The sequence below is a fragment of the Ciconia boyciana genome, unplaced genomic scaffold (assembly GCF_034638445.1).
Source record: "Ciconia boyciana unplaced genomic scaffold, ASM3463844v1 HiC_scaffold_39, whole genome shotgun sequence".
Classification (NCBI taxonomy): Eukaryota; Metazoa; Chordata; class Aves; order Ciconiiformes; family Ciconiidae; genus Ciconia; species Ciconia boyciana.
Window position 1 is genome coordinate 173,340 of NW_027328407.1, and position 70,283 is coordinate 243,622.

The following is a 70,283-nucleotide window of genomic DNA, read 5'->3' on the forward strand; positions in this document are numbered from 1 at the left end:
CTTAACCCCTTAGCATTTTGATGGAAATTTTCATGACTTTGTCTAGCTTGTTGGAATTTATCCATAGGAGGTACATGACACACTGGACTGACTAGACTATCAGCCAGCTGATTACCTTGGCCAAGACCAATGTCCAATTGATGACTACGAATATGGATAATACAACAGGCTGCTGTTCGTTGACCTAATACAGATCGTAGTTTGACAAACAAATTCCCCAATCTAGGATTCGTTGTTTCCCTTAATAGGGCATCTTCTAGACGTGGCACTACTCCAGCCACATACATTGAATCAGTCACCACATTTAAGGGAATATTTATCCAGTTAGTCAAAGCCCAAACTACGGCAGTCAGCTCCAAAGTCTGGAGGGAATCTTGAGGTTGTCCCTCCATGATATGTCGCTTCCAATTGTCACCTTCCTTCCAGACACAGGCTGCACGCCGCAGACAGCTTGCCGGCATCAGTGTAGACAGTGACACCGCCTGGCAATGGGTTCTTACTTACTTTAGATCTCTGTATCCATTGATTCCGCCTTAACAATTGCCATAATTTCCCTTGTGGCTGCTGAGAATGTATCTTGCCACTATAGCCTAAAAAGGCATTCTGTATGGCCTCATCATTACGAAGCCACCACTCCACATCTACGGCGCTAACGGGTATGCTAATATCTCCTGGCTCTTGGCCACTGATTTCTATGGTTTGTGACCGTCCTTTCCGTATTAGTTCACCTATTGCTTCAGTCCGTGTTTGGATACTCATTTTTGGTTGTACACCTAAGAATACCCATTCCAAAATATTAAACATATCTCCTTGTCCTTTGCATTTGGCAGTGGCATCTAACTGAAGGGGAGAAATGAATTCCCCTTTCTTGTTTTGCTACTGACAAATGACTGCATAAGGTGAGTCTTTTCCGTTGCATATGATCAATGATATTGGTAGTGGCAGGATGCGGGGTGATGACCAAGCCGCGTGCATTTTTTGAATAATTTGTTGTAGCGCTGTGTGGTGCTCCATTGTTAACGTCACTTTGTCTGCAGGATTTGTTCCACGCAACAGTGCAGTCAGGGGTGCAATATCAGTATTGGAAATACCAACACAGTTGCGAACCCATTGAATGTCTCCAAGCAAAGTTTGGACGTCATGTAATGTATGCAGTTGAGTGGCAAGTTCTGTCTTTTGTGGTCGGATTTTTGAGTCTGAGATGGACCACCCAAGATATTTCCAAGGGGCAGTACGCTGCACCTTTTCTGGTGCAATGACAAGCCCCTTTTTTGCTAAGATGCAGGTAAGCTGCTGTAACGACCCGTCTGAGAATGGTTGTTCTTGACAACAAAGAATATCGTCCATATAATGACAAATTATTGTATTTGACCACTGGGCTCGAAGTGGTTGCAGCGCCCATGCTACATACAATTGACACAACGTGGGTGAATTTTTCATCCCTTGTGGCAAAACAACCCATTCGTATCGCTCTGCCGGTGCGGCCTTGTTCACTGTCGGCACCGAAAAGGCAAAACGTTGAGTGTCTTGCGGGTGCAGTGGAATGGTAAAAAAGCAGTCTTTTAAATCAACTATCAAGACGTGTCATCCACGTGGTAACATACTAGGAGATGGCATCCCAGGCTGCAATGCACCCATAGATTGCATTTGTTCATTGACTTTACGCAAATCATGCAAGAGTCGCCACTTTCCACTCTTTTTTGGGATTACAAAAATGGGAGTGTTCCATGGACTAACAGAAGGTCTAACATGACCAGCTGCAAGCTGTTCAGCAACCAGTTGTCTGGCGATTTGCAGTCGCTCTTCAGTCATGGGCCACTGGTCAACCCACACAGGCTCGTTTGTAAGCCATGTCAATGGCGGGTTGGGCGGGTTGGGCGACTGCTCCCCAGTGCCCATGACTGAAAATACTCCGTTGTTAAAACTGCTCCAATTTGACTCAAAACATCCCTTCCGATTAGTGCTTCTAATGTCCCAGGTAAAGGTAACACATACACCTTAAGAGTGGCATGCTGCCTTTCCGGAAATTGCAAATGTATTGGCTGTTTACTAATATAGGGTGTTGATTGTCCACCTACTCCTGCGATACATGATGTCGGTAACTCTACTGGCCACATTGAAGGCCATATGTCACGGCTGATGATTGTAACATCAGCCCCAGTGTCTAACATTGCATCAATTTTTTGTGATATGCCCTGTTGAGTAATGGTTATTTTTATCGTTGGCCGTTGGTTCAGTTTTGCTGTAAAACAAACGGCAGGTCCAGTGGACCCGAAACCATGATTGCCTCGGTGAACATTTGATTGTGGCAAATGGCCTAGTGGATTGCAAACTGCGACTATCTGTGCGATTTTACTACCTCCAGGGATAAACAAAGGTGGACAAACGGTATAGACCATAATATAAATACGACCCGTGTAATCTGCGTCGATCACTCCGGGCAACACAATGAGACCTCTTATACCGGCAGAGGACCGGCCTAGTAACAATCCTCCAACGTTACTATCTTGATGAACGAGAGGCCCTATAACATTGCTGGGAATTCTTTGAACGTTAGAGTCAACAAGGGTGACGTCTATTGTGGTTTCCACGTCGACTCCCAGAATTCCTCGGGTGGCTGGTTGGTACTGTTGTAAAAACCCTGTGTTTCGTTTTGGGGGTTCATTTGTGTCTGCGCGCGACCTCTCCCCGCGCTCGGCTTCCAGTTTCCCGAGCATGCCTTGGTGGCATGAGTGCTTTTCTGACAGCGCTCACACCAAACTGCGACACGACAATTCGTTTTAACATAGCCTGACTCCCCGCAGCGGAAACAATTTCCCCGAAAAGGTTGTCCAGGTGGTCGATGAGACTTTCCCTTGGGAGCTGGGCCTTGTTTTTTCTGCACCACTGCGGCTAGGGGTTGCATTATTTCTCGAACTGCTCCCTGGACCGCAGCAGCGACGGTGTTTCCATGTCGTTGTGCCTCGGCTCTTTCCACCCGCAGAAGCATTTCCTCTACTCCAGCTCCTTTGGGCAAACTGGCCAGCATTTGTTTTGTCGTTTTATTGGCATTGTCAAAAGCCAATATTTTGAACATTTGTTGTTTGCTGTCTTCTGATAGATCAGGGTGATTCATGAGCGCTTCCCAGAGTCGATCCACAAAATTACTGTATTTCTCTGTTGCACCTTGTTGTAGATTACTAAATGAGGGGACGCTTGATCCTGGTAAGCCAAGGAATGCTTCTAGTGCTAACTGAGCAGACAACTGCAACATGTGTGCCGGAAATGTAATTTGTACCTGAAGGTCACTGTATGGTCCTTGCCCTACGAGCATGTCGACGGTGATTCCACGAAGTGGATCCCTGTCCCTTTGTCTTTGAGCCGCAGCACTAGTGGCTCGTTGCTACCAAGACGACATCCACAGTAGATACTGTGTTGGGGTGAGTAACAGTCTCATTAAGTTTCGACAATCCTGCGGACACATGAGGTCGGCAGCAAAAATCCAACTAACAATTTGTCGTGTTGCTTCAGACTTTACTGCATATGTTGAAATAGTGGTTCGGGCTTGTTGTAATATTTTCCAATCATGTGGCTCCCATTTTCCTTGCCCGTTTTCTTGTATGACCGGGAACGCTAATGTTGCAGGGCCCTCAGCCCCTCCAACAGGCTTCCATTGTCCTTCTAAAATTGCATCTTTGATGACACCACTCCAGCGTGTAGTTCTAGGGAGTGCTGGAGGGTTCATTAAACATGGAGGCACAGCTTCTCCTTTCCTTTTTGCTTGTAATTCCAGATCGTCAAGACGTTTTAAAACTGTTTGCAATATTTTTGCACTGACATCTGAGGATTGTGGCAGCTCCTCCCCGCTAGTCGGCGTGGTGGTTCCAGAGGATTCGGTAGAGGGAGGCAGAGGCAGGTAGAACGAGGATGAGGGTGGTACCGGAGGCGTGGAGGGTGGTTCACTGGGAGGGGCTGTAGGGGCCGGGCCGCAGGATGCTCCGCCCGAGTCATTAAGTTCCGTCAACCCCGCCCCTCTAGGAGCCTTTGGCGGAGTTACTTCCGCATTTACTCCACAGTTCGCATCAGCTCTGCTAGCAGGAACTTCCGTTTTTCCCGGCGTTTGCATCGACCCCGACGTAGCACTACCCATTTCATTTAATGGGATGAGACCTTCTTTTTCCTGCAGTTCAGAAACATTTTTACAGACACCTCCAGATATGCCCTTCACGGCAGGCAACCCAAAAAATCGCGCAATAGGTCCCGGTTTACTTCTGGGCTTATCACTAGACACTCCCGGACCTAACATTTAGGCAGCAGCGCAAGCTACTTCTCTCTCCGCCTTCATCGCTTTCAAAGTCTCTAACACAGCGTTCCAGAGCCCACGAACCGCTTTTATTTCCTTCTCATCCTTTTCATCTCCCTCTATTGTTTTTTGCCACATTGCTCCTCCAAAATCCTGCCATTCCGAGACGGAAAACAACATGCAGGTGTCAGAAAAGTGACCCCAACTTTGTCCCAGCTTAATTAATCGAATTAATTGCTTCACTGGTGCTTCTATCCCTCTCTTGGAGAGGATTCCAGCGAGCAGCGTGGCTGCAGCTTCTATTTCCATCACTGCACCTGAGAGGTGAGGAGCGACCTCACACCAGCGTCTGCCCCGCTTCTGCCCCAAGCAGCGCTTCTCTCAGACGTGGTTTCCCACTCCCCTCCTCTAGCTGCTTACCGCAGTCACGGAGATCTCACCGGCGAGAAACCATCCTCTGCTACCAGATGCCGGAGTGGGAGACAGACCCGGAGTAACGATGAGTCTCAATATTAGTATGGTCGTTCTCCTTCAATTAGACTATTCGACAGGTTTATATAGACAACCAAGCAAAGCACGCGCTAATAACAACTATACTATTGGATAACTACGTTTGTCCATGCACCTAAAACAGTTATTTGGTTGGTACAAAGCTGCTGTTCATGCGCTGCTCACGCGAAGGGGGTCCGTCGACATTTCCCAGGCTTGGTTCCGCTTATCTTGTTTACCAAGTGCTCCTCCTGCTTTCTTCCTTATCTCAAAGACATTCCACCGTGACATCTGGTTCTTCAGCCATATCAAAGGCTGGAATGCTCACATCAATCAAATCGTGCCCTTTGTCACTCAACCACTCTCCCACAGGAAAGCCGATCTTCCTCACCCACACACAAAGCTTCCCCTCAGCTCAAGGTGAACAAACAGAATCTCTGGGGGATGTGTTGTTTTATTTAAATGTGTGTGACATTCAGCATCAGGGGAGCTGATCTTATGAGTATGAGTGGGTAGCATCTGACCTACGCTGTGAGTAGGAAAGCTTAATCCTCACCCCGCCCCACTGTAGGGCAGGAGTGTCTCCTGTGGAGCCCACAGCAGAGACCCTGCTCCTCCCTGTACACTCAACAAGCAAAGAAAGGAGCTCTAGAAAAGGAGCTGAATGAACATGCTCCCAAAGAATAAGATAATTTGAGCATTTCTATGAGAAAAGTTGAGGTTTATTTCAAGATGTTGGTCCTAAGCTGTCAATGACTTCTCTTCCTTGGACAGGTCCCCATGACCAGAGAGAGCAAATGTCCAAGAGCAGCTCCACCACCCAGTTCCTCCTCCTGGCATTTGCAGACACACGGGAGCTGCAGCTCTTGCACTTCTGGCTCTTCCTGGGCATCTACCTGGCTGCCCTCCTGGGCAACGGCCTCATCATCACCGCTGTAGCCTGCGACCACCAGGCAGAGGCATTGGGAGGAGGTGGAGTGGGTGAGAAAGGTGCCTGGGAGAGAGGAGAGCATGGGGAGATGGGAGATAGAGATGGAGACGGAGGGGAAAAAGGCGTGGTGTTGGGAGTGAGGATGCTCCTGCTGTGCAGGTGTTTGTGAGGTCAGAAGTGTCTGAGAAGCTGACAGGCCAGGAGCAGGCCCCTGGCTCGAGCAGGTGCTTGTGAGGTCACTGGTGTCTGAGGAGCTGATAGGGCAGGAGCAGGCAGTTGCGAGTAGTCTTAAAGGCGCCTGGTTAGAAGGGGAAATGACTGAGCAGAAGAATGTTCCTGTGAGCCCGGGAGCTGTGAGTCTGGTGACCAGAAGCATCCTTGAAACACGCAGCTGGCCGCACCACAGTGAGGTACCAATAATCGAGACACCTCCAGGTCATCTCTGAAGTGAGACTCTGTCTGTTACAGTAATGTCCCCACTTTGGGTTCACTTTTGGAGTCAGATTTGGTTTATCCGCCCAGCTGTGGGATGTCTGGGTATCCTCTGGGATCGGTTTGTCCTCTCTTCTGGGATGCTTTGGCCCTTTCTGAAATCTGTCTCCTTCACTTTATACCAGTATTATAGCTCCAGATAAGTAGTCTATCATCAGTAGATCTGCTGCTGTTTTGAGGAGAAGTTCCCTCCCTCATGATAAGTTTGTAGTAACCTGCAGTAGTATACACCTACGTGGTTATTGCTGATCAGTCGATTCTTTCTTTAAGATTGGTTGTTGAGATACGATTGATGGCTGCTCTTCTGGACTGCTGCCATGCTATTGATTGATCCTCTCTCATGGATTGCTGATAGAAATGGGAAGCAGGTCCATGGCCCGTAGCTCCCCAGGGCTCCTCACAGGCATCTCCAAAGTGTTTTGTCCTGCTGTGGAGGGAGCTGAAGTCCTGGGTAGCAGCCCCAGACTCCACCAGGGGAGATACCCAAAGAGTTTGGTGTATGTTGGTGGCAGGTCCATGCCTGATATCTCTCTGGAAGTCCTCCCAGCAATTTCCCAGAGTCTTCTGGTTTCCTCTGGAGGCAAGTGCATTCCCAGGAAGCAGACCCAGAATCGTCTAAGGTAGCTACCCAAGGAGCATTGTGTATGTTGGGGACAGGTCCGTTCCTCTCTTCACGTCAGGAGTTTTCCCATACATCTGCTGGAGTGTTTTCATTTTCTTTACAGACAGCTAAAGTCCCAGGTAGCAGCACCACCATTTTCCTAGTTAGTTAGTTGAAGAGTTTCCTTTGTGTTGGAGGCAGGTCCATGCCTGGTAGCTCCTCAGGAATCCTCCAAGGAATGTGCAGAATGGTTTGACCTCCCAGCTTGAGAGAGCTGAATCTCACAGGGAACTGTACCAGAGTTTTCCAAGGTGGCTACCCAAGGAGTTTTGTGTATGCTGGAGTCAGGCCCATGCCCGGTAGCTCTCTGGGGCTCCTCCGAGGCATCTCCAGGAGTATATGGGCTATATCTTCAGACAGGTGAAATACCAGGTAGCAGCCCCAGACTTTTCCAGTGTTGTTACCCAAAGAGCATTGTGTATACTGGGGGCATGTCCATGCCCTGTAGCTCCTTTCAGCTCCTCCCAGGCTGCTCCGGAATGTTTTGGACTGCCCTGGAGACAGTGGAATTTTGCAGGTCCAGACTCCGCCAAGGAATCCACCCAAGGAATTTTACCAAAGTTGGAGGCAGGCCCATGCTCTGTACCTTGCTGAGACTTCTCTAAGTCAGCTTGACAGTGCTTTGACATTCCCTGGAAATGGCTGAATTTCCTGGGTAGCAGCCACAGATGACTCCTCGATAGTTACCTGAGAAGTTTTCTTCCTGCAGGACTCAGGTGCATGCCCAGTAGCTCCACAGGACTCCTCCCAAGCATCTGCAAGAGTGTTTTGGCCTTTTCAAGAGATGCAGGAATTCCCAGGTAGGAGCCCCAGACTCCTCTAAGGTTGATAACCAAGGCGATTTGTCGATGTTGGAAGCAGGTCCACGCTCTGAACCTTGCTGGTCGTCCTCCAAGGCAGCTCCAGGATTGTTTTGCCCTTCCCTGGAGACAGCCGATGTACTGGCTAGAAAGAGCATTTGACTCCTATGTACTTTCCTGAAGAATATTTTTCATGTTGGAGGCAGATCCATGCCTGTTATCTCTCTGGGACTCCTCTCAGGCATCTCCAAGAGTGTTTTGGCTTCATCTGGAGACAGCTGAAGTCATGGGTAGCAGCCCCAAACTCCTCCTAGGTAGGTAGTTTCTTTTGTCCATGGTGGAGGCAATTCCATGCCTGGCAGCTCCCCAGGAGTCCTCCTAGGCATCACCAAGCGTGTATTCACTCCTTCTGGAGACGTCTGAAGTCTTGGCTAGTAGCCCAATAATCCTCCCAGGTAAATTGTTGAAGAGTTTCTTCATGTGGAAGGCAGGTCCATGTCTGGTAGCTCCCCATGGCTCCTCCCAGGTATCTCCAGGAGTGTGTTGGCCTGTGCTGGAGTGTCGTGAAAGCGTGGAATGCACCTCACTCCAACGAGAGAAGCAGCAATATGTTGTACTGAGGTAGAAGAATAATTTGAAACGGTTCAATAAATTGGATGGGATTTAACACAGTTTAACAGTGGTTTACCACGGCTCCATAAGTTTGGTGGCAAGGTTCACTTAATTAATGACTGCATGGAAGAAACATACACAGCAAATACGAACAAGAATCGAGTTAGAATGATTCACACAGAGACCGGAGACAAAAATGGTAAGAAGGACCGTCCCGGTGAGTCATGAGGTTCAGAGTTCACCCCCTTGCTTTCTAAACTCCTGATGGAGCTTAGGTGCAGCCAGGTCCAATCTTAGTCTCAGACTTGGACAATGGTTTATGTCTAATGGAATTACCTATACAAAGTTTATAGTCATTAACATTTAATAGCTAGCTGGATTAGTGATGTGTCATGAGTATTAATTCAGCATGCTGTCAGTCCTTTAGCAAAGATCTGCCGTTGGTAAGAGGTCTCTCTGCCTCGAGGAGCAACCTTGAGAGGTGTCCCAGCTCAAGGGGAGATCACCGCCGTGCAGCCACGCTGCCTAGCAGGGAGAGCTCAAAGAAGGCTCACTGAGGCTGTCACATTTATGGAATGAAGCGGTTGGCTCATAGTTAAATTACATGTGATGGGAAAGGTATGCATGAGAGTCCTTGTACCCACAACTTTCTGTGTTCCTTGATAAATGAGTCTTGGAAAAGCCACCCACTATTCATGTGTCAGTCACATGATCGGTGTTCCAAGCTCATAGGCATCGATGCTCACTGTGTCACTCTGCTCCTTTGTGGGTTTTCAGAGAACAGATTGGAACCAGAGGAGTTCTTGGCCTGGCTACGGCTCAGGCCTTCACCTCCTTTGCAGCCTGAACCAAACTACTGCTAGTTTGACTAAGGGGTTGAGTCCATCCTTGACAGGGCTAATGGTTTTAAACTGATGAATGGTAGATTTAGATTAGCTATTAGGAAGAAATTTTTTACTGCGAGAGTGGTGAGACACTGGAAGAGGATGCCCAGAGAAGTTGTGGATGCCCCCTCACTGGAATTGTTGAAGGCCAGGTTGGATGTGGCTTTGAGCAGCCTGATCTAGTGGAAGGTATCCCTGCCCATGGCAGGGGAGATGGCACTAGATGATCCTTAAGGTCCCTTCCAACCCCAACCATTTTATGATTCTATGATTGTGTGAAATGGAGGCCGTAGGTGATATCAAGATGAGGTCTTGCTCTGACAGGGGCAGACCTGGCAGGAGGATGCCAATCAAATTTCCCATTTGTAGTCATGCTTATGTCCTCTCTGTTGCAGAACTGCTCCAAGAAAATGCCTGAACCCCAGAGGAGGCTGCAAAATCAGCCCTAAAGAGAGATCACTCTTCCTTTTTCCAATTCAAAATTGGAGAAGGGGCTTCTTCCTCGCTGGCACCATCATATGCCCATTCCTTCCTCAGTCAGTGGGGGGCCGGCAGCAAGCAGGCGGGTTCTGTGGGACTACAGAGTCTGCCTCGTAGGACTAAGGTAACTCTGGGGAGGTGGGTCAGGACACCAGATGGACAGTGGATTTCCTTTGGTGATCCTGGCATTGCTTTCTTTTCCCTCCCACACTGCAGGTTTCTTCATGGTTGCCACACTGCTCCCTCTCAAAGCATCCCACCTAGATCCATCCCATTTGTCTGCCTTTGGCCCTCCTGGTTTTGCAGCCCTCCAGGAGATCCTTTGGGAGGCCTCCTAGCTGTGCCCTCCCACAGCTTCTGGGGTTTCCCCACTCTTCTGGTCCTTTCAGGAGGACCTTTTCACAGCTTCTTTTGTCCTGGTTTCATCTGGGATAGAGTTAATTTTCTTCCTAGTAGCTGGCATAGTGCTGTGTTTTGGATTTAGGATGAGAATAATGTTGATAGCACACTGATGTTTTAGTTGTGGCTAAGTAATGTTTACACCAGTCGAGGACTTTTCAGCTTCCCCTGCTCTGCCAACTGCACAAGAATCTGGGAGGGGGCACAGCCAAGAGAGTTGATCCAAACTGGCCAAAGGGCTATTCCATAACATACGACGTCATGCTCAGTATATAAACTGGGGGAGTTGGCTGGGGGGCAGCGATTGCTCCTCAGGGACTGGCTGGGCGTCAGTCGGCGGGTGGTGAGCGGTTGTATCAGTTGTTTTCTCCTGGGTTTTGTTCCTCTCTCACTCTCTTGTTTTCCTTCTCATTACAATTTATTACTACTACTATTTTTTATTGCCAATTATTAAACTGTTCTTATGTCAACCCACAATTTTCTTTCTTTTGCTCTTCCGATTCTCTCCCCCACCCCACCGCGGGGGCAGGCTGAGCGAGCGGCTGTGTGGTACTTAATTCCCGACTGGGGCTAATCCACAGCACCGGCTCCTGTTCAGCTTGGTGTCCCAGGTCCTTCTCTGCAGTTTTCCTCTAGCCAGGCAGCCCCAACATATCCTGGGGCATGGTACCAGAGCAGGACTTTGCACTTCCCTTTGATGAACCTGAGGTCCCTTTCAGCCCATTTCTCCAGCCTGTCCAGGTCCCTCCAAACAGCAGCACACCAGTCATTCCTCCCAGTTCCGCATCATCAGCAAACTTGCTGAGACTGCACTCTGCCCCATCATCCAGATCATCAATGAAGGTGTTGAAGAGAACTGGACTCACTGTTGACCCCTGGGGTACACCGCTGTTTACTGGACTCCGGCTGAACTTCATGCCAGAGTCACAACCCCTTGATCCCAGCAGTTCAACCAGTCTTCAGTCCACCTCACTGTGTACTTCTCTAGTCTATACTTCATCAGCTGGTCCAGCAGGATGAGGACATCTGCATCTGAGGATACTGGAGAAACCTGATGTATTAATTCTGTATGTTACGGAAGGGGGTGGTGAACCTCTCAGTAACTTTAAAGCACTGGGCTAGCTTAACCAACGTGCCTTGTCCTAAATCTGTGGCCCAGGTACAACTATTTGTTCATGGACCCAGGTAGTGCCAACCTCTGCTGGAAAAAATGGAGGCCCAGTTACCCCAAATCCCATAGGTGAATGTGTTACATGGACTGGCCACATTCACGGTATTGATCTGAGAATGACAGGAACCCAGAACTGGACTCACATTGGCCTTCAGTGCCTCGGTGTTCCCGAACCATAATCACAGCCCTCTCCCTTGTCCTTTGTGGGACAAGAACGGGATCGAGCAGCGGCTCAGAGACCCTAATCCACAGGCAAGAACAAGGTTCAGTCGAGTGGTGTGACCAGTGAGATGCTGACAGTCTTCTGCCACAAGGCCAATAAACCCTACGGCAAACCCTGACACTAACCCTCACCCTAACCTAATTCCAGTCCTAACCCTACTCCCAACCTAACCCTAATTGGTCTAGAAATACCAACACCTGTGTAACTACAACCTTAACATCGTATCAGGCTGAGATTCCCATGTAATGTCATGAAATAAACCAACACACCAAGAAATTTGGGTACAGAGGCAGCCAAAGTGGGGTGGCCAAACAAGCATCTTAGTATCACCTTGTCAAGGTTTTAGTTTTGATTTTCTAGTGAGAGCAGAGAGTGAGGCAATTCCCTAAGACAATTCACTCTATTCACACTGTGATTCTAGGATGAATGCATCGAGTAATGCCCATCTGCTTTTTTTGGAAGCATGCATATGAATTATCAGGGCTCCTCCTGTGTTTCCAGGCACTGAAACCCTACAAAAAATGTTGAAGAAAACAGAGAAGAATATCTCTGTCATTTCCTAAGGGAAAGGGAAAGGGAAACAAAAGCACTGGGTACATCGGGCATCAGCTTCCTGTGTCATTGGGGAACTTCCGATGTGTTCCTTCATTTGAGTCTGATCTCTGGACTCTGTTGCAAGAGGCAGAGGCAAAAATCACCTTTTAGGAAGAAGCAGTGAAATATATCCCTTCTCATTTTTGTGTGTTTGTCTGCTTTTGGGGGTTTCTGTCTGCATGTGAAAATCACAGAAGCCAGCCTTAGTACATGACAATGTGCCTGAGCTTTTTATATTTTACCTTCATGAACAGATAATTGAGTCCTAGAACATTGACACAGGATAGATGACGCATTAGGCATCCCACTCCCAAAGCACTTTTCTGGTCTTCTTTTGCCTGCTAGTTTCTGCGAGATTGGGAAATGACACCTCTAAAGCCTAGCAGCAGAGTGCAAAGGGAAAGAAGTGACTTAGTAATCCAAAGGGAGTTATTCTTCTCTGGGGCATGTGGGCATGATGGAAGGCAGCACTTGGGGTAGGTCTCACTATCCCTGGCTTTGCCAGTATTCGTCCCATTATGTGTGTGACTGGTATGTGCATTGAGCCTTCAGAACTTCAGGAGCCAGTGATCCCAGAATCCCATCTCCTTGGTGACCCAGTGGATGTCAGCCATCACCGACTTTCTCAAGCCACTCTCCTGAGCTCCGTGTAAGCCTTCCTTAGCTACCGTCATGGGGTTCAGTCATGATTCAGCCTCTCGGGGCTGTTTCCTCCTCTGTCAAGGATGTTGTCCTTCTCCTACTTCAAACCCCAACATGAGCACCTGCTTAGTGGGTCAGAGAGCTAAATGTGAGAATGAGCTCCAGCACATGTGAAGCTCCAGCTAGCATGGTGAAGTTCAAAGATCAAAGAAGACAGAACAACTCTTTTTACTCATTAAAATGTTGACTAGGATTCAGTTTGAACACTTGTAATGTGTAGATGTAAGGGAGTAATTTCTGCTTCCTTTGTAGCCACTGAAGGACGCCTATATCTAAAAGGCAGATTTTTTAGGCTCATCCCTCCTTAGGACTTTTCTGAAAGAACCATCCAAATGGGACCCCAAAGCCAGTTATTCTCCAGGCTGAACTAGCTGATCAAGTGGACACTTCCATTGGAGAAAACCTTGGAGATAGTCTCCCCTGGAGGGGGTTATTTGTGCTGTTGGCTATAAAGCTGTGGAAGCAGAATAGAACTATCTGGCTGAAGTGTTGGATAGCTCAACCATTAGGACTAAAAGCATGGCGCAGGTGGTTATTTTTCATTTGCAGAAAGAAAAAGTCTGTTTGTGCTTTCTGCACTTGGGTTCACACTCAGAGCCTGGAGAGACAGCTCACGTTTGAGAAGTATGAACGGGAAGGTAGACAAGGACTGTGTCATGTCACTAGGCTGCTTACCTCTATATTTATACAGATTAATTTGGCCCCATTTTTTAAGAAATGGATGACTGAGTCTGACCAGGGTAGCCTTACACCATTTTATAGCCAACAGCACAGAAAACCCCTTGCAGAGGAGATCATTTCCATGGAGATGGTTTTCTCCAATGGATGTGTCCACTTGATCAGCTAGTTCAGCCTGGAGAATAAATGGCTTTGGCGTCCCATTTGGATGGTTCTTTTTTTTATCATTTTTACTTTTGATTTTTTTTCTAATTCAAAATAATGACTTTGATTTCAGGGTAAGATGAATATTTTTGTTGGTGTTGTATAGAATGACCGGAAAAGACAGGGGAGGGTGACCTGGTAGACATGGACCTAGTAGACAGGTTCCTGACCTAGCAGACAGCAACGTGGGGCAGGTGAGATCAATGTGACTGGGATGGTGGGCTTTGCTCTTGGAGTCCAACAGAGCCATGTGAGGGCTCTGTGAGGTGTCCACACGTGAGCTGGCCTCCCTCACTCCTCGCACACACAGGGATGATCAGAGGCTGGAGTCCTTCCCTTGCACACGCAGGGGCAGTGCATTGCAGCAGTCTTAGTGTCTGTCTGGCTTCCTGCTGCCATTCCCAGAGAGTGGGAGGCACCGCAGCCCTGCGGTGCATCACCCTGCTCTGCACTCAACTCAAGGAACCTACCGCATGAGGAACGGACACGGGGACCTAGATGCAAGGCAGCACATCGCAGTGGTGGTTGTCCAGGGGATGTTAATGGCAAGCTGCAGGTCTGTGACAGTGTCCCTCCTGCTGTCATGCTCAGGAGATCCCCACCACCAGCAGCCGGCTTCCTCCCTGGTCCAGTCCTGCTCCCCAGGACAGCATTAGGGTCCTGGCCCTGGGGCTCCTCTTGTAGCTCCTGCTGCCCCAGAAGCACAGCAGCCTGCCCCAGCTGGACACACAGGCACGGGATGCTCTCTTTATTTCTCCCCTCCATGGCCATGGTGCCCTGCTCTTCTCCCTGGACATCCCTTCTCCCCAGAGAGCCTTTCCCCAGGTGAGTGTGTCCATGCTGGCCTGGCTGGCCATTCCTGCACCCCTGACCATACTCCCCACAGGGCCCTGAGCTGGCGGTGCTGCTCTGCAGAGCGAGGGGGCTGTGGTGCCCTGGGGCCATGGGGTGACCCTGCAGTGGCCATGCTGGGAAGGGTGAGAAGCAGACCCAGCCAGACAGGGATCACTGCTGCTGAGCCCCTTTCCATCTCCCACTTCCCAGCTGCCCTATGACCAAGGAAGGTGCTTATAGGATCATGAGACGTTTCCATATGACATTTCCTCAGCCACCTCCAGTGTCTCCTAAAGAGCCTGTACATCACACTACCCAAAGCTGTGCTACCTATCTCACCATGTCACCGCAGCTCAGAAGCTCTGTCATGGACTAAGGGGCCCCCGATCCTCCGGGCTGTGTCCCAGGCTGAGGACATTGGTGCACATTTGGGTTGCAGCAGCTCAGCAAAACTTCTCATGGAGAAAACTGGAACCAAGCACCCAGCACCCCACGTATGCAAAGGGAGGGAAGGAAGCCACATGCTGGGAAGGATGGCAGGTGGCAACGTAAAGATGAAAAGAGATGCTCGTGAAGACAACAAACCCTGCAGTCCCCAAGGCCAGAGGAAAACAGGCCTGGGCCATGCCAGCCTTGAAGAGAGGAGTTTGCTGCCTGAGGTGACTCTGCAGCACCTTGTGCCAATCTCCAGGAACACAAGGTACCCCTGAGAAAGTCCCTGGGTGAGGTAAGGCTGCAATCCAGCCAGACTGTGGACATCAGTGGTGTGGGGTTTTCTTCATATGATCACGGGTAGAGGTGGGTAGAGGACAGGGGAGAAGAGAACCGTCAGGGGTTGAGAGTACAGGGACATGAGTGGAGACCCTGGTGTGATGTGCCTCCCAATCTTGCAGCAGGCCTGGGTGTAGACGAGATGGACCTTGCCTCCTTGCCGGGGTGTTGGCATTCCGGTGCTGGCAAAAAGGCACTGGATCCCTTTGGGGAGCCCTGGAGTGTCTGCCCAGCCCCCACTCCAGTGGGACATGGCTTGCCTGGAGGTCCTGTGCCATATTTGCCAGCCACATGCAGTTGTTCTGGGCCCCCCAGGCACCTGTCATGGCACTAGAGGCCTTTTTATGCCCTTAGAAAGAGCCTTGAAATTATATCGGTGCCTGCAATGCAGGGATGTGCCCGTGCCTGAGTTTTGTAGTAAGCTGAGCTCTAGTGAGTGCAGTGGAGGGAGCCCAGAGAGAGCCCTGACCCTCCTTCTAGTGCACTCCTCCTTTTGGTCAGCTGGAAGGCCAGCAGCTGCCATGGACATGTGAGTCTAAGAGATGTTCAGATGCCCTAACCATTGGGTGTAACCTGAGGTGAGCAAGGGACCCTCCCTGCCAGCCCCCCAGCTCATGCTCAGGCAGGTGTGGGTGTCCCATGTATGCTCCATCAGCGCTTGCAGACACAGCCACAAGTCCTGGACCAGTCCTGGCACCTCAAATGCCACCAGGAGTTTGTGTGTGAGCAGCTGACTGCCACCCTCCATCCCCATGGATCACAGAGGGAGCTCAGGGCAGGGGCTGCTCTGCAGGCACCTCTTTTTTGCACGATGAGCTGAAGCAAGAGGAATCTCAGCTCCTGTGGGGTGCATGGGGAAGAGATGAACCCCACTGCGGTCTCTGGGCTACTCACCAGAGAGGAAATACCTGATGGACTCAGCTGAATCCCTGCCCTACACGGTGGGGAAATGATCCCTGCCTGTCACTGCCATGGTGTCCTGCCTGGCAAGGGGACAGGGATAGGGGTTAAGGTAACAAATATTGAAAACCTTTGTAGACCACCACGGTGTGTTTAGGGCAAATCCCACTTCTAAAATCCATCTCTCCAGTGTTCAGAGAGGGACAGTCAATGATTGCTTCAGTTAGCGTCTGCCTACGCTCCCCAGGAGAGACCCTGCTGCCCTTCAGGGGACGTCAGCCCCTGGAGCCCCAGGGACACCTGGAGAGAGACCAGAGGGGGCAGAGAAAGTGCTGCCTTGGGCTGGTCCTCTGCTGCTGAGCTGGGCTGGGCTCCTGGGATGGAGGGAGCTCATGGCAAGCGGGCAGCGCTGCAGAGAGACAGCTCTGCCCAGGAGCAGCTCCTCTGCAAAGGGCAGCAGGGCTGAGGGCACTGCCTGCAGGCAGTGAAGGGAGAGCAGTGAGGCAGAGAGAGGTTAAAGGCAGCCTGGGCTTGGAGGATGCTGAGAGCTCACTGTTGGAGAAATCTTCACAGCCCTTGACACCGTAAGTCTGTGGCTAGAGGGCAATGCAGCTGCAGTTTGTGGAGGGATCTCCTAAAGCTGGCACATCCCACAGCCTGTGGGATCTGTAAGTACAATTCTCACCGTTTCTCTAGTGCAGAGGATGAGGACGTCTTTTGGAGCAGGGCTTCCTTGCTGCACCATCAGAGGGACAGGGCATGATGTGTCTCTGGGTGCAGTGCAATGCAGAGGCTTCCTGGAGCAGGCTCCTAAAGCAGGCATAGCCCATGTGTAATAAGATTTGCCAGGAAGGCTGTTGAGGCTCCTTCGGTGTTGAGGAGGACATGCTTCAGAGCAGGGCTTCCGTGCCGCACCGTCAGAGGGACAGGGCATGACCGCTGCCTTCTCCCAGGAACAACTGCAGGGCTGTGAAGCCGGGTGTGCAGGCAGGGGTGCCCAGGGCTGTCCTTCCCAGCAGGGTCCCTGTGCCCCTGGGTGCTGTGTGCCAGGGCAGGGAGTCTGCTGCCTGCCAGGGTCAGCACTCAGCCTGCCCGGGGAGCTCCCCATGGCTCTGCAGGGAGAGGCTGTGGGTGGAAGGAGCGACCCCCATCAGGGCAGGGTCCTTCTGCTGTCCAAAGGGTGCTGCATGGGTCAGGGCTGCTCACAGCTCCACATCACCCCCAGGACATTTCCCAGGGGACTTTTCAAGAAGTGTATCAAGGCAGGGGCTACCTTGTGTAAAGGCGTTTTCAGTTTCCTGCTGTGCTGGTGGTGGTGAGGAATGGTGATGGGTCTTTCAGTTTTGGACAAATGACCGAGACTCCTACAGCGTTACAGTGAGTTATCATTAGGTTCTCCAGGGACCTGATAAAGTCCCTTCACCATTCCTTTGCCTACAGAAAGCACCAATGTCACCTTTATGGTCCCTTCAGGATTCATCTGCTGTGCTCCTTAGGACTTGCCAACACACAGATGGCCCTGGCCAGTGCCCTGCTGCCAGGAGGAGTCTGCAACGCAGAGCTGAGGCACCCAGTGTGTGGGATGGGCTCTGTGAGCACTGGCAGGGAGGAGACATGGGGACAGAGAAACAGCTCCTGGCAGGGACAGCTCCAGGCAGCAGAGACAAGGGCAGGGACTGAGAGGAAAGTGCTGACAGCAAAGGCTGAGGGGGATCTGGGCACCTCCCTGCCAGCCCTTCAGTGAGCATGCCTTTTCCCCAGTCAAGGCCCCCTGGGCTCTTCTCCCACTCAGCAGAGCCTCTGCCGTCAAGGTCAGGGGTTCCATGGCAGGAGTTGCCTCCTCTGCAGCAGAGGAGACTCTCCCGAGTGCCTGTCTGTCCGTCCTGGCCCTGCTTCCCTTGGCAGAAGCATTGGGGCATTTCTCTTTGTTTCCCCACCCCTCCCTGGTGCTGCTGCTCTTGTTTTCAGGCTCTCTGGGAAAGGGGGTTTCAGCTGCAGCTCAGCAGCTGATCCTGCACGTCCTGCCATGCTCATGTTTCCGTGGGTGCAAGGCGGCTCTGTGGGGCACTGGGCAAAGCAGTCCATGGCATGGGGACAAGGCTGACTGCCTGTTAAGGACACCCCATTTTTAGGGCATCCAGAAGAGCACAGATCTTCCCTGGGGAGGGGAGGGTGGAGATCATCTGCCCTTTCAGGCTGGATTCACCTGTTCCCAGCAGAATCCAGTTTCCTCTCAGGGGAACATCTGAGTGTGATCACCATGCAGACCAAAGAGGTGTGAGCCAAGGACAGCTGGGAGCAAGACTGATGGACAGACCAGCTCTCCTCCATCTGCACTAAGGGTCTGTCCTTTGGCCTCTCAGGACTCTCAGTATAGCACTTGTAGTGTAGCAGAAATGCCAAGGATTTCTGCCTTCAGAAGACACTCCCCAGATGTGAGAGGGGCAATGGGAGCAATATAAACAAAACAAAAGCCCTGCGCCTTGGTTATGCAATTGGGTGAATTGGGAAGGACAATGCTGAAAAGCTCTTTGAAATCATGAGTAAATTGCCCCTGAGATCACTCCTGGTTCCAGTTTAGCTGTGGCTGCACAGCAGGACTGATTCGTCCACAGAAGAGTCCCCTGCTCCCCACTACACCCCAACCCAGCACACACCAGAGCTCAAGCCAGGGAGCTGCACGAAGGCCTTCCTGGAAAGAGAAAGGCCACGAGGGCTGTTTCTCTGAGACATGGAATAGGTTTTATTCAGAGAAGTCTCTCCTCACTTTGCCTTTTCCTCCTTGAACAGGCCCCTTGCACAGAGGCAGCAGATGTCCAACAGCAGCTCCATCACCCAGTTCCTCCTCCTGGCATTTGCAGACACGCGGGAGCTACAGCTCTTGCACTTCTGGCTCTTCCTGGGCATCTACCTGGCTGCCCTCCTGGGCAACGGCCTCATCATCACTGCTGTAGCCTGCAACCACCGCCTCCACAGCCCCATGTACTTCTTCCTCCTCAATCTCTCTCTCCTCGACCTGGGCTCCATTTCCACCACTGTCCCTAAATCCATGGCCAATTCCCTGTGGGACACCAGGGCCATCTCCTATGCAGGATGTGCTGCCCAGGTCTTTCTCTTTCCCTTCTTAATGTCAGCAGAGTTTTATCTGCTCACCATCATGGCCTATGACCGCTACGTTGCCATCTGCAAACCCCTGCACTACGGGACCCTCCTGGGCAGCAGAGCTTGTCTCAAAATGGCAGCAGCTGCCTGGGGCAGTGGGTTTCTCAATGCTGTGCTGCACACGGCCAATGCATTTTCACTACCACTCTGCCATGGCAATGGGCTGGACCAGTTCTTCTGTGAAATCCCCCAGATCCTCAAGCTCTCCTGCTCACACTCCTACCTCAGGGAAGTTGGGCTTCTTGTGGTTAGTGCCTGTTCAGTGTTGGGATGTTTTGTTTTCATTGTGCTGTCCTATGTGCAGATCTTCAGGGCTGTGCTGAGGATCCCCTCTGAGCAGGGACGGCACAAAGCCTTTTCCACGTGCCTCCCTCACCTGACCGTGGTCTCTTTATATGTCAGCACTGCCATATTTGCCTACCTGAAGCCCCCCTCCATCTCCTCCCCATCCCTGGATCTGGTAGTGGCAGTTCTATACTCGGTGGTTCCTCCAGCAGTGAACCCCCTCATCTACAGCATGAGGAACCAGGAGCTGAAGGAGTCCATTAGGAAACTGATTTCATCAATGTTTGTCAATATTGATAAACTTCCCATCACTCTACACAAATGACATCTAGTTTATTCCAGGGCAGGGGTGCACTGTGTTTATGGTTTATCCTTCTTTTTTTTCTTAGCAGTACCTATATTGATATTTATGGTTATTATGTTCCTACATAATCATTTGTGTTCAGCTCACTCTCCTGAGAAATGAACCCGTCTCTCTCTCCCTCTCACGTGAAGCCTGGATAAATGTTTTTCTTACACTGTTTCAGAGCTGACTCTCTCATAGCATCTCTGAAATAAAATGACATCTCCCCCATGCAATTCCTCAAGATGTGGATGTTCTTCCACACCTGATGCCAACAACAGGCCCAGGAATTTCACTCCAAAAGGGCCTGAGTAAAAATCTCGTTGTCACCTGGGTAGCTGTTAGAGAAAAATGGTTGGATTTAGGACACGTGTTGTTGTCTATTGACAGTGGAGATGGTGAACGGTCACTGAGGTACTGTCATACTGCGCTGTCCCAGTGCGTGACAGGGCAGAGGACATCCTCCAGGAGAGGAATCTGGACCTGCCTGGAGAGCCTGCGACATACGCATGGACCGCGGGTGCCTGGGGTGGTCACTGCCTGGAGCCTCTCTCACAAAGTGAGAGATTGCCCAAGGTGGAGTCATCCAAAGGGAAAGCACTAAATCCAGGTGTCTGCAAGGAAACAAAGATGGACACGGCCAACCCTACACAGACCAGCTCCAACAGGCAACAGCACCTTTACAGCCACCACACCACCAGCAGCACTTGCACAGCCATGAGCAGCACAGCTGGCCCCATCCCGTTCCCCCTCTCAGGCTGCTCTGGTGTGAAGGTTGCACGAGTGCTCCCTACCTTCCCGGCAGAATTTACCTGCAGGCTTACACACCCCACAGTCCCTCCAGTGTGGGCCTGGGCTTTGGGTCTGCCCAGACCCAGAGATACTACCCGCTTGGCAGTTCCAGCCCTGGGTCTCTCCAGATCCTGGTGCCCTCGTCCTCCTTGCTAACCCCACTTAGAACTGACCAGCACAGCACGTACATACATTCACGCGCTAACACACACACACCAGTGAGCCCACTCACACAGCAAACAGCGAGGAGCAGAGTTTAATAAATGGTGTAGTTTAACCCTGGCAGGCAGCTCAGCACCACACAGCTGCTCAATCACTGCCCCACAGCACAGTGGGGGGAGAGGATTGCAATGGTAAAAGTAAGACAACTCATGGGTGGAGATAAAGACAGTTTAACAGGTAAAGCAGAAGCTCTGCGTGCAAGCAAAGGAAAATAAGGAATTTATTCACTGCTTCCCATCGGCAGGCAGGTGTTCAGCCATTTCTGGGCAAGCAGGGCTTTGTGACACGTAACGGTGACTGGGGAAGACAAATCCCATAAATCTGAACCTTCCCCCTTTCCTCCTTCTTCACCCTAGCTTTTACTGCTGAGCGTGACATCCTGTGGTCTGGAATATCCTTTTGGTCAGTTGGGGTCAGCTGTCCCAGCTGTGTCCCCTCCCAACTCCTTGTGCACCCGCAGCCTACTCGCTGGCAGGGCAGCGTGAGAAGCAGAAAAGGCCTTGGCACTGTGCAAGCACTGCTCAGCAATGACTAAAACATTGGTGTGTTATCAACACTGTTTTCATCACAAATCTAAAACATAGCCCCATAACAGGTACTGTGAAGATAATTAACTCTACCCCAACTGAAACCAGTATCATAAGCATGAGAGACCACGGTGATCAGGCAGAGGGTTTGGCCAGACCGGCACTGACCAGCCACCTCCCCATGGGCAGCTGGCCCCTTGCAGCCCCCTCCTGCCCCCTCTTCCACAGTCTGCTGCTTCTTCCACGATCCACCTTGATCCTTCCCTTTCTCTGCCCTAGTCTCCTCCCCAATTCATAACCCTCAGCAATTATTTTTCACCAATGGTCTCAGGTTTTCTCCATTTGTACCCAAATGTGATAGTTTGAATACCATTGCCTAGGTCCTCTGGGACTTCAATGGCATCACTGATGGCTCCCCAGGCACTTACGGCCTTGAGTACCCAGAAGGTCCCCAGTGCTCTCCTCTGTGCTGTTTGGCCACTCCTCATGTCTGCAGCCACCTGCGAGACCCAGCCGGGACACACGGTGCTGCCCAGACTTCTGGTCCCTTCTCACGCTCTTCTCTGTCACATCCTGCAGTTTCTCATGCCACCTCCCATAGTTTCCCATGGCATGTACAGGTGGCTTCACCCCAGGGCAGGGCCTCACCAGGGGCCCAGTCATCTGTCTGCAGCCATCCCATCTGGTGTCCTTGATGACCTCATGATGCCTGCCTGCTCCTGGGCAATCACATTGCTGTCATGAGGTGACCTCACAAGCAACAGCCCAACCATGTTGGCTTTGCCTACCTCTACCCCTCTCCACTGCCTGAGCTGTCATCTGTGTCGCTTTGGGGTTGTGATGCACTTGCTGATGTCACAGTATCGGCCTGCCTGCCGCAAGTCAGTCAGGTTACTGCAGTAGAAATGGCAACTCAGTCCACCTCCCAGCCATGTCACCTTCACCTTCCTCTGCATCCCCCCTCTCCCAAGCTCTCAGCACTGCTGGGTGGGTTTTCCGACGCTCCAGGCGACATCACTGCGCCTGCCTCAGCACCTGGCCACTTGGGTTCTTTCCAAAGAAGTGACTTCAAAATCCACCTCCCAGCTACAATGTCTCTCCTTGCATCATCCGTTTCCAGCAACAGGAGCAGCCTCCCAGCCAACCTCCCAGAACCCTTCCCCTTTGCCTGCCTCTCCTCTCCCCTCTGCAGCGCTGTCGTTTCTGCTGGGCAGGCAGCAACGTGCTCCCCACGGGGACTGCAGAGCCCTGGTGGGACAGCTCGAGTGGTGGGAGGGCAGCCATGGACGGCAAGGGCTCCTCAGGAAGGCAGGCAGGTGTGTGAGGAGGTGGAGCTGAGCTCTGGGCAAAGGGGAGGCTGGCATGCACAGAGCCTTGCCTTGGAGGAAGCCTCACGGTCACAGGTCCTCCCTTACGTGGCAAGTTGAACCACCCCCCAGTCTGCTGGGAGGGCACCAGGGCTGGGCACAAGTAACCCAGGAGATGCCTGGAGGGTGTGGAAGACCGCATCTTGACACATTAGACACTCGATGAGCTGAGGAGGGCTGGTCTCTTCCTGACAGACAAGGTGGCTCTGGCTGGGGATGGGAAGGATGAGGGCAGCCATGGCTGCAGTGACCATGAGTTGGTGGAGAAGTAGGACAACTAGCAGAATGAGAGTGCAGGACTGCAGGAGAGCTGATTTCAGTTAGCTGAGGATCTGCTTGGAGTGTGCTGGAGGACAAAGGGGCTGTGAGTCCCCCCTGGATCTTCAGGGACAACATCCTCAAAGCCCAGGAAGAAGCCAGTCTGAAGTGCAGGGAGTGGAGCAGGGCCCACAAGAGGTCAGCATGGATGAAGAGGGACCCCCCTGACTTAGGAGGTCAAACTGCAGAAGGAAGTGCAGGGAGGCTGGAGGGGACCAGGCTGCCCAGGAGGCAGACAGACACCTGGCCTGGGGGTGCAGGGATGGAGCCAGCAGAGCCAAAGCTCTGTGGTGGCTGGAAGTGGCCATGCATGGGGAGGGCCCCCAGAAGGGCTTCTCTAAATGTGTTGTCAGCACAAGGAAGGCAGCTGAGGGAAACCTGGTGCCAGTGCCCTGTGGGGCAGGGGACGGAGTGACAAAGACAGTATAAACACAGTAATTCCTCGGAACAAAGGTTCTTCCTTTGAGAGTGCTGGTAGGAAATGTATTTTGCTGAGTAACTGGGCACATCTACACATTTTTTTATACATTTACGTATACATAAATACAGGTTTTTCCATATACTCACATAGAAAGACAGATAACACAGATTTGATGAGATTAGTGCAAATTTGGCCATCCAAAATGAGGAGAACGTTTCCCTGAAGCTGTGTACCTTGCTTTCCTCCATCAGGCAAGAGTTGTCAACACCTCTGAGCGTGACTCACTCTGTGCCAAGAGTTAGAGGTGGCGTGGACAGTCCAGGGCAGGGAGTTTTCTGGGGCCCTGGGCTCTGTGCAAGACACAAAAATTATCTTTCTTAATGCTGAAGGCCTCAGTATGATGGAAATGTTGAGAACATTTTACAAAAATGAAGCAACAAAGAAATAGAATGCAAGATGTAGAGTGAAGGAAAAGTCTTGTTGCAATTTTAAGCTTCCAACACTGTTGATGTTGTTCTCCTCCTGGCTTTGTTTTGTCTTGTTTTAATGTACTGATCTCTGGGGGATTTGTGCCCTGCGTTTGTTTCCAAAGGGAAGCGATCATAAAATTGGGGTGGGATGCAGTTACAGGGACACGGGCGCGTGGTGCCAGTGGAGGTGCCCCGGGACCCTCTGCCCAGGCTGCAGCTGCAGCTTCCAAGGGGCTCTCATCTCCAGCAGGTCCTCTGTGACAGCTGCCAGTCCCAGGCACCTACTGCAGAGACACCGGGTCCTCAGAGCTGGCACTGCACAGTGACAGTCAGACAGCGGAGCTCTGCCTGAAAAGCTGAGGAATTTTTACACGTGTTTACAAGTATAAGCGTGACCTCATCAGCTGAAACAACTGCATACTTTTAATAAAATGTTGGTGTTTTCCCATGAGATCAAAATGAGGAGTTTTCAGGATGTGCATTAATAACAAGTGGAGCACTATTGACCTTCCTTTATAGATGCATGGTCAGTACTCTGTCTATTCGGCCATGCATTTAATATCCCTCATCTTTCACATATTTCCACCTGTCCTAACTAAACTGACCATGTCTGAAGTCACCTTTCCAGCAACCCATCTGCACAGAAACACTTGCAATTGCTCTCTAGATTTGCCTTCCCTTTACTCTTTGATCATTCAGGCACCCCTCAACAATCCAGTAGCTGCTTTGAGCCTCAGGGAGTTAAAAGCCTGCCTAAATTTCAGTAGCCTGTGTAATTCTGTCTAAAGAGCCAACTCTTTGATTGTGTCTATTTTATAATGTCCTTTCTGTCTAAAACATTTCTTGCATGATTATGCCTTGTGGGAGGTGAACCTCATGGGTGGCAGCTTGTACTTGGCATACAGTTGAGGAGTGTGTTTTATTTGAATGGTGAATCTTAATCAGTTTTAATTTGTTTGCTCAAAATTAAGAAAATCCCTCTTTGCCTGTGTGCAGCCAGGTCTCTAAGGAAAGTGGGTAGGAGTTGGCACAAAGGAGCTGTGCCATCCAGCTGCAGACTGCAGAGGAGAAGTCTGATGTAAGGAAAAGGGACACAAGTCCCAGGTGGCTGATGAGAGAAATGGTGGGGTTGGGGAGGTGAGGAGCAAGGTTGTCCATACTGTGTCAGACCTCAAGGGACAGCTTCTCCTACCAGTGCAGACCTCCTTAGGAGAGACCATGGATCAATATCAAACAGAGAATGCTCCTATTGTCTTTTCTCTAAACTGAAAAGTAATAAAATACACACTTTAAAATAAAAGACCATGTTTATTAGAAGTTCTTTGAAATCTTTCTCCAGCAGTGCACTAGGAAACCTCTCGAATTAACTGTACAAGACTAGAAGAAAATTACAGGAAGGCACATAGCTCGTTAGGGCTTGCTTTAGTTTAATGAACCCCATGGGGCATTTGGTGCTGAGTCCTTGAACCTCAGGTACTTAGAGGAGATTGCACAAACCTCTCAAAGAGTCAACACCAAAAGCCAAACCCAAAGTACCTTGAAGCATTAATGAGCCCCACTGAGGGCCATTACTGACAAAGCCTCCCAAGGGACTCGTTAGAGCAGACAATTGGAGGCCATGATTACAGGTAGGCAAAGGCACTGTGCAGGCAGCTGAGATGCTGAGAAAACCCTGGCTTTGTTCTATGAAGCAGAAAGGCCAAGCTCTGACTCCCAGCCCCGGGGAAGGCAGATCCTGTCCTTCACACAGTGCTCAGGGCTCTTCCTGGGGCAGTGGGATGTGGGGTGTGTGGTGCTGAGGGAAGGACAACGCTATGACAGTTCCCAGCCCTACTGGGGGTGTGCAAGGAGGCAGTGAGGCCCCAGTGCCTTAGGACAACATGGCTCCTCATAGGCCTTGGTGGCACAGACAATTGCCAACCCAAGAGGAAACAGCCTTGGGTTCTCTTGATGACTTCCAGCCTTGCCAGCGCTCTTTGCCATCTCCACCACAGGTTGTCCTACGCTGTCCCACAGCTGCTTCTTTTGCCTGCAGGCTGGAGACACCCATCTCGCTTCCCCACCTTGCTCTCACCCCAACATTTCCTTACATTCACTGAAATCTGTCCACCCTCACACTCTGTTCCTTGAAACACAAAGATATGGACTGATCTCATACTCCTTCTGGAGGACTTCATGTACCACAGCACTACCCTTTGAGTGACATTTCTTCCTCCTCATGCCCTATCTCCACCTTCCAAGCTGCACTCTGCAGCAGGGTTTCTCTCTCCTGCTGTTTCCTACCTCCAAGGAGAGCTCCACCATCTGGGAAACAACCCTTCAAGAAGGCTTCCCAACCCATCAGCCTTCTGCTGGCCTTTCACCTGACCACACACAAGTAACCTCACCATGATCTCCCAAGGCTGCCAGCCTTTCAGCTTCTGGGATAGACACAACCAAGCTGCGTGCCTGCTGCTGTCCCATCATGTACTCAGGCAAAAGAGACAGGACAACCAAAATGTAAGCCCCCTTCCTGGAGCGAGCCTAGGTCCTTCAGCAGAGGGGATGTCCCAGTCAATGTGCCAACCAGGTGCCTTCTGCTGGCCTGCCAGAGACCCTGGCAGATGTGAGCTTAAAAGCACATACCTCCGCCATGAGTTAAGGGCTGAGCTATCAGCTGTTTCAGCAAGAAGTGACCTCACAGTCCCTTTCCCAGGCACATTCCTGCTGTTTGCCTATGAACTCCAGAGGCAGAAGTGACCTCACAGCTCCCTTCGCAGCCATTGGCTTCCTACTGGATAATGAGTTCCCGAGACACAATTGACCACGTGATAGCGTACCCAACCATCACCCTCCTTGTGGCCCAGCACCTGAGCAGATAAAAGTAAGCTTGTTTCATCACATTTATCTCATAGATTTCCTACCGATGCTTTGAGTGGAGAAATGTTCATCAGAAGAACTGCTATATTTCTATTGGTGCATGCTATATCTCTAATTTGCCTCTCTTTTTTTCCTTCTTCCTCTGTCTATGCTCTCTTCAGAAAGCTCTCCAAGGAAAAGATGCATTGAATCATAGAATAATGCAGGTTGGAAGAGACCCCTGAACATCATCCTGTCCGGCTGTCCTGCTCAAGGCAGCATTAACCAGATTAGGTTGCTTAAGGGCTCTGCCCAGTTTGGCATCATCCACAAAAGAGCTGAAAAGGCACTCCCTCCCATTGTACAGGCAGTTAATAGAGACATTCAACAGCATTGGCCCAAGTGCTTGCACTGAGGGATGCCACTAGTAAGTGGCCACCAGGAGGACTCTACCACTGGTGACATTTGGGCTTGATCCACCAGCCAACTTCATACCCACTACATCATCCATTCCTTGACTCCAGAAATCACCAATCGGGCTGTAAAGAAGCTATGGAAGACCACGACAAAACCCTTGCTAAGGTCCAGGTACAAAACATCCCCTTCTTTCCCCGACCCATAGAGCTTCCGCAGTCCCTTTCTTGTCCTACGAGTACCTGGAAGTGGCTGCAGGAGTATTTGGCCCATCACCTTCTCTGGCAATGAGGGGAGGCTGACCAGCCTGTAATTCTCCCAATCCTCCTTCTTGCCCTTCTTGAAGAAAGGTTTCATGTCTGCCTTTTCCAAGGACCACAGAACCTCTCTGATTGCTCTGACACATTTGAGGGCACAATCCAGAAAGGGTGACGTGAGCAGACAGGAGCATTTGCAATGACCCATTCCAAGGCAAGTGAGATGAATCTCACTGGGACAGTGGGGTTTGTTCCTGGAGTCACACACAGAAATGGCAGGGCCCTGTGAGGTGTCCACATCTGAGCTGGCCTCATGCACTCCTCATACAAATAGGGGTGTTCAGAGGCAGGGGTCCTTCCCTTGCACATGCGGATGAAGTGCACTGCAGCAGGTGACTCTCTGGCCTCCTCTTGCCACTCCCAGAGGCTGGGAGGCACCTCAGCCCTGCGGTGTATCGCCCTGCTCTGCACCTGCCTGAGATGCCCCATGGCATGAGAAATGGACACAGGGACCTTGGTTCACAGAAGCACATCCCAGTGCTGCATTCAGGTGGTTGGTTTCCAGGGGACGTTACTCTCAAGTGAAGTGGCCTCGAGGCACTGTCTGTCCCACTGGTCTTCATGGCACCTCTAGGAATAGCTGATGGCATTTGTGCTCACTCGGGTTCACCTGCCCACACGCACACGATGTGCATGCTTAAGTCTCCTCTGAACAATGCAAACATGGACTTCTGACCTAGTCAGTCAGTGTCCCTCCATGGAGGGACAAACAAGCTCTCCGAGCTGGGGTGGGAGGCCAGTGCTGGGAATGATGGTTGCAAGGGGCTGGTCTGTGAGGATTGTCCTGGGGCACCTTGCCCAGGGTGTCCAGCAAACAAGGTCACAGACCAGCCCCTGCTCTGCTGGTCCTTCAAGTCTGTCCCTGGAGGCCTGGCTGTGCAAGGGACACTGCTGCGTGCCCCCACCCTGCACACTCACACACTTCAGCTGTTCACTGCTGTTCTCCTCAACAGGGCACTTTCTTGAGCTTGTTCTTGACAGCACCTTTGAAAGAAGATCTAAGCCTTCAGGCACTGTACTCAGGAGATCACCTTGCTTTTTGGAAACACTGTTATGCAGGCCAGCTCTGTCCCAGAAGCGCCCATTGCCTGTCCCTGCCTGCGGTCACAGGACTACCATGCGGTCACGGCTGTGACCAAACTGCCAGAGCGCTCAGGCCTTACACCAATGCAAGGGATGAGAAAGGGAGCGTGGAAGTGGAAAGAGAACAGCCCTGGAAGAGCAAGCACTGCTGCTCCCTGGCAGTGCTGCCATGCTGGGGGTCTCGTCCCCTCCAAATCTGCACACAGGAACTGTCCCTGCAGCTCCAAAATGGCTTGGAGAAAGAATCTCAGGAAAAAAATAAGTCACTGAAGGGCCCTTTATTTTGTTTAAACACATAGAAAGCACAGCTCCTCATTTACTCAGACACTCGTTAAGAAAAGAAAAGCGACAGTGAATTAGAACGGGGAAGACAACATTCTCACAAGTAAAAAACCACAAAAACCAACAAAAAATAAAGAAGACAGGCTGGGCCTGTAATGGGTTACATTTTAGCTACTATGCAGAAGTATTTTGTTGCTTCAGAAAAACATCCCTTATCAGTTTCCACACTGCATCCTTGAGCTCCTGGTTCCTCATGCTGTAGATGAGGGGGTTCACAGCTGGAGGAACCACGGAGTACAGAACTGCAATCACCAGGTCCAGGGACAGAGAGGACATGGAGGGGGACTTCAGGTATGTAAATATGCCAGTGCTGATAAACAGAGAGACCACAACCAGGTGAGGAATACACGTGGAAAAGGCTTTGTGCCGTCCCTGCTGAGAGGGGATCCTCAGCACGGCCCTGAAGATCTGCACATAGGACAGCACAATGAAAACAAAACATCCCAACACTAAACAGGCACTAACCACAAGAAGACCAGCTTCCCTGAGGGAGGAGTCTGAGCAGGAGAGCTTGAGGAACTGGGGGATTTCACAGAAGAACTGGTCCAGGGCATTGCCTTGGCAGAGGGGTAGTGAAAATGTATTGGCCGTGTGCAGCACAGCATAAAAGAAACAACTGCCCCAGGCAGCTGCTGCCATGTGGACACAAGCTCTGCTGCCCAGCAGGGTCCCGTAGTGCAGAGGTTTGCAGATGGCAACGTAGCGGTCATAGGCCATGACAGTGAGAAGACAATACTCTGCTGACATCAAAAAGACAAACAGAAAGACTTGGGCAGCACATCCTGCGTAGGAGATGGCTCTGGTGTCCCACAGGAAATTGGCCATGGCTTTAGGGACAGTGATGGAGATGGAGCCCAGGTCAAGAACAGAGAGGTTGAGGAGGAAGAAGTACATGGGGGTGTGGAGGCGGTGGTCGCAGGCTACAGCAGTGATGATGAGGCCGTTGCCCAGGAGGGCAGCCAGGTAGATGCCCAGGAAGAGCCAGAAGTGCAAGAGCTGCAGCTCCCGCGTGTCTGCAAATGCCAGGAGGAGGAACTGGGTGATGGAGCTGCTGTTGGACATTTGCTGCCGCTGGGCATGGGGCATTGTCATAGGAGAAAAAGACAGTCACATGTTAGGGGAGACTTCCCTGACCACAATCAAAAGCATTTCCCATAAACCCTCCCCCTGCTACACACAGACACACTTTTCTTTTTCTAGGAGACCTTCCTTCAGCTTTTCGCCTGCAGCCCTCCTTGGTGCTGGCCATGTGAGTGATGAAGAGACACGGAATCTGTCCAAGGGCTCTTGATAAGTCAGCCGCACTCTGCAGAAGTGGGTAGGGGCAGGGACCAGCCCTGGTGTTGAAATTTGTCCTGTGAAACCACTGCTAACACAGAAGGTCCTGTCAGCATCTGCACTCCCAGTGCTAAGGAACGGGAATGGTAACGGCAGTTTAAGAGTTCTAGCGATTTTACAGCTACCCCCCCACCTCCCCTGGTGAGTATTCTTGGATGACAGAAACCCTCAGCATTTCTGATGTTTCAGGGAGAACGGAGTGGGTGCTGTGAGGCAAGGGGTTTGCCTGTGTTTTAGTGCAGAGTGAGGGGAGCTGGTCTCCTGGTCTCTCTGTCTAGTTCCCAGTTTCTCTGGGCTTACACCTTTCTGAGACGGAGGGTGATAACGCGCCCATGTTACCCTTGAAAACCACCAGGCACTGCTGAGAGCAGACAGATCCACCACAAACCACTAAATGTCTCACCCTTTCTCATGGTCTCAGCACCCCACTTCTAGCCGAGGGCACACATGGCTCATTTCACCAACCCAACAGTGTTTTCTCTGTGGTACATGTCTGTGCTTCTACGTGGGGCTTTCACATAACACCAAAATGCGATAGGACAGGTTTGCATCCTGGAGGGAAGCTCACAGCTTGGAAGGAAACCTGAAGGAGATATCCAAGGGTCCTAATGATGGCATTTGAGTAAGGGAGAGTCAGCTCATCCCCTAGATGCTCTGACTGCATTGCCCACAGCCCCACAGCTTAGAGGAAAGCTGGGACGCTTGTTCCCATGGACACACCTGCATGAAAGGACACACCAGATCAGTGTGTGACTCTGCAGGTGAAACTCCACCTGCCCAGACAGCCTCACAGCAAGAACAAGATAAAAATAACACAGACAAGTGGAAAAACAAGGAAAAATGCAGTGAGTTTAGAGAGGCAAAGGGAGAGGCAGCCGGGCACTCAGGACAGCGTTACCCTCACCCAGCTGTGCACAACAACTCCCAGACACCAACATTGCTGGACAGTTGGTCTCACCCCTGTGCTCTGCAGAGGGACATGGACACACAGCTGGAGAGCTGCAGCACGGCTCTGCTGGAGCTCTGGCTGCAGAGCAGGTGGTTCACGCCTTGGACCCCACAGCCCTGAGGGCAGAGGCTTTGCTGGGTGGGACAGGAGGCAAGGGGGCTTGCTCAGAGGAAGGGGTCTGCATTGGAGGGGATCATAGGGAGATTTCTGAATTCTCCCTCCCACAACATTTCTCATTTTTGATTCCTCTCATTCCCTGATCATATCTCTGCTGCCTGGAGATTTTCCTCCTGGGAGGTGTTTCCCTGTCCCATGTCTTTCCCTGTCAGTGCTCACAGATCCCATCCCAACCTCTGTGCACTCACCCTGGCCCTACAGAAACCTGCCCGTTTGCAGGGCACTGGCTGCATGCATGGTCCTGTTTGCAGGTAGGAAAAAGGACAGGCCAGAGGTAATGCTGGTGCTGTCCATAGGCAGAGTGGCTGAAAGCACATTAGGAGATGCTTGGCAGACATACTGATCCCTCAAAGTTACAGTTCAGGACTCTTAGTGACTTGTCAAAATTCAGAACTCCTTTATCATTTATCCCTCCCATTCCTCAAGAGTAGGAAATTGAAAACAGACTGAGGAAAGTTCCTTATCTTTATAGTAATCGTTGTCTTCACCTTCTCCTTGAAATCTTGTATTCTAAATATCCTAGGGATATTTAGATCTGGAGCTGTGAGCAGCCCTGACCCATGCAGCACCCTCTCAACAGCAGTAGGACTCTGCCTTGCTGGGGGTCACTGTATCTACCTAGAGCTCAGCACCTCCCCACAGCACCCTGGGGAGCTCCCCAGGCAGGCTGGGTGCTGACCCTGGCAGGCGGCAGAGTCCTTGCCCCATCACTCAGCCCCCGGCGGCACCAGGACCCTGCTCTGAAGGACAGCCCTGGGCACCCCTGCCTGCACACCCGGCTTCACACTCTACAGCCATCCCTGGGAGAAGGCAGCCATCATGCCCTGTCCCTCTGATGGTGCAGTAGGGACTCCCAGCTCTGGAGCATGCCCTCCTCCTCTACACCAGAGAATCTCTGAGAGGTGTACTTACAGATCCCATAGGCTGTGGGATGTGCCAGCTTTAGGAGATCCTTCCAGGATCTGCAGATGCATTGCCCTGCAGCCAGAGACTTACCACGTAGAGGGATGTGAATAATTCTCCCGCAGTGAGCTCTCACCTCTCCTCCCACCCCAGACTGCCTTTAACGTCTCTCTGCCTTGCTCCTCTCTCCTCTGCACCTGCAGGCAGTGCCCTCAGCCCTGCTGCCCTTTGCAGAGGAGCTGCTCCTGGGCAGAGCTGTCTCTCTGCAGCGCTGCCCGCTTGCCATGAGCTCCCTCCATCCCAGGAGCCCAGCCCAGCTCAGCAGCAGAGGACCAGCCCAAGGCAGCACTTTCTCTGCCCCCTCTGGGCTCCCTCCAGGTGTCCCTGGGGCTGCAGGGGAACCTGCTGGGAAACAGGCTGAAGTCAGCACTCATGTTCCCTCCCTCACCTGGGGAGAGACACTTCTTTCCAGCTGTGTTATTTCACTTCCCAGAGTCAGATTTAGCTCCTATAATCACTTTTCCTTGTCCCATCATTAGACAGGACACCCAGACAGTGACAGGGAGGGATCTCCTGTACCCCTGCTGAGGGAAGGGATTCAGCAGAGTCCACAGAGACATCTCATCCTGGGTCTGTAGTCCTGGGGAAGAAGGGAACTCAGCTCACTCCCATGCAGACCACAAACCCACAGGAGGTGGGATTCCTCTTGTGTCACTTCAGGTGTGCACAGATTGGGCACCTGCATGTGAGCTCCTTGTCTCAGCTCCCATGGTAAGAATGGAGATGGAGACCAGGAGTGAGCTGTTCAGACACCAGCACCTGGTGACATTTGGGGTTCAGGAGGTGGTCCAAGATATGCTCAGGTGACTGCAAGCTCTAATGGAGCAGTTCATAGAGACAGGGCAGCATCTGGGGGCATCTTCTTGGAGGCTGATGGGAAATTAAATTGGCCAGCTGGAATGATAGCAGATGCCCAAATTGAGGACCCCTCTATTCCTTATGTACAGGGCTGCCTATAGAGGTATTCAGCTGATCAAATGGAGTCATGCGGCATAGGGAGGGCTCTGTTTCTCTTCTCTTCACCATCAACTGTATTTTTTACACATCCTTCAAGTAAAATGGCAGTTTTGTCAAGTGCATCCCTTGCACTCCAATTGTCTAAACTAATTCAGGGCAGCTGAATCTTAATGTAATATCCAGATACAGGCCTGTAGAGATGCCAGGGGTGAGATGCCAGGGCTCACCCTGATCACATGAGATGCCAGGGCTCTGCAGCACAACTACATACAGCTGACATGGACAGCAAAGATCCTATACAGGAACCCCATCGCCTTTCAAACTAGCTGTGTGACAGGCATCACCCAGGGCATCTCAGACAGATTCAGTGCCTTTGGGCCAGTGACTGAATCGCACCACTGCACTGACACAAGGTTGTTCCCCTCTCTTTCCAGTGGATGCGGGGCAGTGCATGAACATGAAGCACATCACACCACGGTCTCATGCACTCATGTGCATTCCCTCTCAAACTCTCCTCGTTCTTCTCTCCCCCATCGTTTAACTATCCCCTCCATATCACAATCGTGGATCAGGCCAGTGATATTCATCATGCTGGTATCACAGGATGTCCAATGCCAAGGACATTTTCAACATCATCTCTTCCTTCCTGAGATCAGCTTCACCTCCATCGCAGGCCCTCAGGGCTGCAGACACACAACAGACAGCAAACCCCTCTCCTGCTCAGGCTGCAATGCCGAGCTCTGTTTCTCTCTGGCCTTGGGGAGAGCGGGCTTTGCTCTCTTTCTGGGCACCTCATTTCTTCTTCACACTGCCCTCTGGCATCCACTCCAGCATGTCTCTGCTCTGAAGCAAAGCCTTTGCACAGCTGAGGTCTTGGGGGCTTGGTAGCAGGTTTCCCTGCTGCAAGTCTGCTCTCAGCCCAAATGTGCCCCAGCTGAGGTGCTGCAGCCCAGACATGCACTGATGCCTTCAGCCTGGGGCACAGAGAGGAGGAGCTGGGGCTGTGTGTGCAATCTCTTCATTCCACTTTGAGGGAAGAACAGCTGAGCCTGTTGGGACAGCTCACATGGCTGGGCTGCTGTGATGGGTGGGTACAGGATGATCAGGAGGCCAGAAAGGTCAGGAGGGAAGTGTCCTCAGTGTGAAGGAGCTGCTTAGGTGTGTGGAGCTCCTCTATGGGATGAACATGTTGGGTGAGGGTCAGAGGAGAGGCTGGTAAGGGTGACATTTTGGTGGGAGACAAAGAACCCACTGAAGTCCCCCTGTGGACTTTAATTACCGTGGCATTCACTGGGAGGGGACCACAACAGCCTGCAAACAGTCCTGGAGCTTTCTGGAGGGGCTTGGTCAAGACACAGCTTGGGACACAGGTCTTTATAGCACAGCTGCCAGACTGGTCAGCAATGGTGATGCTCATCTGCAACTGTTCCTCTCAAAGAAGGAAGAACTGTACATGGATGTGAAAACCAGTGTCAGCCTTGGCTGTCATGACCATGGAATAGTGGGGTCTCACCTCGCAAGGCGAAGGAGAATAGAAAAGTGCAGATGCCAGACCTCAGAGGAGCAGGCTTTGGCCTGGTCTTGCAAATTTAGTGGGGGAGCCCACGTGAGCAGCAGAGAAGGGCAGCAGAGCTCACTACAGCTGTGGTCTGACAAAAAGACAAAATGAAGATAATGTGTGGCTGAATTTCCTAAATTTTGGTGTAGATAGGTGTGAGGTGCTCTTGGCTTTTGTCTTCACAAGTAAGGTCTCCCAGTTCCATGTGCCCCAGGCAAATGCAGCAGTGGATGGAGGTCAAGTCAGGGGTTACTTAGGTAAGCTCAACCCTTCATAGTCCATTGGACCAGATGGGATGAATCCCAGGATGGTGAGAGACCAGGCCCATGTCATAGCAGGGCTGCTCTGATACATTGTGGAAGGTCATCAGGACTGGACAAAGCAAAAAGCCAGTCCTGCATACATCTTCTAAAAAGACCCAAGGACTGAGCTGGGGAGTTATAGGCTGCAGCGACAGAGGCCAGGAGCTGTGTGGCTGGGCAGCAGCTCTGTGGAAATGGCTCTGGTGGTCCTTGAGTTTCATGAGGAAAAAGAGGAGCCAGCAGTGAAGGTGGCCAACAGCATCCTGGGCTGTGTGAGCAGGAGCACAGCCAGAAGGAGTGATTATCCCCCTCTGCTCAGCACCTTTTACACCACACCCTGCCCAATGACAGTGAGACAATGGCAAACAGGAACCAGATCACTGGAGGGCTGCTAAGGTGGTAACCCTCCAATTATCCTTCAAGTGTTTCTGTGATTTCCCTAAGAATGTCAGTATCTACAACAACAAACTCAACAACAAAAGCATTAATCTGCCTCAATATACGTATGTGCAGCAGAGCAATCTGCATCTGTGGTAGCCCCTCTGAGCAATTCCAATGGAATCAGTATTTGCAATATACAGCCTGATACCCAATCCACAAGTACATAACTGAAGTGGTTCAGATGAAGGGTGGTCTTGCAAAAGTCAACCCTTTGTGTCCCCAGGTGGCATGGACACGGCTGGTTTTCCTCTCCAGAGAGCGGCAGAGGCTGGAACCCCTTCTGAGGACAGATTCCTTGCCAGGAAGCCACAGGCATGGGGCTAGCTCACCTGGTTCTTACTGGCACTTCATTCAACATCTGTTCTGATATATTTGGTGCATTTCTGTGACTCCTCTTTCTGCACAGACAGTCATAAAGAGAGAACCGTTTCATAAAAGGTAGTGTACAAAAGGCCCTGTTGTGGCCAGGAAAGCTCACCGTGAGCTCTGGAGGCAGCAAGGAAGATTGTAAAAAGCATCTGGAAGATCCAAAATGCTCAAGGCCTCTTCTGAAGAGTGAGTGACCCTGAGCAGTAGTGCTTGGCCATGTGTAGGTGTGGGAGAGAGGGTTGGGGGATGTCAGTGAGAAACAAGGGGATGGCTGGTGGCTTTAACAAATGCTCAAAACCATGTGTGAAACCAGCAATGGAAAGCAGGGGATGTCTGTGGGTGGAGGTTGATGAAGAGGATAGCCCTGAGAATGCAACAGGAAGGAAGGTCCCTCCTGTGCCAATCAGCGATGATGAAGATGTTTCCATCTTGTGTGCGTGCCTCAGCCTGACAGATGGGGAAAGCCCACTGCTAGGGTGGCTGTGCTCAGTCATCCACATGAGCTCACCGTGCTGACCAGCACCCTTGGATGCAACCTCTCCAGTCCCACGGACTGGTAAGGGTGTAGTTGGCTCAAGTAACCCCTGGCTTGATCCCCATCCACCCCTGGTTGTTCTCCTCCGGAGTACTGCTTCAAAGCCCAAAGGCCTGAGAGACCTTGCTGGCAATAACTGAGGCAAAGAGGACATAGAGTATCTCAAATCTATCTACACCTACTCTTACTAAATTCAGCAGTGATCCCACATTCTCTCTCTTTCTTCTTTAACTGTTCCTGATGTAGTAACAGCTCATCTTGGTTCCTGTTGCATTCACTTTCCAGTTTCAACTGAGTTTATATAAGGATCATTGCTGTGCTTGAAGGATGCTGTCTTTGAAGACAAGATGTATCCAGGCACATTGGGAAAATGATTGGTCTGTTCCTTGACTGAATCATCAAGGGACTGAGTAAAGACCCCAGTGTGATGTGCTTCGTGTTCACGCAATGCCTGCAGGTATTGGGTAGAGGAGGGACAGACCTTGCCTCTCTGATGGCATTTGATGACCGATGCCCCTGACTGATGGCAACAGTCAATGGCACACAGGCAGCAAATCGCACTCCCTGTGATGCTGTCTGGGGTGTCTGTTACATATCTGCTCTGAATGGGAATTGCTTTCCTATAAATCCTCTTCTGTTCCTGCAAGCCCTGGCATCTCCCATAGCTCTGTGGGCCTGGATTTGAACATTAAATTGAGTAGCTGCCCTAAATTCTGTTAGGCGATGTGGGGATGACCATGAGAAACCTGCCAGTGGAGTCAGTGGAGATCTGGTAAATACAGCAGAAGGAGAAGAAAGAGGCTGAGCTCTCCCTAAGCCACATGACTCCAACTGTTCAGATGAATGCCTCTAGAAGCTGCCCTGAGCATAACGAGTTCAGCTGCCCATAACTTGGCAACTTTTAGATGGCCAAAGGCAATTCTCAACAGCCTCCAAGAGGATGCCCCCAGATGATGCCCTGTCTCTACGAACTGCTACATTTCAGTTTACAGTTCCCTGCACATGTCTTCGACGACTTCTGGCACCTCAAATGTCAGCAGACATTTGCATCTCACTCCTAGCATCCCTCTCCATTGATGACCATGGGAGCTGAGAGATGGAGCTCACATGCAGGTGCCCATTTTGTGCACAGCTGGAATGAGGTGAGGAAATCCCAACGCCTGTGGGTTTGTGGCAGGCATGGGAGGGAGCTGAGTCCCCTTCCAGCACCAGGACTACATACACAGGATGAGATGTTCCATTGACTCAGCTGAATCCCTTCCCTCAGAACAGGTAAGGGAGCTCCCTTCCATGTCACTGTCCAGGTGTCCTGTCTAATGATGGAACAAGGAAAGGTGATTCTCATGCCCAAATCTTTTCCTCATTGCAGAAATGACAGTGCCGGAAGGAAGTGTCTCTCCGCAGCTGAGGGAGGGAACATGAGTGCTGACTTCAGCCTGTTTCCCAGCAGGTTCCCCTGCAGCCCCAGGGACACCTGGAGGGAGCCCAGAGGGGCAGAGAAAGTGCTGCCTTGGGCTGGTCCTCTGCTGCTGAGCTGGGCTGGGCTCCTGGGATGGAGGGAGCTCATGGCAAGCGGGCAGCGCTGCAGAGAGACAGCTCTGCCCAGGAGCAGCTCCTCTGCAAAGCCCAGCAGGGCTGAGGACACTGCCTGCAGGTGCAGAGGGGAGAGGAGCAAGGGAGAGAGATGTTAAAGGCAGTCTGGAGTGCAATGATGGTGAGAGCTCATTCGAAGATAATTCTTCACAGACAGTAAGTCTGTGGCTGCAGGGCAATGCATCTGCAGATCCTGGAGGGATCTCCTGAAGCTGGCACATCACGCAGCCTATGAGGTATGTAAGTTCAACTGTCAGAGATTCTCTGGTGTAGAGGAGGAGGAGGACGTGCTCCCAAGAAGGGATTGCCTGCTGCACCATCAGAGGGACAGGGCATGATGGCTGCTTTCTCCCAGGGATGGCTGCAGGGGTGTAAAAGTGGGTGTGCACCTGGGGATACCCACAGCTGTCCTTCAGAGCAGGGTCCCTGTGACCCAGGGGCTGTGTGCTGGGCAGGGACTCTGCCTCCTGCCAGGGTCAGCACCCAGCCTGCCCGGGGTGCTCCCCAATGAGCTGTGGGGAGAAGCTGTGGGTGGAAGGAGTGACTCCCAGCAAGGCAGGGTCTTTCTGCTCTCAAGAGAGTGCTGCATAGGTCAGGGCTGCTCACAGCTCCAGATCACCCCCAGGATATTTCAAAGGAGATGTCTCAACGAGAAGATGAAGAAAAGGATTGCTATAAAGATAAGGAGCTTTCCTGAGTCTGTTTTTCAGTTTCCTGTTCCAGGGAGATGGGGGACAGGGGGTGGGGTGGGGTGGGGAAGAGAAAAGTATAAAAGGAAAAGGAGGTCTCAAGTTTTAACAAGTCACTGAGACTCCTGAACTTCAGCTTTGAGTGATCAGTAGGTCTGCCAGAATCCTCATAACATGCCTTCAGCCACTCCTCTGCCTATGGACAGCACCAGCATCACCTCTGCTGGGCCCATCAGGGTGTTTCTTACCTGCCCTTTTCCACCTGCAAACAGGACCATGCATGCAGCCAGTGCCCTGCAAACAGGCAGGTTTCTGTAGGGCCAGGGTGAGTGCACAGACGTTGGGATGGCATCTGTGAGTGCTGACAGGGAAAGACATGGGACAGGGAAACACCTCCCAGAATGAAAATCTCCAGGCAGCAGAGATATGATCAGGGAATGAGAGGAATCGAAAACCAGAAATGTTGTGGGAGGGAGAATTCATAATGATACCCTCCAATGCAGACCCCTTCCCCTGAGCAAGCCCCCTTGCCTCCTGTCCCACCCAGCAAAGCCTCTGCCCTCAGGGCTGTGGGGTCCAAGGCGTGAACCACCTCCTCTGCAGCCAGAGCTCCAGCAGAGCCGTGCTGCAGCTCTCCAGCTGTGTGTCCATGTCCCTCTGCAGAGCACAGGGGTGAGAGCAGCTGCCCAGCAATGTTGGTGTCTGGTAGTGTCTGTGCACAGCTGGGTGAGGGTAACGCTGTCCTGAGAGCCCAGCTGCCTCTCCCTTTGCCTCTCCAAGCTCACTGTCTTTTTCCTTGTTTTTCCACTTGTCTGTGTTATTTTTATCTTGTTCCTGCTATCAGGGTGTCTGGGGAGGTGGAGTTTCAGCTGCAGAGTCACACACTGATCTGGTGTGTCCCTTCATGCAGGTGTGTCCATGGGAACAAGTGTCCCAGCTTTCCTCTCAGCTGTGGGGCTGTGGGCCATGCAGTCAGAGCATCTAGGGAATGAGGTGACTCTCCCTTACTCAAATGCCATCTTTAGGGCACTTGGCTATCTCTTTGAGGTTTCCTTCCCAGCTGTGAGCTTCTCTCCAGGATGCAAACCTGTCCTATAGCATCTTGTTGTTATCTGAAAGCCCCACGTAGAAGCACAGACATGTACCACAGAGAAAACACTGTTGGGTTGGTGAAATCAGCCATGTGTGTCCTTGGCTAGAAGTGGGGTGCTGAGACCATGAGAAAGGGTGAGACATTTAGTGGTCTGTGGTGGATCCGTCTGCTCTCAGCAGAGTCTGGTGGTTTCAAGGGTAACATGGTTGTGTGATCACCCTCTACCTCGGAAACCTGCAAGCCCAGTGAAACTGGGAACTTAACAGAGAGACAGACTAGCTCCCCTCACTCTGCACTAACCCACAGGCAATCCTCTGGCCTCGCAGAACTCGCTCTGTTCTCCCTGAGGGCAGCAGAAATGCTGAGGGTTTCTGTCATCCAAGAATACTCGCCAGGGGAGGTGGGGGGGCAGCTTAAAAACCTTAAAACTCTTGAACTGCCGTTACCATTCCCGTTCCTTAGAACTGGCAGTGCAGATGCTGGCGGGCCCTTCTGCGTTAGTGGTTTCACAGGACAAAGTTGAACACCAGGACTGGTCCCTGCCCCTACCCACTTCTGCAGAGTGGGAATGACTTATCAAGAGCCCTTGGGCAGATTCCTCGTGTCTTCATCGCGCACACAGCCAGCACAAGCCAGGGATCCAGGCACAGAGCGTCAGGAAGGTCTCCGAGAAAAAGAAAAGGGTGTCTGAGTGTAGCAGGTGGAGGGTCTATGGGAAATGGCTTTGATTGTGGTCAGAGAAGTCTCCCCTAACTTGTCACTGTCTTTTTCTCCTATGACAATGCCCAGGCAGCAAATGTCCAACGGCAGCTCCATCACCCAGTTCCTCCTCCTGGCATTCATGGACACACGGGAGCTGCAGCTCTTGCACTTCTGGCTCTTCCTGGGCATCTACCTGGCTGCCCTCCTGGGCAATGGCCTCATCATCACTGCCATAGCCTGTGACCACCGCCTCCACACCCCCATGTACTTCTTCCTCCTCAACCTCTCTGTTCTCGACCTGGGCTCCATCTCCACCACTGTCCCTAAACCCATGGCCAATTTCCTGTGGGACACCAGGGCCATCTCCTATGCAGGATGTGCTGCCCAAGTCTTTCTGTTTCTCTTTTTGATGTCAGCAGAGTATTGTCTTCTCACCATCATGGCATACGACCGCTACGTTGCCATCTGCAAACCCCTGCACTACGGGACCCTCCTGGGCAGCAGAGCTTGTGTCCACATGGTAGCAGCTGCTTGGGGTAGTTGTTTCTTCTATGCTGTGCTGCACACTGCCAATACATTTTCCATACCCCTCTGCCATGGCAATGCCCTGGACCAGTTCTTCTGTGAAATCCCCCAGATCCTCAAGCTCTCCTGCTCTGAATCCTACCTCAGGGAACTTTGGCTTCTTGTGGTTAGTGCTTTTCTTTTTTTAGGATGTTTTATTTTAATTGTGCTCTCCTATGTGCAGATCTTCATGGCCGTGCTGGGGATTCCCTCTCAGCAGGGACGGCACAAAGCCTTTTCCACGTGCCTCCCTCACCTTCTTGTGGTCTCCCTGTTTGTCACCACTGGCACATTTGCCTACCTGAAGCCTCCATCCATCTCCTCTCCATCCCTGGACCTGGTGATGGCAGTTCTGTACTCAGTGGTTCCTCCAGCGGTGAACCCCCTCATCTACAGCATGAGGAACAAGGAGCTCAAGGATGCAGTGTGGATACTGATAATGGATGTTTTTCTGAAGGAACAAACTACTTCTACATAGCAGTTATAATATAACTCATTACAGGCCCAGCCTGTCTTCTGTGGTTTTTGTTGTTTGTGGTGGTTTTTTACTTGTGAGAATGTTGTCTTCCCGTTCTAATTCACTCTCTGCTTTTCTTTTCTGACCGAGAGGCTGTGTAAATGAGGAGCTGTGCTTTCTGTGCGTTGAAACAAAATAAAGAGCCCTTCAGTGACTTTTTTTTTTCCTCAGATCATTCCTCCAAGGCCATTTTGGAGCTGCAGGGACAGTTTGTGTGTGCAGAGTTGGAGGGGACGAGAGTCCCAGCATGGCAGCACTGCCAGGAGCACCAGCCCTTGCTCTTCCCGGGCTCTTCTCTCTCCACTTCCACACTGCCTTTCTGATCCCTTGTATTGGTGTAAGGCCTGAGCGCACTGGCAGCTTGGTCATAGCCGTGCTGCATGGTAGTCTTGTGACTGCAGGCAGGGACAGGCAATGGGCACTTCTGTGACAGAGCTGGCCTCCATAACAGCATTTCCATAACGAAGGTGATCTCCTGAGGGCAGTGCCTGAAGGCTTAGATCTTCTTTCAAAGTTGCTGTCAAGAAGAAGCTCAAGAAAGTGCCCTGTTGAGGAAAACACCAGTGAACAGCTAAAGTGTGTGAGTGTGCCGGGTGGTTGCACACAGCAGTGTCCGTTGCACAGCCAGTCCTCCAGGGACAGACTTGAAGGACCAGCAGAGCAGGGGCTGGTCTGTGACCTTGTTTGCTGGACACCCTGGGCAAGGTGCCCCAGGACAATCCTCACAGACCAGCCCCTTGCAACCATCATTCCCAGCACTGGCCTCTCACCCCAGCTCGGAGAGGTTGTTTGTCCTTCCATGGAGGGACACTGAATGACTAGGTCAGAAGTCCATGTTTGCATTGTTCAGAGGAGACTTAAGCATGCACATCGTGTGTGTGGGGAGATGAACCCGAGTGAGCACAAATGCCATCAGCGATTCCTAGAGGTGCCATAAAGGCCAGTGGGACAGACAGTACCTCGAGGTCACTTCACTTGAGAGTAACGTCCCCTGGAAACCAACCACCTGAACGCAGCACTGGGATGTGCTTCTGTGAACCAAGGTCCCTGTGTCCATTCCTCACACCATGGGGCATCTCAGGCAGGTGCAGAGCAGGGCGATACACCGCAGGGCTGAGGTGCCTCCCAGCCTCTGGGAGTGGCAAGAGGAGGCCAGAGAGTCACCATGCCTGCTGCAGTGCACTGCCTCCACATGTGCAAGGGAAGGCCTCGTGCCTCTGAACACCCCTGTGTGTATGAGGAGTGCATGAGGCCAGCTCAGATGTGGACACCTCACAGGGCCCTGCCATTTCTGTGTGTGACTCCAGGAATAAACCCCACTGTCCCAGTGAGATTCATCTCACCTGCCTTGGAACGGCTCATTGCAAATGCTCCACTCTGCTCACGTCACCTTTCTGGATTGGGCCCTCACATGTGTCAGACCAATCAGAGATGTTCTGGGGTCCTTGCTAAAGGCAGACATCAGAGCTTTCTTCAAGAAGGGCACGAAGGAGGATTGGGAGAATTACAGGCTGGTCAACCTCTCCTCACTGCCAGAGAAGGTGATGGGCCAAATACTCCTGCAGCCATTTCCAGGTACTCGTAGGACAAGAAAGGGATAGCCAAAACCGTATGGGTCGGGGAACGAAGGGGATGTTTTGTACCTGGACTTTAGCAAGGTTTTTGTCATGGTCTCCCATAGCCTCTTTATAGCCAGAATGGTAATATCGGGGCTGAAGAACTGGATGATGCAGTGGGTGGGAAGCTGGCTGGTGGATCAAGCCCAAATGTCACCAGTGGTAGAGTCCTCCTGTAGCCACTTACTAGTGGCATCCCTCAGCGCAAGCCCTTGTGCCAACACTGTTGAATGTCTCCATTAGCTGCTTGTACAATGGGAGGGAGTGCCTTTTCAGCTCCTTTGTGGATGATGCCAAACTGGTCACAACCCTTAAGCAACCTCATCTGGTTAACGCTGCCTTGAGCAGGACAGCCAGACAGGATGATGTTCAGGGGTCTCTTCCAACCTGAGTTATTCTATGATTCAATGAATCTTTTCCTTGGAGAGCTTTCTGAAGACAGCATAGACAGAGGAAGAAGGAAAAAAAAGAGAGGCAGAAGTAGAGATATATAAGGCATCAATATAAATAGAGCAGTTCCTCTGATGAATATTTCTCCGCTCAAACCGTTGGTAGGAAATCTATGAGATAAATGTGATGAAACAAGCTTACTTTTATCTGCTCAGGTACTGGGCCACAAGGAGGGTGATGGTTTGGTACAGTATCACGTGTCTATTGTGCCTCAGGAACTCATAATCCAGTAGGAAGCCAGTGGCTGTGAAGGGGGCTGTGAGGTCACTTCTGCCTCTGGAGGTGATAGGCCAACAGCAGGAATGTGCCTGGGAAAGGGACTGTGAGGTCACTTCTTGCTGAAACAGCTGATAGCTCAGCCCTTGACTCATGGCGGGGGTATGTGCTTTTAAGCTCACATCTGCCAGGGTCTCTGACAGGCCAGCAGAAGGCACCTGGTTGGCACATTGCCTGGGAGATCCCCTCTACCGAAGGACCTAGGCTCGCTCCAGGAAGGGGGCTTACATTTTCGTTGTCCTGTCTCTCCTGCCTGAGTACACGATGGGACAGCAGCAGGCACGCAGCTTGGTCGTGTCTATACGAGAAGCTGAAAGGCTATCAGCCTTGGGAGATGATGGTGAGGTTACTTGTGTGTGGTCAGGTGAAAAGCCAGCAGAAGGCTGATGGGTTGGGATGCCTGCTGGAAGGGTTGTTTCCCAGATGGTGGAGCTCTTCTTGAGTTGGGAAACAGCAGGACAGAGAAACACTGCCACAAAGTGCAGCTTGGAAGGTGGAGATAGGGCATGAGGAGGAAGAAATGTCACTCAAAGGGTAGTGCTGTGGTACATGAAGTCCTCCAGAAGGAGTATGAGATCAGTCCATGTCTTTGTGTTTCAAGGAACAGAGTGTGAGGGTGGACAGATGTCAGTGAATGTATGGAAATGTCGGGGTGAGAGCAAGGTGGGGAAGGGAGATGGGTGTCTCCAGCCTGCAGGGCAAAAGAAGCAGGTGTGGGACAGTGTAGGACAGCCTGGGTGGAGATGGTAAAGAGCGCTGGCAAAGCTGGAAGTCATCAAGATAACCCAAGGCTTTGTCCTCTTGGGTTGGCAATTGTCTGTGCCAGGAAGGCCTATGAGGAGCCATGTTGTCCTAAGGCACTGGGGCCTCACTGCCTCCTTGCACACCCCCAGTAGGGCTGGGAACTCTCATAGCGTTGTCCTTCCCTCAGCACCACACACCCCACATCCCACTGCCCCAGGAAGAGCCCTGAGCACTGTGTGAAGGACAGGATCTGCCTTCCCCGGGGCTGGGAGTCAGAGCTTGGCCTTTCTGCTCCATAGAACAAAGCCAGGGTTTTCTCAGCATCTCAGCTGCCTGCACAGTGCCTTTGCCTACCTGTAATCATGGCCTCCAATTGTCTGCTCTAACGAGTCCCTTGGGAGGCTTTGTCAGTAATGGCCCTCAGTGGGGCTCATTAATGCTTCAAGGTACTTTGGGTTTGGCTTTTGATGTTGACTATTTTGAGAGGTTTGTGCAATCTCCTCTAAGTACCTGAGGTTCAAGGACTCAGCACCAAATGCACCATGGAGCTCATTAAACTAAAGCAAGCCCTAACGAGCTGTGCGCCTTCCTGTAATTTTCTTCTAGTCTTGTACAGTTAATTAGAGAGGTTTCCTAGTGCACTGCTGGAGAAACATTTCAAAGAACTTCTAATAAACATGGTCTTTTATTTTAAAGTCTGTATTTTATTACTTTTCAGTTTAGAGAAGGGACGATAGGAGCATTCTCTGTTTGATATTGATCCAGGGTCTCTCCTAAGGAGGTCTGCACAGGTAGGAGAAGCTGTCCCTTGAGGTCTGACACAGTATGGACAACCTTGCTCCTCACCTCCCCAACTCCATCATTTCTCTCATCAGCCACCTGGGACTTGCATCCCTTTTCCTTACATCAGACTTCTCCTCTGCAGTGTGCAGCTGGATGGTACAGCTCCTTCGTACCAGCTCCCACCCACTTTCCTTAGAGACCTGGCTGCACACAGGCAAAGAGGGATTTTCTTATTTTTGAACAAACAAATTAAAACTGATTAAGATTCACCATTCAAATAAAACACACTCCTCAACTGTATGCCAAGTACAAGCTGCCACCCATGAGGTTCACCTCCCACAAGGCATAATCATGCAAGAAATGTTTTAGACAGAAAGGACATTATAAAATAGACACAATAAGAGGTGGCTCTTTAGAAAGACTACTGAAAGTTAGGCAGACTTTTAACTCCCTGAAGCTCAGAGCAGCTACTGGATTGTTGAGGGGTGCCTGAATGATCAAAGAGTAAGGGGAAGGCAAATCTAGAGAGCAACTGCAAGTGTTTCTGTGCAGATGGGCTGCTGGAAAGGTGACTTCAGACATGGTCAATTTAGTTAGGATGGGTGGAAATATGGGAAATATTAGGGAGATTAAATGCCTGGCCTAACAGACAGCGTACTGACAATGGAACTATAGAGGAAGGTGAGTAGTGCTCCTCTTGTTATTAATGCACCTCCTGAAAACTCCTCATTTTGATCTCATGGGAAAACACCAACATTTTATTAAAAGTATGCAGTTGTTTCAGCTGATGAGGTCATGCTTATACTTGTAAACACGTGTAAAAATTCCTCAGCTTTTCAGGCAGAGCTCCGCTGTCTGACCATCAGTGTCCAGTGCCAGCTCTGAGGACCCCGTGTCTCTGCAGTAGGTGCCTGGGACTGGCAGCTGTCACAGAGGACCTGCTGGAGACGAGAGCCCCTCGGAAGCTGCAGCTGCAGCCTGGGCAGAGCGTCCCGGGGCACCTCCACTGGCACCATGCTCCTGTGTCCCTGTAACTGCATCCCACCCCGATTTCATGATTGCTTCCCTTTGCAAACAAAGGCAGTACACAAATCCCCCAGAGATCAGTACATTAAAACAAGACAAAACAAAGCAAGGAGGAGAAAAACATCAATGGCGTTTGAAGCTTAAAGTTGCAACAAGACTTTTCCTTCACTCTACATCTTTCATTCTATTTCTTTGTTGCTTCAATTTTGTAAAATGCTCTCAACATTTCCATCATACTGAGGCCTGCAGCATTAAGAAATATAATTTTTGTGTCTTGCACAGAGCCCAGGGCCCCAGAAAACTCCCTGCCCTGGACTGTCCATGCCACCTCTAACTCTTGGCACAGAGTGAGTCACACTCGGAGGTGTTGATCACTCTTGCCTGATGGAGGAAAGCAAGGTACAAAGCTTCAGGGAAACGTTCTTCTCTTTTTGGATGGCCAAATTTGCACTAATCTCATCAAATCTGTGTTATCTGTCTTTCTATGTGAGTATATGGAAAAATCTATATTTATGTATAGGTAAATGTATAGAAAAATGTATAGGTGTGTCCAGTTACTTAGCAAAATACATTTCCTACCAGAACTCTCAAAGGAAGAACCCTTGTTCCAAGGAATTACTGTGTTTATACTGTCTTTGTCACTCCATCCCCTGCCCCACGGGGCACTGGCACCAGGTTTCCCTCAGCTGCCTTCCTTGTGCTGACAACACATTTAGAGAAGCCCTTCTGGGGGCCCTCCCCATGCATGGCCACTTCCAGCCACCGCTGAGCTTTGGCTCTGCTGGCTCCATCCCTGCACCCCCAGGCCAGGTGTCTGTCTGCCTCCTGGGCAGCCTGGTCCCCTCCAGCCTCCCTGCACTTCCTTCTGCAGTTTGACCTCCTAAGTCAGGGGGGTCCCTCTTCATCCATGCTGACCTCTTGTGGACCCTGCTCCACTCCCTGCACTTCAGACTGGCTTCTTCCTGGGCTTTGAGGATGTTGTCCCTGAAGATCCAGGGGGACTCACAGCCCCTTTGTCCTCCAGCACACTCCAAGCAGATCCTCAGCTAACTGAAATCAGCTCTCCTGCAGTCCTGCACTCTCATTCTGCTAGTTGTCCTACTTCTCCACCAACTCATGGTCACTGCAGCCATGGCTGCCCTCATCCTTCCCATCCCCAGCCAGAGCCACCTTGTCTGTCAGGTAGAGACCAGCCCTCCTCAGCTCATCGAGTGTCTAATGTGTCAAAATGGGGTCTTCCACACCCTCCAGGCATCTCCTGGGTTACTTGTGCCCAGCCCTGGTGCCCTCCCAGCAGACTGGGGGGTGGTTCAACTTGCCACGTAAGGGAGGACCTGTGACCGTGAGGCTTCCTCCAAGGCAAGGCTCTGTGCATGCCAGCCTCCCCTTTGCCCAGAGCTCAGCTCCACCTCCTCACACACCTGCCTGCCTTCCTGAGGAGCCCTTGCCGTCCATGGCTGCCCTCCCACCACTCGAGCTGTCCCACCAGGGCTCTGCAGTCCCTGTGGGGAGCACGTTGCTGCCTGCCCAGCAGAAATGACAGCGCTGCAGAGGGGAGAGGAGAGGCAGGGAAAGGGGAAGGGTTCTGGGAGGTTGGCTGGGAGGCTGCTCCTGTTGCTGGAAATGGATCACGCAAGGAGAGACATTGTAGCTGGGAGGTGGATTTTGAAGTCACTTCTTTGGAAAGAACCCAAGTGGCCAGGTGCTGAGGCAGGCACAGTGATTTCGCCTGGAGTGTCAGAAAACCCACCCAGCAGTGCTGAGAGCTTGGGAGAGGGGGGATGCAGAGGAAGGTGAAGGTGACATGGCTGGGAGGTGGACTGAGATGCCATTTCTACTGCAGTGACCTGACTGACTTGCGGCAAGCAGGCCGATACTGTGACATCACCAAGTGATTCACAAACCCCAAAGCAACACAGATGACAGCTCAGGCTGTGGAGAGGGGTAGAGGTAGGCAAAGCCAACATGGTTGGGCTGTTGCTTGTGAGGTCACCTCATGACAGCAATGTGATTGCCCAGGAGCAGGCAGGCGTCATGAGGTCATCAAGGACACCAGATGGGACGGCTGCAGACAGATGACTGGGCCCCTGGTGAGGCCCTGCCCTGGGGTGAAGCCACCTGTACATGCCATGGGAAACTATGGGAGGTGGCATGAGAAACTGCAGGATGTGACAGAGAAGAGCGTGAGAAGGGACCAGAAGTATGGGCAGCACTGGGTGTCCTGGCTGGGTCTCGCAGGTGGCTGCAGGCATGAGGAGTGGCCAAACAGCACAGAGAGCATTGGGGACCTTCTGGGCAGTCAAGGCCGTAAGTGCCTGGGGAAGCCATCAGTGATGCCACTGAAGTCCCAGAGGACCTAGGCAATGGTATCCAAACTATCACAGTTGGGTACAAATGGAGAAAACCTGAGACCATTGCGGAACAAGAAATTGCTGAGGGTTATGAATTGGGGAGGAGACTGGGGCAGAGAAAGGGAAGGATCAAGGTGGATCGTGGAAGCAGCAGCCTGTGGAAGAGGGGGCAGGAGGGGGCTGCAAGGGGCCAGCTGCCCATGGGGAGGTGGCTGGTCAGTGCCGGTCTGGCCAAACCCTCTGCCTGATCACCGTGGTCTCTCATGCTTATGACACTGGTTTCAGTTGGGGTAGAGTTAATTATCTTCACAGTACCGGGAATGGGGCTATGTTTTAGATTTGTGATGAAAACAGTGTTGATAACACACCAATGTTTTAGTCATTGCTGAGCAGTGCTTGCACTGTGCCAAGGCCTTTTCTGCTTCTCACGCTGCCCGACCAGCGAGTAGGCTGGGGGTGCACAAGGAGTTGGGAGGGGACACAGCTGGGACAGCTGACCCCAACTGACCAAAAGGATATTCCAGACCATAGGATGTCACGCTCAGGAATAAAAGCTGGGGGGAAGAAGGAGGAAAGGGGGAAGGTTCAGATTTATGGGATTTGTCTTCCCAAGTCACCGTTACGTGTCATGAAGCCCTGCTTGCCCAGAAATGGCTGAACACCTGCCTGCCGATAGGTAGCACTGAATAAATTCCTTATTTTCCTTTGCTTGCACCCACAGCTTTTGCTTTACCTGTTAAACTGCCTTTATCTCCACCCACGAGTTGTCTCACTTTTACCCTTCCGATCCTCTCCCCCCCTGTGCTGTGGGGCAGTGAGTGAGCAGCTGTGTGGTGCTGAGCTGCCTACCAGGGTTAAACTACACCATTTATTAAACTCTGCTCCTGGCTGTTTGCTGTGTGAGTGGGCTCACTGGTGTGTGTGTGTTTGGGCGTGAATGTATGTACGGGCTGCGCTGGTCAGTTCTAAGTGGGGCTAGCAAGGAGGATGAGGACACCAGGATCTGGAGAGACGCAGGGCTGGAACTGCCAAGCGGGTAGTATCCCTGAGTCTGGGCAGACCCAAAGCCCAGGCCCACACTGGAGGGACCGCGGGGGTGTGTAGCCTGCAGGTAAGTTCTGCCGGGAATGTACGAAGCACTCGTGCAACCTTCACACCAGAGCAGCCTGAGAGGGGGACCGGGATGGGGCCAGCTGTGCTGCTCATGGCTGTGCAAGTGCTGCTGGTGGTGTGGTGGCTGTAAAGGTGCTGTTGCCTGTTGGAGCTGGTCTGTGTAGGGTTGGCCGTGTCCATCTTTGTTTCCTTGCAGACACCTGGATTTAGTGCTTTCCCTTTGGATGACTCCACCTTGGGCAATCTCTCACTTTGTGAGAGAGGCTCCAGGCAGTGACCACCCCAGGCATCCGCGGTCCATGCGTATGTCGCGGGCTCTCCAGCCAGCTCCAGATTCCTCTCCTGGAGGATGTCCTCTGCCCTGTCACGCACTGGGACAGCGCAGTATGACAGTACCTCAGGGACCGTTCACCATCTCCACTGTCAATACACAACAACACACGTGTCCTAAATCCAACCCTTTTTCTCTAACAGCTACCCACGTGACAACGAGCTTTTTACTCAGGCCCTTTTGCAGTGAAATTCCTGGGCCTGCTGTTGACATCAGCTGTGGAAGAACAGCCACATCTTGAGGAACTGCATGGGGGAGATGTCATTTTATTTCAGAGATGCTATGAGAGACTCAGCTCTGAAACAGTGTTAGAAAAACATTTATCCAGGCTTCAGGTGAGAGGGAGAGAGAGACAGGTTCATTTCTCAGGAGAGTGAGCTGAACACAAATGATTATGTAGGAACACAATAACCATAAATAACAATACAGGCACTGCTAACAAAAAAAAAAAGGATGAAACCATAAAACAAGTACAGGCCTGCATTGGGATAAACTAGATATCATTTGTGCAGAGTGTAGGAAAGTTCATCATTATTGACAAACATCCGTGAAATCACCTTCCTAATGGACTCCTTCAGCTCCTGGTTCCTCATGCTGTAAATGAGGGGGTTCGCTGCCGGTGGCACCACCGAATACAGAACTGCCATCACCAGATCCAGGGATGGGGAGGAGATGGAGGGGGGCTTCAGGCAAGCAAACATGGCAGTGCTGATAAACGGGGAGACCACGGCCAGGTGAGGGAGACACGTGGAAAAAGCTTTGTGCCGACCCTGCTCAGAGGGGATCCTCAGCACGGCCCTGAAGATCTGCACATAGGACAGCACAATGAAAACAAAACAGCCAAAAGGCAAAGCAAAACTAACCACAATAAGCCCAACTTCCCTGAGGTAGGAGCGTGAGCAGGAGAGCTTGAGGATCTGGGGGATTTCACAGAAGAACTGGTCCACAGCATTGCCGTGGCAGAGGGGGATTGTCAGTGTATTGGCTGTGTGCAGCACAGCAGTGAGAAACCCACTGCCCCAGGCAGCTGCTGCCATGTGGACACAAGCTCTGCTGCCCAGGATGGTCCTGTAGTGCAGGGGTCTGCAGATGGCAACGTAGCGGTCATAGGACATGATGGTGAGCAGATAAAACTCTGCTGACATCAAGAAGGGAAAGAGAAAGACCTGGGCAGCACATCCTGCGTAGGAGATGGCCCTGGTGTCCCACAGTGAATTGGCCATGGATTTGGGGACAGTGGTGGAGATGGAGCCCAGGTCAAGAACCGAGAGGTTGAGGAGGAAGAAGTACATGGTGGTGTGGAGGTGGCGTTTGCAGGCTACGGCGGTGATGTTGAGGCCGTTGCCCAGGAGGGCAGCCAGGTAGATGCCCAGGAAGAGCCAGAAGTGCAAGAGCTGCAGCTCCCGCGTGTCTGCAAATGCCAGGAGGAGGAACTGGGTAATGGAGCTGCTGTTGGACATCTGCTACCTCTGGGCATGGGGACCTGTCCAAGGAAGAGAGGTCATTGACACCTTAGGACAAACATCTTGAAATATAACTCAAGTTTCCTCATAGAAATGCTCAAATTGTCTTATTCTTTGGGAGCATGTTCATTCATCTGCTTTTCTAGAGCTCCTTTGTTTGCTTGTTGAGTGTACAGGGAGGAGCAGGGTCTCTGCTGTGGGCTCCACAGGAGACACTCCTGCCCTACAGTGGGGCGGGGTGAGGATTAAGCTTTCCTACTTACAGCTTAGGTCAGATGTTACCCACTCATAATCGTACGATTACCAGGGGATTGTTCTTTGGGAGCAAAAGGAGCATTTTTACTGCACTGGGAGTGAAGAGCTGTACCTGGGGAGAGGCAAAAGGATTGCCTACATCTTAGTGCCCAGTGAGGGGAAGTGCTCTGTGCATCAGCATTTTTCCTGGCTTTTTTGGGCTTGCACCTCTTTGACCTCCAGCACCCTGGGGAGGTCTCCGCAGCACCCTAGGGAGCTCCCGGCAGCACCCTGGGGAGCTCCCCGGGCAGGCTGAGTGCTGACCCTGGCAGGCGGCAGAGTCCTTGCCCCATCACTCAGCCCCCTGCGGAACCAGGACCCTGCTCTGAAGGACAGCCCTGGGCACCCCTGCCTGCACACCCCTGCAGCCAGCCCCAGGAGAAGGCAGCCACCATGTCCTGTCCTCTGACAGTGTGGCAGGCGATCCCTGTTTTGGAGCATGTTCTTACTCCACAGTAAAGAAACCCTGAGAGCCATCCTGCCAATCCCTATCTGCACCATGATGTGCCATGGCTAGGAGAGCCCTCCAAGACACTCCTGTGCATTGCCCGGCTGCCAAAGACTTACCACATAGACGGCTGTGAAGATTTCTCCTCCCGTCAGCTCTCAGCATCATCTCATCCCACAGAGCCTGTAACATCTCTCTTATTTCTCTCAGCTCCCCTCTGCACCTGCAGGCAGTGCCCTCAGCCCTGCTGGGCTTTGCAGAGGAGCTGCTCCTGGGCAGAGCTGTCTCTCTGCAGCGCTGCCCGCTTGCAATGAGCTCCCTCCATCCCAGGAGCCCAGCCCAGCTCAGCAGCAGAGGACCAGCCCAGGATGTCTCTGCCTCTGCCCCCTCTGGGCTCCCTCCAGGTGTCCCTGGGGCTGCAGGGGAACCTGCTGGGAAACAGGCTGAAGTCAGCACTCATGTTCCCTCCCTCACCTGGGGAGAGACTCTTCCTTCTAGCAGTAACATTTCTCTTACCAGAGACAGAGTTCCATCCAAGAATCATCTTTCCTCAAGCCATCTTTAGGCAGGACAACCCAGACAGTGACAGGGAGGAGGAATCCCTTGTGCCTCTGCTGAGGGAAGGAATTCAGGCCCCATCCTGGGTTTGTAGTCCCAGGGCAAGAGGGGGACTCAGCTCCCTCCCATGCCTGCCACAAACCCACAGGAGGTGGGATTCCTCTGGCCTCAGTTCAGCTCTGCACAACATAGGCACCTGCATGTGAGCTCCTTCTCTCAGCTCCCATGGTCATTCCTGGAGATGGAGGCCAGGGCTGAGCTTGTCAGACACAAACACCTGGCGACATCTGAAGTGCCAGACCTGGTCCAAGATATCTGCAGGTAACTGCAAGCTCTAATGGAGCAATGCTGAGAGACAGGGCAGCAGCTGGGGCAGCATCTTGGACGCTGGTGGGGAATCCCTTTGGCCACCTCACCCCCTTGAGAAGGGGAGGGATTTGTGAGACCCATGGAAGTGCAGGGAGAGAGCGGGGTGTCTGTAGCAGTCAATTTCTTAAAGGCAGGATAAGACCTGAAATAGCGGGGGGACAAAGGGTCATGCTGAAGTGAGATAGGTTGAATTTTATTTCGAGACACAAGCAGGAGGAGGATTTGCAATTCGGGGCTGGGATACGGAGAGAAACAGAGGATTGAAGCAAGTCTGGGGCTGTGATATCTTGGGTGCTAGAGGAGCCTTAGAAAGGTATTGGAAGAAGCCAGACAGGTTGTGGGGAACTCACAGACATTGGCACATCTTCAGGAAAGCAAAGGTTTGTGTTTGAAGGAATAGCCAGTGACGACAGAGAGACATCAGTAAAGCCTGGGAGATCTCAGGGTCAGAGTGAGCTGGGGAAGCAGTGGGGTGGCTAAAATCCACAGGGAAAAAGGCACACATGTAGGACAGGGTAGGGCAGCCCGTGGTCTGGACAGCCGAGGAATCAACCCCTGCATGAAGATGTTAGGCAGAAGTAGAAACATCTGCAGAAAAGACCTTGGTGTAATAAGTCTGCAAAAAGTCTTCATTTCAAGAACTTTCATGTTGGCCTTTTTTCACAGGCCATGGACATGGACCAGCAAGCTGACAGCTATTTCTCTCCCCCTATGTAAATCTAGATTCATGCAGCTGTTTCCAAAAATGCATTTCCTGTGAATACTTCGAGTGGAGATATGGTGTTCCAAGGACGTGCTTATACTAATACACTTCACATCTACATTTTGTATCTAAATGGAGCTGTGAGCAATGAAGGCTGGAGAAGCTGGACAGATCTCACGATTAGTTCTTTGCTATCAAGCAATGCCCACAATTGGGATCCACAGTGGGGATCCACTGGTCGGAAGCATGGCAGAGCAACAGAGCTCAGTACAGCTGGTCTTCAAGGACAGCACCCTCCCAGCTCAACAGATAGATAATTCAGCTGAAACTCAAGATGGAATTCAAGGGCATCATAATGAGCCGTTACTACTGTGATGGATGCACTCGACTCCTTGACTAAAGTAGGGCTAGTTTGGTTCAGGCTCCAAAGGAGGTAAAGGCCTGAGACGTAGCCGGGCCAAGAACTCCTCTAGTTCCAATCTGTTCTCTGAAAACCCACAAAGGAGCAGAGTGACACAGCAAGCATCGATGCCTGTGAGCTTGGAACACCGATCATGCGATGGACACATGAATAGCAGGTGGCTTTTCCAAGACTCATTTATCAAGGAACAAAGCAAGTTGTGGGTACAAGGACTCTCATTCATACCTTTCCCATCGCATGGAATTTGACTATGAGCCAACCACTTTATTCCATAAATGTGACAGCCTCAGTGAGCCTTCTCTGAGCTCTCCCTGCTAGGCAGCATGGCTGCATGGTGGTGATCTCCCCTTGAGCTGGGACACCTCTCAAGGTTGCTCCTTGGGGCAGAGAGACCTCTTACCAACAGGAGATCTTTGGTAAGTGATCAATATCGTGTGTAACTTTGTATTATAATGCATTAAGCTTTTGTATTTGTAACTCTGAATCATTGTTATATCCTTTTTGCAGTAATAGAATGAACCTTGCCATCGAAGTTTGTTAAGTCGCACTTTTCCACATCATATTTCAATAAAACCACTTTTGCTGCTACCGTTGACTGGTTCTTTAAGCCATCTAAATTGCCCATTCATGACAACTACTTCATGAACGCTTAATGAAGAAACACAGATACTGTGTGGCCACTGCTGAGTTTAGTAAGAGCAGGTGTAGACAGATCTGAGATACTCTGTGTCCTCTTTGCCTTGGTCTTCACCAGCGCGATCTCCCAAGCCTTTGTGCCTTGAGGCAGGACTCTGCAGGAGAGCAGCCAGTGGTGAATAGGAATCAAACCAGGGGCTATGTGAGCAAACTCAGCCCTTATCAGTACACAGGTATGGACGGGTTACATCCAAGAGTGCTGAGAGAGCAAGACAATGTCACGGTGAGGCCACTCTCCATCACCTTTGAAAGGTCATGGAGACCAGGGGGACTCCCCTGGCAAAAGGAAAATGCTGCATGCACCTTTCAAAAAGGCCCAGAGGATGAGCTGGGGAGCTAAAGGCTGTCTAACTTCACTTTGGGTAAGGAATATGTCCCAGAGTGTGTCCTCTTGGATTGCATTTCTGGGTTTGTGAAAGAGCGGGTGACTGGATGAACCCAGGGCTCATCATGCCTGATCATCCTCTTTGCTTCCCACGATGAAAGGGCTGCATCTGTGGGTGAGGGGAGGGCAGTGTCATTGACCAGGACTGCGGCAAGACTTTGAAAACCATCCCCCACAATGTTCTCTTTTCCAAGAACACACGGACTGGAGGGATGGGCCAACAGCAGCCTCACGATATCCAAGAAGGACCAGTCCAAAGTCCTGCCGCTACCGTCACAAACACCTTGCAGTGACAGAGGTTAGGGACTGCCCGTCTGGGTTGCAGCTCTGCGGAAAAGTCTCTCATGTTCCCACTAATGGGGGCTTTGATAAACAGCCTCATAATTGGAAATCATTCTGTTTGGGCAACTTAGTCCAACCCTTAAAATGAGGCAGGATGAATCCCATGCCTGGCAAAGACCACACATAAACTGAAGGAAGTCCCCTGCAGCTGCCCAGCTTTGGCCGTGGCATGGGGAGCACCCTCTGGGCCCGGCTGTAGAAGAACTGCCATGATACGGCTCTGCCCTTGGAGCCTCTGTGTATTGGTTGGGGTCTGGCACTTGGAGGGCCATGGTGTTATGCCATTGCATACCCCATAAAGATCTGGCCATCTCAAAACAAGGGGTGATATGAGGGAAGTGCTAAATGCTAGCTTCAGTCCTAGCTCTCACCCAAGCCCTAAATAAAACTAACGCACAAAGCTAGTCCACACCCTCAACATGAACCAGACACTCACAGCAGAACACCAAACCCTCTCCCTAAGCATCTGCCTAATCCCTAACCCTGAAAGGCGAGCTCTAATCCCTAAGCCCTAACCTTAATGCCGAAGCCCTCGTACCCACACTCTAACCTCCCCGCTTTCACCTCCCACAAGGAGGAGATGGGTGGGTATGCCATGATGAGGTCAGCTGTGCCTCAGGATCTCATGGGCCAGCAGGAGGCACATGGCTGTGAAGGTGGCTGTGAGGTCACATCTGCCAGAAGCCCTGACAGGCCAGCAGCAGACTTGGATGTGCTTTTGCACCAGGAGGTGCCTTTAACCGTGGTGCAGCAAGCCATGCAGATCCCACCTTTGGAAGTGCTGTCCCATTTTGCTCCTGTGAGCTCCTTCAATGTTTTCTTGCAAGGAAAACAATTCTAGTTATCATTTCTAGTGACCCAAAAAGAGGATGTTGACATGGGATTTTTTGGCTGCAGTTTTGGATAGAGGTAAGGACATGCAGATAGCCTAATTGCTAGCAGAAGGTTGGAGCTTCCTTCAGACTTCTCTGTTACAAACAAGTTTATCCTGCAACCCAGGGATACGCTCAGCACAACACAGCCTGAAGGCCAGGCTGTACATGGAGCACAGCACAGCACAGGTCTGGGTCTACTCAGGTTTACTCTCATGTGGATCTCTAACTCTTCCATGTACAATGGTTTTCCGGACAGGATTGCTACATGGCCTGAGGAAGGTTAGGAAGAGGATGAGGTCTCCCTTAGATAGCTGCAGGAAGGGACACAATTTTAGGCCCTGGTAGTCGCTGGGGACTTTGAAGATGACGGACCTCTGATAGAAGGCCTTGGTTGAAGGGAAGGTGGAAGGAGATCCCTGATCTGACATGGGGGAATGCTCTCCTGGATATGTGTTTCACAAAAAGACAAGGCAGGACTTGTAGAAGACATGGAGGGCAACTTTGGCTGCAGTGCGAGTGAGGTGGTAGGATAGAAAACCTGAGGGAAGTGAGTAAGACAGATCGTAGAAGTGATGAGTGGAGAGGAAGGATCACCTCCACCAACCTGCTGGCAGTGCTCTTCCTAATGCAGCCCAGGATGCCAATGGCCTTCTTTGCTGCAAAGGTGCACAGCCAGGAGAAGAGAAGGCTTTGGGGAGACCTGACAACAGCCTTCCCATACCTTCTTGAGTATCAGCAAGGAAATGGAGCCAGGCTCTTCACTGTTGTGCATGATGGGAGGATGAGGGTCAATGGGCCCTTTCACATTTCAGCTGAAACAAGTGAGGAAAAGCTTTCACCCCATCAAGACAGTCAGCCACCGGAGCAGATTGCCCAGAGAGCTTGTGTCATCTCCATCCTTGCAGCTTTTCAAGCCCCAAATGAATAAACCCCTGAGCAATCTGGTCTGACCCCATAGCTGACCCTGCGGAGAGCAGGAGGTTGGCCTCGACACCTCCTGCAGTCCCTTCCAGCAGGAATGATTCTGTGCTTCCATCCACCACGGACCTTGCCTTCATGATGGGAGGGAAATCACTCGGGTTCCCAGTGACCATTGAAGTCAGCCAGAAAGAAGCTTGCTCAGATGATCTTTGGCTTTCTTGTCCCATTCCAGGCGTTGTTGCTCAGATGCAGGGCTGCTTGGCAGGTACCCCAAAACAGGCCTGATTACTTCCTGGTCTTCACCGTTTCTTACGTTTTCCCTTTTTTGCCCACTCACAAGTTCTTCCCCTTGACCATCCTTCTACCTTCCCATGCAAACAGCCCATCTCTCTTTAGCCTTTCCTCCCTGGCCCTAGTTTGGCTTCCTTTGTACCCTCATCTGGGGCTCCTGACCTTGTCAGCATGGGAATTCCTCCCTTGGTCACTAATTCCATTAAACTGGTACCTCCTTCTGTTATCTGTAGTGTCCTGTAATTCCTCATGCTATTATCTTGTCAGAGGCACCACATGTCAGGGTGAGCCATCTGTACACACACATTAACAGCTGTCCAAACAGAGCTTCACTCCTGGGGGACCTTGAAAAACTCTGGGATTCGGTCAGTGGAAACCTCATGAAGTTTTATAAGGAGAAGTGGCCAATCCTGTTATCGGGGGCAGGATAACTCCAAAAAATGAGGCCAGGCTGTGACCTGAACAGCTCAGGAGTGACCCTGAGAAGAAGGGCCTGAGCATTAAGAGGAATGCCATATGAGCCAGTGGTGCATGCTCACCATGAAAAAGGCCAGCTGCATACTGGGCTGCATTAGGGGAAGCATGGCCACTCAGACAAGGGAGTTCTTGTCCCCCTTGATTCAGCACTGGTGTGGCCACATCTGGACTCATGTGACGAGGTGTGGAGCTCTCTAGTCTGGAGGAATGGGGAGCAACTGGAGAGGTTCTAGAGGAGATCTGCCAGGATGGGGTTTGGGGCCTGTGTGGAGAAGCTGAGGGACCTGAGCTTCTGTACCTTTTGAAGTGGAGGCTCAGGACTCTACAGCAGTAGCATGTGACTGCTTGAAAGGTGGTTTCAGAGGTGATGGATTTTTTTCTTGGTACTGGGAAGAGAAGGAAACCTCCACAAAGTGCAGCTTTGAAGGTTCAGACTGGAGGTGATGAAGAAGAACTCTCACTCAAAGGGTAGCCTTGTGGTGCAAGAGGTCACCAAGAGGGAGTCTGGATCAGCCCATGGCTTTGTGTTTCAAGGAACAGCCAGCCATGGGTGGAGGGACATCAGTGAAGGTAGAGAAATGCTGGTGTGAGAGCTAGGTGGGAAAGCAAGATGGGTGTCTACAGCCTGAAAGGAAAGAGGCGCAGGCATAGGACAGGGTAGGACAGCCTGCAGTAGAAATGGCCAAGGGCTCTGCAAGGCTGAAAGGCCACGCAAGACCAAGGTCTTCGTCCCCTTGCCTATGGCAGTTGCATCTGCCACTGAGGCCTACCAGGGTACAATTTATTTTGAGGCTCTGGTCTTTGTTTCCTCCTCACCCCTTCTTGGGGAAACCAGGGACAGGATCCGCCTTCCCAGGGCCTGGGGGTGAGGGCTTGGCCTTTCTGCTTCATAAAACAAACCGAGGATTTTACAGCATTACAGCCGCTTGCACAGTGCCTTTGTCTTCGTGCAGTCATGGCCTCCAATTATCTGCTCTAACAAGTCCATGGGGAGGCTTTGTCAGTAATGGTCCTCAGCGGGGCCCATTAATGCTTCAAGGTACTTTGGGCTTTGCTTCTGACTTTGACTTCTTGAGAGATTTCTTCAACCTCCTCTCAGCATCTGAGGTTCATGGACTCAGGCCCAAATACACCATGGGCTCATTAAAATACAGAAAGCCCTAACGAGCCACATCTCTTCCTGTAATTTCCTTCAAGTCCTCAAGACTTGTACAGCTAATTGGAATTTTTCATCGTGTAGTTAAGGAGGAAGATTTCAAAGTGCACCTAATAAAAATAATTACCTATTTTGAAGGGTATATTTTATTACTTTTCAGTTTAGAGAAGAGGTAATAGAAGCATTCTGCAATTGATACTGATCCAGGGTCTGCTCAGGACATCTGCATGGGTAGGAAAAGCTGTCCCTTGAGGTCTGACACTGTATGGACAACCTTGCTCCTCACCTCCCCAGCCTCACCATTTCTCTCATTGGCCACCTGGGGCTTACTGGTCCTTACATCAGACTTCTCCTCTGCAGTCTGCAGCTGGATGTTACAGCTTCTTTGCACCAGCTCCCGCCCGCTTTCCTTAGAGAACTGGCTGCACACAGGCACTGAAGGATTTTCCTGTTTGCAAGCACAGAAAAGTGAAGCATGATAAAATGTCATCAAGAATAAAACACACTCTGCAACCATATGCAACCAGCTGCCTCTAATGAGGTTGCCTTTCTACAAGGGATAATCTTATGAGAAATATTGTAGGTAGGTAGATACAAACAGATAGATAGAACCGTAATTAAAGTGTTGGCAAAGGCAACAATTAGACTGCTGAAAGACAGGCAAACTTAATTTCCTGAAGCTCAAAGCAGCAGCTGGATATGTGGCAGAAATCTGAAGGAACAAAGAGTAAGGGAAGGAGAAAACTGGAGTATAATAGAAAAGACCTTTGTCTAGAGAGTCTGCATGTGAAAAGATGACTTTAGAAATGGTCATTGTATCAGGACAGGTGAAAATGTAGGAAAGATTAGAGAAATTAAATACACCGTATAACAGGCAGAATAGTGGTTGTGAAGTTACACGGGAAGATCGATATTTCTTTTGAATATCCCTTTTGAAAGGTCACGGGATTGGTAGAGGTCTCTTGTGAGGGAGGACAAGCAAGTGTTGCACTCACCTTTGAAAAAGGCCAACAGTGCAACCCAGGGAATCACAGGCTCTACAAGCTCACTTTGGTGAGGAGTCCTCTTGGTTGACATTTCTGGGCACCTAAAAGAGAATAGCTTGTCCACGTACTGCCAGCATGGACTTACCAAGGGTAAAACAGATGTGAAGCTTTAACAGCTGTAGACACCCACGAGCAAGGTCTGCAAGGAGAAACTGTACCAGCAGCACACAGTGGATACCGCACAAAGAAACGACGAGTGCTTGTAGCGGGTGACTCTCTGCTAAGGGGCACTGAGGCACCCATCTGCCGGCCTGACAGGGAGTCACGAGAGGTATGCTGCCTTCCGGGAGCTAAGGTACGAGTTGTTGCCGAGAGGGTATCACAACTTGTCAAGAGCACAGACTACTATCCATTGCTACTCTTTCACGTGGGCACAAATGACACCGCGAGCCGGAACTTGGGCAGAATCAAGGAAGACTACAAAGCCCTGGGGGTGCAAGTGAAAAGTGTTGCTGCCCAAGTTATCTGTTCTTCCATTTTACCAGTTAGAGGAAAGGGTGCAGCCAGAAATAGAGGCATAATGCAAATCGAATTCTGGCTTCGTGGCTGGTGCCGTCGTGAGGGTTTTGTCTTTTGTTGACAACGGGACATTCTTCTATGACTATAGCAACTATAGCCTGTTAGGGAGGGATGGGATCCACCTGTCTAGAAGAGGCAAGGGAATCTTTGGCAGCAGGCTGGCCAACTTGGTGAGGTGGGCTTTAGACTGAAGGACTTGGGGGGAGGGGTCCAAAGTGGCAACGCTCATGCCATTGCAGCCAACTGGGGAATAAGCCAGGCCAACCAGAGCAGTGACAAATGTTCCTTAGCTGCCTCCCAAGATGAGAAGCAGAAGACCACCCACCTCCAGTGCACGTATACCAATGCACAAGTGGTCTGTGCGGTGGGTGGGGATCTGGCTGACAGGCTGCACCCAGAGGGTGGTGGTAAATAGCTCCTTTTCAAACTGGCAGCCTGTCACAAGTGGGATCCCCCAGGGATCAATATTGGGCCCAACGCTCTTTAGTATCTTCATAAATGATCTGGATGATGGGATCAAGTGTACCCTGATGACGTTTGATGATGTTACCAAACGGAGTGGGGAAGTTGACACATTGGAAGGGAGAGCACCCTGCAGGAAGACCTGGTGGAAGAGTGGGCTAACAAGAACCTTACAAAGTTCAACAAAGACAAATGCAAGGTCTTGCATCTGGGAAAGGAGTGCAGCACAGGCTGGGATCTACCCGGCTGGGGAGCAGCTCTGTGGAAAGGCACCTGGTGGTCCTGGTGGGCAACAAGCTCAAGATGAGCGAACAGTGTGCTGGTGCGGCAAAGGAAGCCAACAGGATGCTGGGTTGCATCAACAAGGGCATCACCAGCAGAGATAAAGAAATCATTAGCCCATTCTACTCAGCGCTTGTCAGGCCACACCTGGAATACTGTGTTCAGTTTTGGTCCCCACTATGCAAAAGAGATGTGGACAGGCTGGAGAGGGTCCAGAGAAGGGCCACAAAGATGATGCAAGGACGGGGAAGCCTGCCATATGAGGAAAGGCTGAGAGACCTGGGTTCGTTCAGCCTTGAGAAAAGAAGGCTTAGAGGAGACGTTATCACTATGTTCCAGTCTTTAAAGGGTGGCTACAAAGAAGATGGAAACTTCCTTTTTACAAGGAGTCACATGGAAAAGACAAGGGGTAATGCATACAAGGTGCTCCTGGGGAGATTCCCATTGGACACGAGAGGAAAATTTTTCACCGTGAGAACAATCTGCCATTGGAATAATCTCCCCAGGGAAGTGGTGGATTCCCCAACATTGGACGCTTTTAAGATTCAGCTGGACAGGGTGCTGGGCCATCTTGTCTAGACGGTGCTTTTGCCAAGAAAGGTTGGACCAGATGATCCTTGAGGTCCCTTCCAACCTGGTATTCTATGATTCTGCGATTCTATGAGTCTGTGATTCTATGATGTCTTGCCAACCTGAGAGCCTGCATTTGTGCATGAGGGGATAAAAGTGGATGTCGTTTACCTCAAATTCAGCAAAATTCTTGGCATGGTCTCCCTCAATATTCTTCTACTCAAGTTAGGCCATTGCAGTCTGGATGGGTTGACAAAGTGATGGGTGAAAGACCAGTTGGATGATGAGGCTGAGAGAGCAGCGGTGAAGGGGTCATACCCTACCTGGAGGCCAGTGGGACATACTGGGGCATTATGGGGCTGCACAGGGAACTCTCCTGGGCCCTTTGCAGTTTAACACTTGTATCTATGACCTGGAGGAGGCAACTCTCACCATGTTTAACAAGAACAAATGCCAGACTCTGCACCTGGGACAGAATAATGCTGGACACAAGTACAAACTGGGAGAGGAGCGGCTGGAGAGCAGCCCTGCAGAAAGGGACCTGCGGGTGCTGGTTGGCAGCAGGCAATATGGTTTAGCAGTGTTCCCCGGCAGCCAAGAGGGCAAAGCGCATCCTGGGCTCCATCAAACACAGCATAACCTGCTGGTCAAGAGAGGGGATTATCCTGCTGTATTTAGCGTTGGTGAGGCCTCACCTTGAATACTGTGTGCAGTTCTGGGCCCCGCCATTTAAGAAGGATGTTAAGATACTTGCATGTGTCCCGAGGAGGGCAAGAAAGCTGGTGAAAGGGCTGGAAAGAATGTCCTATGAGGAGCGGCTAAGGAGTTGGGGCTTGTCTAGTTTGCAGAAAAGGAGGCTGAGGGGCAATCTCATTGCCTGCTACAGCTTCCTGAGGAGGGTATGTGGAGAGGGAGGTGATGATCTCTTCTCCCTGGGATCCAGTGATAGGACGCATGAGAATGGTTCAAAGCTGAGTCAGGGGATGTTTAGACTGGACATTAGGAAGAATTTCTTTACCAAGAGGGTGGTCAAGCAGTGGAACAGGCTTCCTAGAGAGGTGGTCGATGCTCCAAGCCTATCAGTATTTAAGAGGCATTTGGACAATGCCTTTAACAACATGATTTATGTTTTGTCAGACCTGAAGTGGTCAGGCATTTGAACTAGATGATCATCATAGATGCCTTCCAAATGAACTAATCTATTCTATTCTATTCTATTCTATTCTATTCTATTCTATTCTATTCTATTGTATATATATACCTATACAAGGTGGATCCCTCCAGCAGCTGGGCTCAGACACTCAGTCTGCTCAGTAGCTGCCCCTGGATACCAGCCTCGGCAGTTGCAGGCACCTGGACATACAAGCCCCCGAGGCCGCAGCCCCATTCCAGGTGCTGGTGCAGACCACCCCAGTCACACACACACAAACTCTTAAGTCTAGTCACTGTGGTCTCTCCGTTACTGGCACTCATGTCATAGGGGCTGTCTTAACCCCTGGTCCTGCTCAGTTGCTGCACTCACACCCTTGTGCTCACATGTTTACACAGAAGAGAGATTCGCTCACACAGGAAAGAGTTAAAAATTAAGTTGAATGAGAAGACAGGACAGACTGCACTGGTTGGGGTCCTCCCCTAACCTTCCCATAATAAGTCCTGTGCAATCCAAAAATGTTCTTCCCCTGCATCCCATAATGTGTCCTACACCCCTAGGCAACAATCCCCTTAGTCCAAATGGTGATCCAGAGAGCTGCTCTCAGTGACTCATCTGGATAGGTTTCACACCTGGGCAACTGGGCTGATGGCTCGCCCAGGGCAGCCCTGGAAGGAGCTGGGACAAGATGTTCATTCCTCAGGAGCCTGTAATTTGGGTTCCCACTTGCCACTGTGCCTCTACTCTTCTGGGTTTTGGAGATGGGCTCTTGATGAGCCCGTGGCTCTCCAGTGATGGGCCTGGGAGCAGCTGGGGCACGGTATTAACTGAGTTACTCCTTCTGCCATTGTTAGTGCCTTCTTAGCGTGTGCAGACGAGCTTCTTATCACTTAACCTAACACAAGCCAACAAGCACATCCATCTCCTGAGGCATCTGTGTTTGGAGGTTACATACATATACATCAGTATTATTTAACATATGAAAGCAGATCATTGGAATTATTGTCCAGAAATGCATCATGATTAGGGGAAAAGCTGTGTTGTTGCACGGGCAATGGCTCTGTTCAGGGCCACTATCACAGTCTTGTTTCTAAGACTGTAGATGAACGGATTTAAGAATGGGTACAGGACAGTGTTCAGCAAAGCTACAATTCTGTTGGTCTCCAAGGAAACATCTTCTGAAGGACACACGTAGAGAGCAACACAGCTCCCATATGCAATGGCCAAGGTGGTGAGATGGGAAGAACATGTAGTAAAAGCTTTTTTCCTCCCAGAGGCTGCTGGAAGGTGTAGAATACATAAAAGGATGCACGTGTAAAATGCCAGAGTTAAGCATAAAGAACCCAGTATGACAAATGATAAGAAAAGAGAGTCTATTTTCCAAAGTAGGCTGGTGTCAGAGCAGGACAGTTTGAATAAGGGGGAGTTGTCACAAAAAAAATGGTGCATCTTGTTCGAGCCACAGAAAGTCAGCTTGTAGAGGAGGACCAGACGGTAACTCAAGAGTGTGAAGCCTATGACCCAAGCAGCAACAACCAGGTGGATGCAGAGCTGAGGCTTCATGATGGCAGCATAACGCAAAGGCTGGCAGATGGCAACATAGCGGTCAAAGGACATGGCAACAAGTAGAACAAACTCTGTACAGCCCAGGGCAAAATAGAAATAGGATTGGGCAAAGCAGCTGCTTAGTGAGATTGTTCTCCTACCAGAACCCAGGATAACAAATAATTTGATGCTTGTGGAGGATGTAAACCAGATTTCCAGGAAGGCCAGATTGCTGATGAAAAAGTACATGGGGGTTTGCAGGCGGTGATCCACACACACAAGGAAAATGATAGCTGCGTTCCCTGTCACTGTTGTCAGGTATATGAGCAGAAGGGCCAGAGAGAAAAATAGCTGTAGTCTTTGATCAAGCCCTGAGAAACCCTCTAGGATGAACTCAGTAACTGCAGTTTCATTTTCTGCTCCCATGCTGAATTTCAGGTCATCCTACTGAGACAAGAACATGGCAAAATCCAAGTGTGATAATTTCACAGTCTGGATGAAAGGTTCTATCCTTCCTTCTCTGCTTCTTTCCTTCCTTGCAGTCTTCCTATATAAAACAGACAGAGATAGTCCTTCAAGCAGTTCTCACTCCCTGATTTTTCTGTTTCAAAATTCAGTTAGAGTCCTCAGAGAATGTGTTGTCTCCTTTCTACCTTTTTCAAATACTCACAAAGGATTCTTTCTCCAGAACAGAGGAGGTTAAAGAAGCTGTTAGGTATTTCACCCCATTCTTGGGAAATTCCAAATTCACTCAGAGCTATTCCAAACATCCACACACACCTATGTGCCAAACTCATCTCTTCTATTGCACAAACGCTAAATGATCACATCAAATCAAATCAGTATGTTGAAAGCTATTCTTTCTACTTTTCAGTACTTGCCTTTTTGGACTAGGAATCCCCGAGAATCTGTTGATTTCAAAATAAGTAATATCAGGTCTCTCTTTTGTAATCTCTGACTTTCTTCCACAGCTTCTTGCTCTCTGTTTCTTCAGGAAAGGGGAGGGGAGGCAAGGGCGGAATAGGGATCAAGTATAACTTGTCTTCTTTAGTACTCTAAATAATGACTGAAATTGATTATGATTCCACACAGTCTGTCACACAGTCTCATCTGACATCTGTCTGCACTGACATGCAGTTGCTTCCAAAGAGTTGCTCATTGCTATTACCATCAAATGTCCTGACCTAAATGCAGAGCACGAGAAGATTATCCAGAAGAGATTTGTAACCTTTCTTTTGCATGCCAGTTATAGGTTGAGAGGATCCAGCCTCTAGAGTTTTCTCTTGTCTCCACTGACTACAGAGGGAGCCTTGGGAAAACAAGTCCTCACAAGTGCCTGCAGTGAAGTAGATGAAACTCACTCTTCAAGTCTCAAATCTCTGATTTATTAAGTTACTATATTTTTTTAAATCAAAATACACCCCTACCAGAAGGACGCACAAGCAAAATATATCCAGTAAAGACTGGCATTTTTCCCTTCATCTTTACATTTGTTTTTAGACATAGAAAGGAACAGAGCAGATTACTCCAAAAGTAGGATGATTCAAAATGCTGGGAGGGAGGGGGAGAGGAGGAGATGGTGGGTTTGAAGCAGCGAAACAAAGCTGTGTTGGTGTGCAAGCAGATCACTGGAGACCTTCTGGGCAGTCAAGTCTTCCAAGGCCGTCAGTGCCTGGGGAAGCCATCAGTGATGCCACTGAAGTCCCACAGGACCTAGGTAATGGTATCCAAACGATCACATTTGGGTACAACTGGAGAAAACCTGAGACCATTGGGGAACAAGTAATTGCTGAGGGTTATGAACTGGGGAGGAGACTGGGGCAGAGAAAGGGAAGGATCAAGGTGGATCGTGGAAGAAGCAGCCTGTGGAAGAGGGGGCAGGAGGGGGCTGCAAGGGGCCAGCTGCCCATGGGGAGGTGGCTGGTCAGTGCTGGTCTGGCCAAACCCTCTGCCTGATCACCGTGGTGTCTCCTGCTTATGATACTGCTTTCAGTTGGGGTAGAGTTAATTGTCTTCACAGTAACTGGTATGGGGCTATGTTTTAGATTTGTGAATGAACCATGGACACCATGGCAGTGACAGGCAGGGATAATTTCCCCACAGTGTAGGGCAGGGATTGAGCTGAGTCCATCAGGTATTTCCTCTCTGGTGAGTAGCCCAGAGACTGCAGTGGGGTTCAGCTCTTCCCCATGCACCCCACAGGAGCTGAGATTCCTCTTGCTTCAGCTCAGCGTGCACAAAAGAGGTGCCTGCAGAGCAGCCCCTGCCCTGAGCTCCCTCTGTGATCCATGGGGATGGAGGGTGGCAGTCAGCTGCTCACACACAAACTCCTGGTGGCATTTGAGGTGCCAGGGCTGGTCCAGGACTTGTGGCTGTGTCTGCAAGCGCGGATGGAGCATACATGGGACACCCACACCTGCCTGAGCATGAGCTGGGGGGCTGGCAGGGAGGGTCCCTTGGTCACCTCAGGTTACACCCAATGTTCAGGGCATCTGAACATCTCTTAGACTCACATGTCCATGGCAGCTGCTGGCCTTCCAGCTGACCAAAAGGAGGAGTGCACCAGAAGGAGGGTCAGGGCTCTCTCTGGGCTCCCTCCACTGCACTCACTAGAGCTCAGCTTACTACAAAACTCAGGCACAGGCACATCCCTGCATTGCAGGCACCGATATTATTTCAAGGCTCTTTCTAATGGCATAAGAAAGGCTTCTAGTGCCATGCCAGGTGCCTGGGGTGCCCAGAACAACTGCATGTGGCGGCAAATATGGCACACGACCTCCAAGAAAGCCATGTCCCACTGGAGTGGGGGCTGGGCAGAGACACCAGGGCCTCCCAAAGGGGTCCGGTGCCTTTTTGCCAGCACCGGAATGCCAACACCCTGGCAAGGAGGCAAGGTCCATCTCGTCTACACCCAGGGCTGCTGCAAGATTGGGAGGCACATCACACCAGGGTCTCCACTCATGTCCCTATACTCTCAACCCCTGACGGTTCTCTTCTCCCCTGTCCTCTACCCACCTCTACCCATGATCATATGAAAAAACCCCACACCACTGATGTCCACAGTCTGGCTGGATTGCAGCCTTACCTCACCCAGGGACTTTCTCAGGGGTACCTTGTGTTCCTGGAGATTGGCACAAGGTGCTGCAGAGTCACCTCAGCCAGCAAACTCCTCTCTTGCAGGGCTGGCATGGACCAGGCCTGTTTTCCTCTGGCCTTGGGGACGGCAGGGTTTGTTGTCTTCACGAGCATCTCATTTCATCATTACGTTGCCACCTGCCATCCTTCCCAGCATGTCTTTGCTCTGAAGCAAAGCCTTTGCATACGTGGGGTCCTGGGTGCTTGGTTCCAGTTTTCTCCATGAGAAGTCTTTGCTGAGCTGCTGCAACCCGAATGTGCACCAATGGCCTTGGCCTGGGACACAGCCAGGAGGATTGGGAGCCCCTTAGTCCATGACAGAGCTTCTGAGGGAACCACTGTGGTGACGTGGTGGGACAGGTAGCACAGCTTTGGGTACTGTGATGTACAGGCTCTTTAGGAGACACTGGAGGTGGCTGAGGAGATGTCATATGGAAAAGTCTCATGATCCTATAAGCACCTTCCTTGGTCATAGGGCAGCTGGGAAGTGGGAGATGGAAAGGGGCTCAGCAGCAGTGATCCCTGTCTGGCTGGGTCTGCTTCTCACCCTTCCCAGCATGGCCACTGCAGGGTCACCCCATGGCCCCAGGGCACCACAGCCGCCTCGCTCTGCAGAGCAGCACCGCCAGCTCAGGGCCCTGTGGGGAGTATGGTCAGGGGTGCAGGAACGGCCAGCCAGGCCAGCATGGACACACTCACCTGGGGAAAGGCTCTCTGCGGAGAAGGGATGTCCAGGGAGAAGAGCAGGGCACCATGGCCGTGGAGGGCAGAAATAAAGAGAGCATCCCGTGCCGGTGTGTCCAGCTGGGGCAGGCTGCTGCGCTTCTGGGGCAGCAGGAGCTACAAGAGGAGCCCCAGGGCCAGGACCCTAATGCTGTCCTGAGGAGCAGGACTGGGCCAGGGAGGAAGCCGGCTGCTGGTGGTGGGGATCTCCTGAGCATGACAGCAGGAGGGACACTGTCACAGACCTGCAGCTTGCCATTAACATCCCCTGGACAACCACCACTGCGATGTGCTGCCTTGCATCTAGGTCCCCGTGTCCATTCCTCATGCGGTGGGTTCCTTGCGTCGAGTGCAGAGCAGGGTGATGCACCGCAGGGCTGCGGTGCCTCCCACCCTCTGGGAATGGCATCAGGAAGCCAGACAGACACTAAGACTGCTGCAATGCACTGCCCCTGCGTGTGCAAGGGAAGGGCTCCAGCCTCTGATCATCCCTGTGTATGCGAGGAGTGAGGGAGGCCAGCTCACGTGTGGACACCTCACAGAGCCCTCACATGGCTCTGTTGGACTCCAAGAGCAAAGCCCACCATCCCAGTCACATTGATCTCACCTGCCCCAGGTTGCTGTCTGCTAGGTCAGGAACCTGTCTACTAGGTCCATGTCTACCAGGTCACACTTCCCTGTCTTTGTCGGTCATTCTATACAACACCAACAATAATATTCATCTTACCCTGAAATCAAATTCATGACTTTGAATTGGAAAAAAATCAAAAGTAACAATGATAAAAAAAAAGAACCATCCAAATGGGATCCCAAAGCCATTTATTCTCCAGGCTGAACTAGCTGATCAAGTGGACACATCCACTGGAGAAAACCATCTCCATGGAAATGATCTCCTCTGGAAGGGGTTTTCTGTGCTGTTGGCTATAAAGTGGTGCAAGGCTACCCTGGTCAGACTCAGTCATCCATTTCTTAAAAATTGGGGCCAAATTAATCTGTATAAATATAGA

General features: G+C 51.1%; 5 protein-coding genes across 5 annotated transcripts; 2 read left to right on the plus strand and 3 right to left on the minus strand.

Moving 5' to 3' along the window:
* The first annotated feature begins 18,919 nt into the window (after positions 1 to 18,919).
* Positions 18,920 to 19,879, plus strand: LOC140645838 (olfactory receptor 14C36-like). Its single transcript, XM_072849301.1, has one exon. It carries the CDS (start codon positions 18,920 to 18,922, stop codon positions 19,877 to 19,879), a length of 960 nt encoding a protein of 319 aa, XP_072705402.1.
* A 9,243-nt stretch (positions 19,880 to 29,122) lies between these two features.
* Positions 29,123 to 30,157, minus strand: LOC140645822 (olfactory receptor 14I1-like). Its single transcript, XM_072849289.1, has one exon. It carries the CDS (start codon positions 30,098 to 30,100, stop codon positions 29,123 to 29,125), a length of 978 nt encoding a protein of 325 aa, XP_072705390.1. The 5' UTR covers positions 30,101 to 30,157.
* A 10,611-nt stretch (positions 30,158 to 40,768) lies between these two features.
* LOC140645823 (olfactory receptor 14I1-like) lies at positions 40,769 to 41,716 on the plus strand. Its single transcript, XM_072849290.1, has one exon. The coding sequence runs from the start codon at positions 40,769 to 40,771 to the stop codon at positions 41,714 to 41,716; it is 948 nt and encodes a 315-aa protein (XP_072705391.1).
* Positions 41,717 to 50,945: 9,229 nt separating this feature from the next.
* LOC140645849 (olfactory receptor 14C36-like) lies at positions 50,946 to 51,968 on the minus strand. The gene has a single exon (XM_072849314.1). It carries the CDS (start codon positions 51,903 to 51,905, stop codon positions 50,946 to 50,948), a length of 960 nt encoding a protein of 319 aa, XP_072705415.1. The 5' UTR covers positions 51,906 to 51,968.
* A 12,928-nt stretch (positions 51,969 to 64,896) lies between these two features.
* Positions 64,897 to 65,880, minus strand: LOC140645859 (olfactory receptor 6E1-like). The gene is given in 1 exon segment (XM_072849322.1): positions 64,897 to 65,880. A coding segment is annotated over 1 exon segment (984 nt).
* Between the last annotated feature and the right edge of the window lie 4,403 nt (positions 65,881 to 70,283).

Excerpts from the sequence above, each read along its gene's own strand:
- LOC140645838 (XM_072849301.1), top strand. The coding sequence starts at position 18,920 with ATGTCCAACAGCAGCTCCATCACCCAGTTCCTCCTCCTGGCATTTGCA.
- LOC140645822 (XM_072849289.1), bottom strand. The coding sequence starts at position 30,100 with ATGACAATGCCCCATGCCCAGCGGCAGCAAATGTCCAACAGCAGCTCC.
- LOC140645823 (XM_072849290.1), top strand. The coding sequence starts at position 40,769 with ATGTCCAACGGCAGCTCCATCACCCAGTTCCTCCTCCTGGCATTCATG.
- LOC140645849 (XM_072849314.1), bottom strand. The coding sequence starts at position 51,905 with ATGTCCAACAGCAGCTCCATTACCCAGTTCCTCCTCCTGGCATTTGCA.